At 43.7% G+C, this 72,089-nt stretch overlaps 2 protein-coding genes across 2 annotated transcripts in view; one reads left to right on the top strand and one right to left on the bottom strand.

The window, feature by feature from the left end:
• The window catches only part of emc2 (ER membrane protein complex subunit 2), a 27,653-nt gene extending 3,393 nt beyond the window's left edge, over positions 1–24,260 (bottom strand). The window contains exons 1-10 of the mRNA XM_036538783.1: positions 24,188–24,260; positions 23,073–23,186; positions 17,608–17,672; positions 16,253–16,338; positions 14,691–14,748; positions 8,162–8,247; positions 7,950–8,009; positions 4,965–5,046; positions 4,490–4,600; positions 2,875–2,979 (exon numbers count right to left, since the gene is read on the bottom strand). Of these exons, the coding sequence (XP_036394676.1) occupies positions 2,875–2,979; positions 4,490–4,600; positions 4,965–5,046; positions 7,950–8,009; positions 8,162–8,247; positions 14,691–14,748; positions 16,253–16,338; positions 17,608–17,672; positions 23,073–23,186; positions 24,188–24,227 (807 nt within the window). The 5' untranslated portion in view covers positions 24,228–24,260. The remainder of the gene's footprint in view (positions 1–2,874; positions 2,980–4,489; positions 4,601–4,964; positions 5,047–7,949; positions 8,010–8,161; positions 8,248–14,690; positions 14,749–16,252; positions 16,339–17,607; positions 17,673–23,072; positions 23,187–24,187) is intronic.
• Positions 24,261–35,617: 11,357 nt separating this feature from the next.
• On the top strand, positions 35,618–70,501 carry eif3ea (eukaryotic translation initiation factor 3, subunit E, a). Its single transcript, XM_036539026.1, has 13 exons — positions 35,618–35,717; positions 37,480–37,597; positions 37,826–37,943; positions 41,387–41,429; positions 42,157–42,261; positions 48,716–48,841; positions 49,304–49,428; positions 53,291–53,417; positions 55,707–55,808; positions 61,426–61,535; positions 68,325–68,427; positions 69,094–69,228; positions 70,331–70,501. The coding sequence occupies exons 1-13, from the start codon at positions 35,628–35,630 to the stop codon at positions 70,367–70,369; spliced, it is 1,341 nt and encodes a 446-aa protein (XP_036394919.1). The 5' UTR covers positions 35,618–35,627; the 3' UTR covers positions 70,370–70,501.
• The last annotated feature ends 1,588 nt before the right edge of the window (positions 70,502–72,089 follow it).

The raw sequence follows: 72,089 nt of genomic DNA, 5'->3' as shown, positions 1-72,089 counted from the left end.
AATTATAACATGTATACATGTATAATGGAGTGGCAAAAATGTGACCATTTCAAGGATAAGCGCTTGTTTGTATGTTATGTGTGTGAGCTGGAATATTTTCAGACCTCACCATTTGATGTTAAAAGAGCAGTGTTTCAGGACACGGCTGGCGTGTTGTGTCCTCGCTGCGTGCGCGCTGTGTGACTCACAGTTTTCCCCAGCAGCCTGGACCCCGGGCTGACCCCTGCGTGCCGCTCCCGCCACACCCACCTGCCCTTTTCTCACATTGAGGTATGATAACCACCAGGTACGGAGGGCCGTAAAAGTTAACGACCGCAGTGACGAAACCTTTAATGACGACATTAATCAGGTGGGGGGTAACCCAGAGCGACAAGTGTTCCGGCTCCTTTCAAAGCAATCGAACAGTAACTTGGACCAGCGGGAAAGGAAGAAAAAAGGAAAACTGTGCCCTTTAATTTTTCAACCAGTAGGTATACTCTGGATACCTTCTCTTTTTTCTTTCTTTTTTTTTTTTACAGAGAGACGGCAGGTTCCCAGCACTGCCCACTGAGATTACCGACAAATTAAACACACAGAATGGCCCAACAACTTTTAAGCGGCCGGGGCAGAGATTAGTTATTACTTCCTTTCCTAGGCTGATAAAGCCAGTCGTGTCTGTGACTGTCGCAGAACAGAGGGGCTTTTCTTTTAAGGTCCCTTTTCCCAGGCACACAGAAACTCTCCTAATCAGATGCTTAGGGGAGTTCCAATTCCTTAAGAAGGAGCTTTGATGCAATGGGAGCTTAAATTCCACCGCGGTCCTTGGGAACGCTCTGATAAAAATCGCTCCGGCTTTAACATACAGAGGTCAGGAGTGCTCCCTCCTCTGCGCCCGAGTCAGGAGGCGTCCCTGTTTATGAGACCGCACTGTCCGCACACACTGCAAAGATGGGTCCCCTGTAGAACATAGGCTTCATTTGACAATACACCGTAGGCTCTGCCACAAGTCACCGAGCACCACCCATTTAAACACATCTGGTAAGGTCTCTCTTTTTCATGTCTTCTAAACATATTTCAATTCTTAATTCTGACGTGTCCAGGATTGTAATTAACAAATCATATACAAGCGAATGTAACCAGCCAGTTAGAAAAAGACTTCCCATTTACAGAAAACTAACCATGGAAAGTCAGAAAAAAAAGCTGTAATGTATTTCACTTGGAGCATTTTGGAAGCAACCCAGTAATTTGCAGTAAAAGCACAGCATTACTATGGGGCTTACAGTGATTAGAAAACATGGCAAGAGCCAGTGGTGTTAAATACTTGGAACAATGTACAAATGATATATTTTTAATGACTTTTAATCCCTTTGATGGATCTCGGGGAAGCACCTCAATCGCATTATTCTGTCTCTGGTGTCAGCAGTGGTGTGTGTAATGGCCTCACATTATGAAGTGTTTAATGTCTCGCCTCAGACTTTAGATATGGAACTTCGATTTTGATGGTCAATGGAGAAATGAGTTTGTAAGCATGATGTGTAAAAACAAAAAGAAGCTCACTGACAAAAATCCTAAATATAAGCGATGCAATGAAGCGGACAGGTTTCATTAACTTGATCACGCACACAATGGAGCCCTGCTGGAGCCATAGCTTGATCACTGAGAAACAGCGGAGCTACACTGGAGCCGTTAACAGCACTGCTCCGAGAAACAGCCGACCCCTGCCAGAGCCGGTGGTGCAACGGCTCTGAGATACAGTGGAGCCCTGCTGGAGCCGTTAATGCGATCGCTCTGAGATAAAGCGGACCCCTGCCGGAGCCGTTCAGTTTCAGCGATCAGTCTGAGAAACATCTGAGCCCCGTCGGAGCCCCGCGTGCTGAGCGGACCCGGTGGTCGGGGGCTGTCGAAACTCTTATCGCTTCCGCATCTTGTATGGCTTAAGCACAAATGGGCGAGCTTCCCCCTGAACAGGCCGACACAGCAGGCTGTGTGGCAGGGGGCAGCCCGAGGAGCGCTTTGATGACGCGCTACGGCTTAACGGGGCTGCGCTCGGCGAGTAAGGAACCGCTTATTACACATTCAACCGTCAATGCCTAAGTAAGCAACGTATATCCCCTGCTGCTAGTTGGATTTCTATTAAATTCTCATTTCTGCTCAGCATGCTATAGCAACGGCGCAGACCGCTTTAGCGATACCATCTGAGAAGTGCTTCACTTTTTCCTCTAGCGAGGCACACCAGTGGTGAGATGCACATAGTTTCCTTTCACCGATCTGACGACTCCGTTTCGCCCGTGCTCTATGAATCATGCGGAATTGATAGCTGCACTTACATGCAAACATAGAAAACATCTGTGAAATACAAGCCCGTTCAATAAAAATCAAGGCGAGCGACGTGGAGCTGGCACGGGCTTAAGTCAACACGGTAGCTGAAACGCTCCCAACGCGCCTCCACGCAGCTCCGAGCTCTGTATATTTTCAGACACTTAGCTTATTCCACATCTGTGCCATTACATGACATCCTGCAGCCTGCTTAGTAAAACAAATGCCGCTGCCGCCGAATCGATGGACGCCACTATTAGGTGATCTTGGATGGAAATGGCCGACGTTACTGGGGCGTGAACGTCGCTACGTCACATAATTTATTCGCTTAACAGACACTCATGTCCAGAGTGACTTACACATCTGACATACTGTCCATTTGTACAGCTGGATACTAAAAGAGGCAGTAAAGTTTAAGGACCTCGTTCCGAGGATACAAAAGCAGTCCTCTGTCTGCGACGTGACCTTGTAACCTGCTTCAGTGTTTCACGGATCCAGCCCGCTAACCGCTCCCGCTCGCCGCGAGGCCCCGTCGCTACGAGGCCCCGTCGCTACGAGGCCCCGTCGCCGCGCCCTCACCTGGTAGGCCCTGTTGATCTGCGTGGCCGCCCAGGCCGCGTACTTGACGTTGTCCTTCTTCACTTTCGCGCTCACTTTGGGACTGGCGGCGATGTGGCTTGCAGCCTGGGGGAAGAGACGGAGGTGACACACGTTTAAAAACCGCTGAACCAGCCATAAAAAGCGCGCGCGAGATATGCGAGCAACTCCCCGGTGACCTAATTACTGAGGCCCGATGACACATCACATTTATGGGAGGAAAAAGTGAACATTTAATACGTGATAAGTGCCCCCCCCCCTTTAATATATAGTGTCACTTAATGCGCCTTAATTTATAAAACACCGTAGACACCCAGTGCTGACAGGCTTGGACTGTGTGGTGAAGGGAGCAAAATGTGAATCATGCTCTCCACCCGCAGAACAGCTACTCTCTCCACCACAAATCCTATGTCTCTTCCATGTTATTGCCATCATCTCCTCGACACAAACCCCAGAGGGCTTTAACAGGCAGGACATGAAAGCCTCCTCGATGGATGTGCTGAAATCTTAAGTACAGTGCAATCAGCTTGGCTTCTGGATTTTGGAAGCGAAATTTTTCTTTACGCCGGTGTGCGCTCATCTTGACGGCTCGCGCTGCGAGCTGCATGGAAAATGCCTCTCCCAGGTTCAACTGATTGGTGAGCTCGTATATAAAAAAAAGTGGGGGTGTTGGAGGTGACCATACACTAATGCTGTGGAAACACCTAAACGTCGCTAACGTTTCATAATGTAATGAGACTTTAGATTTTACTGAAAAATGTACAACACCAATTAAGGTGTCATTTCTGCTCTCTAATCTCTGCATAAATAATATGTTCTGGGTTAAACTGGCCTCTTGTGACTCATCCACCTTGAGATTGAAGAGATTCATGCTTAGCATGAGGGTCATAAATCACTCTCACTAGTGCTGCTGGGAGGTTATCACACCTGGGCTTGCTGTAACCAATGTCAAATACAAGTCACTGCTTTGATGTATCCAATTGACTTAGAATTACCTAGCTCCAAGTAAATATGCACTTCCATCGTGAAAGCTGCACCTGGAGGCTTTTACTAACTTTCCATATAGCTACTGCTAGGTTGCAAATGTAATTGGCTTAGGGTCCATGCTCCTTACTAGTATCCCATGTTTTGGCTGCTTGAGTGTATATGCAGTAAAAGGAAACACTAGAGGTCTCTGTGCGGCGGTCTTCTTTATTCTTACATCCACGCTGTTTATGTTTTCTTGTCAGACGCACTTATAAATGATGCATTGGTGTTAACAGACAACTTCCTGTTTAAATAAATACGCAGATGAAAGGAGCGTCCAGCGCAGACGGAATCGCGACCCGGGCCCGTTAGACGCAGACGGGAGGACTCTCCCCGGCAGCCATGTTTTTCAGTGCCTGCAATTTATTTGCCTTGGTCGTAAACGCAAAGAAAGCCCATAAAGGCCTGTTAGGAGAGCCCTGAAGTGGGGCTTTCCCCTGCGCGCGGGCAAGAGTGAGTCAGCAACAACTGAGACCGCTGTCCGAGAATGCTGATCGCTGTGAAAAACAGTCGGTAATTGGGGTGTGTGGAGGGGTTTGTAGACAGGACTCAGGACGTGACAGGTACCCACCATATACAGGCCAAACAGAGCCCTCATATTCCTGTTGTTCAGCTTCAGCGCCTGGGCAAAGTACTTTCGGGACAGCTCCAAGTTCTCCATGCCTCCTTGGGTGTACTTCACCTGCAGGACACAAGGGAGGCATAAACGCTCACACAGAGAGGTCCAGGCCTGGGTCACAGGCACTCATGTTCATCAATGTTTCAAGAGTACCATGTGCTATTCCCTGAAAAATTAAAAGCAGTTCCTCCTCTAAGTATAATTTACAATGAATATCTTTCCGGAGCTGGAAAAGAATTTTGTCCTCAGTAAAATTTAATAAATATTTGAACTGAACCCTAGGGAAAGTGTTTAACTGGAGATATCAAGCACACACCTAATAAATAGGCAGATTTATGAGTTCTTGGTACGTCCAACCAGACCCTTTTCCCAGGGTTTTATCTTCCTCACACAACCACGACAGGTGCCTTTCACATGAGCGTCCTACCTCAGCATACTGCTCGCAGTAGAGGTGATTATGGGGATTGGTCATCATCAGCTCTTCCAAGCAAAATGCAGCCTTAGCATAGCTGAGGAGTCAAAGCAAGGAAGAGATTAATGAGACGTGAAGGGTGCTACACACACCATATATTAAAAAGAAAGCAATGTGGAAACATTTCAAATGGGAATTTTCAATTCCTTACATACATTGACAGGCTACCCTCTCAGAGGAAACACCATGTATGTTCCTGTCTAATACTCCTGATAAGGCCTTCACAGCTAATCAGTCAACAGGTTATCTGTAATCATGCCTTAAACAACAAACTTCTGTTTCTGATAACCATGCAAGGCAGAGGAAACCAAGAAATGCCAATCTCCTCTAGTCCCATCGCATCACTTTGCTTTTTGTTGGCAGGTCAGCCCTTGTTGTTGAAACTGCTCTGTGCAGTGCTCAAATTAGATTATGTTGTGCTGAGCGCGGTGCTGTTGACCTCATGCTAATCCTCCCAAACTCCACCTCTGCAGACGACTTCCTATCTGAGGTGCAGTGGGGAGTCTGTCTGTCACACAGAGCGTTTCCCTGTCATTTAACCCAACATACGATATGGAATAACGGCACTTTGCCGTAAAAAAAGAAAAAAAATTCACCATCAGGAAATGAGAAATGGAAGGCACTTGCTCTAAACTGCAATTTGATGGAAAAAAATGAAGTGGAGCGAGAGACCTTCTAGGGCACGGAGATAAAATGTGAATTAACTTGCGGCCGTCTCAGAGTGTGCTGCCTTGGAAAGCCTCGCCCGACCGCAGCCTTCCATGCAAGGTTTTGCTGCTACCGTTCGTCAGGCTCGTTCCCTCGGACTGTGCGAATCCAGGTCGACCACACGTCCGTTGGCTTAAAACTACCGCCGCACATCACCAGAGCACAGTGCACGTGCGCTGCTGGTAAAAAAAAAAGAGCGGACGCTGACCTTGTCGCCGTGCTCGTGAAATTTCGCCTCGCTTCGGCATGGGGCGGGGAGAGCGGGGCGGGGGGGGGAGGACCGTCGACCTGCTTAATGTCTGCTTAACCGACTTCAAAGTGAGTGCCGGTTCAAGGGGGGAGAGAGAGGGCCGCTGGGAGGGCTGAGGGCTGCTTACAATTACCACTTCCCCTCCATAAAGGCTTTCAGATGTGCTCCTGCAGCGGCCCTGCCTGCGCCACAGGCTTATCTGAGCGGCTCGGCCTCAACACCAGGCCCCCTCTATCAGCGCTCTGAGTAAACAAATCACCACATGCCAGAGTCTCCATAAACCTCACCCACGTAGCTGCGCTCGCGCCATGCAGGGATCCCCAGCGCCGTTCATCACAGACCAAATGTGATTGCGGGGCGAAAGGGTCGGGGTCCTTTATGGAAACAGGAAAAACATAATGCCACACTGTGTATGAGGCAATACAAGCCTTTGCGGCGTATAAAAAGTAAAAAAAAAAAAAGTACATTTCTCATGTTGGGGTTGACGGACATTTTGTGGACATTTTGGAGGCTGAGACACTTGAGCTTGCTCTGACGTTAACCTGTCATGTAATTTCCAGAGAGGGACTGACAATTCACCTCGATTCTGGTTGTCAAGGAAACTTTTGGGACACTTGTGACCCTTCGATCATAAATTCGCCCTCAACAAAAACAGAGGGCGGCCTTCCCAATACCAATATCTTCCACAATTAAACATCAGCAAGCTATAAATGGAAGGATTGGGTATTTTTGGCTCTTGGGGCCTGACGATGGGAGCGGAGAGTTTATTACTTTTCCTCCCCTCTTGACCAGAAGCTTTTTTTTTTTTTTCTGGCTCGGAAAGTGCCACCGTCTCCTCTTGGGAATCCAGCCGGGGCGGTGCTCTCGGCGGAAAAGTGGGGCGATAATGCAATACCATCCGGAGTGTGTGACACAGACACACACACACACTCGCAGACACAAAAAAGACACGCCTATAGATAGGGGCTCAGAATGAATGGCGCAATATTAGAAAACTCAGGGCTAAGCTGTGAGCTAATCCTCTCGCCCTAGGATTTCCTCCTACCACTACAGCAATAAAAACCCCCTGACAAAAACATTAAATATCCAATAAGCCGCCTCTTACCGCGGTCAACATTCCTGCCGCCGCCGATTTCCTACCGGGGAGACCGAGCAGCCAGCCCCCGAGGCCCACTGCACTAATTCTAAGCCCCAAACAATTATGGGGGATAAAAAGTGACACAAACAAAATGATTTTCTTGCCATGCTCTTGTCTTGCGGACAATGCCCCTAGCAACTGAGATATTAGCAGGAATAGGGGGAGCTCCTTCTTGCCCGACAAGTATGAGGGGCTTAGGCCAAAATCCTATTAAACTCTGATTCCATGTGACAAACATAGACAATGTAGGGTAGGGCTCCTGCCGAGTTTGGCATTTGGCGGCCTCCATTGTGGTCATCTAACAACCTGTTTGGATCAAGCTGTCAGCCGCTGCAGTACGGCTCCCAAAACAACCTGAGAGAGCGAACTGATTTATGAGCACGCCCCTTGGCCCCGGAGGTGATCCCCAGCAAGGAGCGGCTCCCGCTCCGATGTGGCCGGGGGCCACTTGAAATCAACCCGCACGCAAATGAGGGTGGGTTGCACTCAAACAGAATGTGTACATTTGTTCTGTCGCAATTTAAAAGCAAACGTTTCCAATCCAATGACTTTAAACGCTGGCTAGTCATTCTGACATCCATTTGCACAGCATGCTTCTGCCCAGGGCCATATCGACAATGAACAACCCAATAATAAAGCAACCAAACTTGAACTAGACTGTGACGGCCTCTTGCTTTTCTTGGCCTCGGCCTTAACATGCAGCTCCAGAAACGGGCTGGTCAGAGGGTCTACAGCACGTTGCTGGTAGGGGCATCCCAGCTTTTGATTGGCTCAAGAAGATTCAAGAGACGCCGCGGACAAAGAGGCGGTAACTGTGGATATGAATGAAATAAATGAACTTTACTCGTGCTCATTGATGTAGAGTTCCGACAGTTCGTGCCAGGCCTCCTGGTCTCCGACGAACCTGAAAGACAGACAGTCACAGCTCACACATGGGGGGGTGGGAGGGGCTGGGCCCGCTCAATCAAATGCAAAACCCCTTTTAATTAAAAAGTGCTGGGAGAAAGAAAGGACTGGCTGCAAATGCGTGGCTCAATCCCCTTGTAAAACACTCACTGCTCCAGATACTCATTCAGCTCGTGGATGGCCTCTGTGCTTTTCCCTTGTGCTTTCAGAATGGCAATCTTGCGCTTTCTTGCAGCCTATGGATTGACATTAATAGAGGATTAAGGACTCAACTCCTCAAGTGTTTGTTGAGGGGGGGGAAGAGGGAGGGGTTGTTTTAACAAAAAAAAAAAAAGGCAGAGAGAAATAGCTGTGCACTGAAGGAATTCGGATGCTTGGGTCCCAGGACTCCCCCACGCCACCCCACTGAGAGCAGTCGGCTTCACGGTGTTCCTCCACCGCTCTCGCCCGCCTTCTCATTCCGAGCTGCGCCCTCCGGGGCCGCCTGCCAGGGATTCAGGAATCCTGGAGCCACAGGGGGGTCTGAGGCGCCTCTCCCAATCCCGCTCGCTCTCGCGGGCCAGGGAGGACCTCCAGTGCGCGCTGGGAGCCCGTTCCGATGGTTTGGTTCACTATGCGTGCCTCCCCGATTCCCCCCTCACCAAAAGTTTAATGGAGGGTCAGCTCCATGCTTGTAAACATCAGAAGGCGCCCTCCGTGTGTGGTAAAAATAAGCGTTAATTGCAGGAGGCAGCATGATCCGAGCCAATCAGGCTGGGTGCACTGCATTACAAAACTACACTCACGGAGCATCCTGACCTGGGGCTACCAGCGGAGGGCTCTTTCCATATTCCCAGCACAAGAGGCTGACTTGTGCTGGGAATATGGAAAGCAGACTACTCCTGATTTATTCTGACACATATCTTGAGAGGAAACGGCTCTATCTTAATAGGGTGCGTGAAGACGGACACGCTAATTGCAAGTTTCTGAGGACGCTGGTGGGTCAGCCTTGCAGCCGCAGAGGAGAACGGTGAGTCATGTCTCAAATGGAGAAAATAGCACATTACCTAACAAGCCCAATTGGTTCAAATAAGTTTCCGAGGGTTTTCCGGCTTAAGCCTCAGTTTGATTCATACATGTATTGCAGAAGATGTCGCCTTAGCGCAGATTACATTCTCATCAATCTGAATCAGACTACGTTGCGCCACCTCTTAGATTCATCCAAGTTTCTCAGAGGGGCCCGGGCCCGTACCATACAGCATGGTACCACATATAATTTATGACGTAGCATGTGTTTGAAGGACTTCTACCACATCCATTACCAACTCAAGTGCCATGTGTGAGTCATATCTTCAGAACCATAAATCTGGGTCTACTCACAGCTCTGTCGCTGAGGCTTCTCTTTCACAGAGTCACTTGAAATACACTTATCCTTCACACGCCAAACAGACCTGTGCTCTTGGCCCTTTGTGCCATGGGGCTTCATGCCTCACTCACAAACATGAAATGAAAAAAATTAAAATATAAAATTTAAATAAATAAGAAAGGACGCGGAAGTAGTCTGGGGGGGGGGGGGGGGGGGGGGTGTTGAAGCGGTATTCTGGGAGCATGAACGCGCGTGGAGCCACTAAGCTTGTCTGAAATGAAGACCAAATCTCTCTGCAGCTCCCCACAGGTTCATTGTCTGGCTCTGTCTGCCGACGGCCGTATTTTCGGGTTGCTACGGGAACGGATTTCGGCAGAATCCGCTTGGGAAAGCAATTTTCCTGGTTCCTCAGAATGAAAAGGTGGGAATTACTAGCTCCTGCTTGGATTCAGAAGGAGACCCACAGTTTCAACAGCAAGAGGCGGAAGCAACAAACGCAGTTATGAAACCATTCCTATCCAAATAATGGCTCAGACTATGAATTTCAAAGATGCCTTAGTGTAGCGAAAACAGCAAGTGTTCTCTTTAGGAAAGGACACTGGATATTAATGTTGTGCATACGCATTATACAATGTGAAAACAGAAAATTCTTACTTTACCTGCACTCTAATATGGCAGCAGATAAACATATTCCTGAAAAGATCCAGCATTGCATTTTTTGATTGAAATCAAAATATATTATGTGTTGTTGTAGTTCAACAGTTTTTCATTTTTATAAATGACAACGGTGCTACTATAACCGTCCAGTTCAATGGAATATTTTACCTAACATGTATACTATACTAAAATTCCCTAACTACCATAACAATACTACCAAATAATACAACTGAAAATTGACAAATTACACCAAATGAAAACTAAATCTGTAAAATACGTAACTGGAGAAATCCACTGTGCCTGTTAAAGCAACAAGCTGAAAGACACGGTTGCACTGAAAAGTTTCTTTAAAGTGCCTTTCATCCAAAAGGCCCCATGATGGAGGGTGAAAAAACAGAGGGTGGTCTTACACAACTTTTAACAGTCTTCAAGAGGGAACACTTTCCAAATAGATTATGAATTTATAGAACTACGGGGAGCAAAAATGAAATCACATCACCCATATTTCCTCTTTCCCCTCACTATAAAACATGCCGCTCTTCAAAGATCGTATCGTTTGACATGGACCATATTCTAAAGAGACCTGAAGCTATGTGAAATCTGTGAATTTATACAGCTTCGCTCCAAATTGTGAACATGTGGAATTTCCCCATTTTATGCTAAAACGAGTTAGGAGCGCAAATTTTGATGGTATCGTAAGTCTTGCACTTGTTTTTTTTTTTTTTTTTTCCCTCCCCCTTTCTTCTGGCCTTAAAGAATCGCCCGGGACCCAAAGGAACATATGGAAGTAGGTAGTTCGGAACGTCACAAGGCACTTTATTAAATGCGGAGTCCTTCCAAACCACTTCTTTCTAAACTAATGATCCAAAACCTGGCAGGCGGGCTAATCCTCCAGTTGTCATGATTCTTTTTTAATTAGCGTTTGAGGGGCGTGCTGACAGAGGATCTGACTGCTTACATCACTGCTGGCCTGCTGAGAGAAGGCCCCGGCGGCGCTCTTTCGCGGGATACGCGAGACACCTATCACTTGCCGTTCTGGCACGGCGCGACGTGGTGCGGTGCAGAGGTGACAGACCGCCATCCCTGCTGCTGTGAGCGTGGGGGCTGGGGGACTGGGGGGCTGGGGGCTCGCTAGGCCGGCCGGCCGCCCGCTCGGCCGTAGTGACATGTTCCGCTGTTGTGAAAAATAAAACAGACCCGCTTAACGAGTCACACTAAATTACGCTGATGGCGTGTGTCGCAAGATGCAGTTTTGGGAAGACACGGGTGACGTTGTCCTTATTGTATTTTAACAGCTTGGTAATCAGGGCTTTTGAGAAAAAGAAGTCATTCATTTCACCAGAAAGTAATTATCGTATTATAATTAGATTATTAATTTCTCATCACCATTACTTTACACTGGATATATAATGGCTTCTGTAAAATTTATTCTTTTGACACAGCAAATGATCATCCTTACTATCCTTTTTTTCACATCCGTTTTCAGTAGCAGAAAATAGATTAGTGTCTCTGTTTACAATGGAAACCATTACAAAGCAGACAATCTTGAATGGCTTCATTTTGGTTAAGAAAATTTTAAATAGTTCTCAGGGTGACCTCAGAATGCACATTGCAGAGTTATTCCAAATGGCAAAATAGGAAATTAAAAATGCAGTACTGTAAACCAGAAACCACATTTAAGAATACTTTCAGCGCACAAAGGTAAGGAGTGCATTACAGTTTCACTATGCTATTACATGTCATGGTTTAAACGACAAGTATTGCAACAAAGAAATGCAAAATATATTTATGGCGGCAACAATAACCACTTCAACTACAGCACTGGAGCGCTCAGCAACTGAGGGGCATTATTTTAATTACGAGAATAAGACTCTTGGAATAATTTTTAGCTGTAGATCCACAGACCTCCAACATTATGAGCTTGACCTTTCATAAACACTATCTTGTCCTACACAGTAATTGTGCACAATTCTAGGTCAACCTCACCAGATTTCTGACCTCAAACACTTACTCAAAAAACACCACATTTATTTAAACCAATTACACATAAAACAGTGCGGTTGGAATTTAATAAAACAATCAAATTCACTTATTTCAATCAATAAACTTAAGTTTTCTCTGTAAAGCAGAGATGGGAACTATGTAGTATTAAGGTAAAAAAGTCAACATTCTTCAAAGAAAATACAATAAAAGGAGGAGAAAAAATGTATTTACGCAAGCAGAACAGAAATTCGCCAGATCATTGCTGTAGGTATTGGAACATAATAAACCCTGGAAGGCTAAGAGTTCGAACATTTTTGGACACCGCCATGGCAGAAAACCTTGAACAATTTCTGTTGATTCAACAATTTTGGTTAATGGGTACCACATATATTCCTCAGCCTGTAATTACAACAGCTCAGTTTCGAATCTCAACCAGGCATTCTGGGATGCCTCACAAGTCTTCCCTGTGGTCGCCAATTTTCCACAATTCCCCCGCCCCCCCCTTTTCATTTCTTTAGAACGTATAAAAACCCATGTTTAATGAAGATAAGTGTCATTTAATCCCTGTTTAAAGACAGGTGGCCTCGATGATGTCACAGCCCCACACCCCCTCCAATCCCCCAAGGCGGGGGGGGGGGGGGGGGGGAGAGAGATGGGATTGTGGAAATAGCCAAATTTTGTTCGCACCACGCTGCGGTCCCGTTCGTTCCATTCGGCTCCGGCTGTGACGGACAGCCCGGGTCTCCGGGGTGGCGGTCCCCTCCGGAGCTCAGGAAACGGCAGCCCTGCCTGAGGGTGCCAGGGCCCCGCCGGAGCCGCACTCCTCCTGGGTGGTGCAAGGACGGGCTATAAATGAGTCTTTCCCAGAAGGGCTATTCCAGCGTCCCTCCTGTTTTTGTTACCTTTCAGGCAATCTCCAATCCAGTGAATTACAGAGGGGAGTTCTGTTTTACTGCCAACCATACCAGTGGTATTGTTTTCAATTTGACTAACTGGTTGGTAAAACACTAGCTGAACCACAGAGAGAGAGAAAAAAAAGAAAAAGCCAAAAAAAAGCATCAGCAATATTGCCACTGCTTATGTAATGAGCTGGTTACGAAGAATTTCAAACACTCCTGCTTGAAGATAATTTTCTGAGAAACTATTATATTGTACCTGGTGTTTTCATTCTATACTGCAGGTTTACCAACTATAGCAGGATGTACTTTAAGCTTTTTTTCCTGCTTATTTCCGTGCTTTAGTTTTTGTAAGGGTATTTTTTGCATAATTGTGACTTATATTTAACTTGGAAAACCCTTGAACATGGGAAACAGGTTTCCCGGGGCTAAATGTTGTTTTCATACCTCAAACCAACCTTTTGAATGTTAACAGAGAGGCCTGTGAGATATGATTACCAGACTTTCAAAATAATTTGACCGCACTGCCGAAGATATCCATTTGCACTTGGTTCCCCCATTTACACTGTGCAATGTGCTTGCAATTTAACTCGGTTCACGGGAAATGGGAGAGTTTCTCAGCTGAAACACATGGAAAACAAACAAAGGGGACTTCTACTTTTTTTTTTTTAACACACCGTAAGACCAATACCCTGTCACTGCTTAAAAACAGGAGGGGAAAAAAGATGAAGAAGAAGAAGACCAGTTCTGTCCAACAGAAACAGACTGTTAAATAAATAACGGCAGCAGTGACAAAAGGTGTGTGGTGGGGGGCTGGGTCGGGGTGCGGGAGTTAGCCGCAGCTGAGGGCGGCGCTGGGAAACACAGGCACTCCGTTGGAAGAGAAAGGAGGCGACTGTATCAACGCGGACAAGAGTTTATTGACTCTGTCAGTAAGCTTCTATTTGTTTGAAACTGACGGTACAGAATTCTCACATGGCTTGCAAGAACAAATGTCTACGCTTCATTTCTAGCACTTGCCAACCTAGGGAAAATGTTTAATATATCTAAGCAAGTCCATGTGTCAGCGCAACAGAAGAAACTGTTGAACGTCTCCAGGGGTGCCAAAACAAATAAGGCCATGGTTTCTTTTGAAAACCCTTTAAACATTTATTTTCTTGCATGGCCGCATGTCCTTATGGTAACAATTAACAGCAGGTACAATGTGTTTTGGGGTGGGGGGTGGAGGACAGAGGGGTTTGGCAAAACACAGTAAATATGGATATCATGAACCATCTGACTGAAATACGACATAGCTGCCACAAGACGTTGATAATGTGTGAAAGAAAGACAAGAAAAACACACAAGGCATATTGACATTTGCAGTCAGAACATCGCAAATACAGAGGCAAGCTTATTCTGCAAGTATCCTAAAGGTAAAGATGCTAAGCTCTGCGTGAAACTTGACAGCAATGGAGAAAATGGGAACAGCGAACAGCCCTACCCCTGAAATAGCTGACTAGGAGGGAACTGTATATCAAAATTCTTCAAAGATGGAGCATTTATTATTGCTACAGTTCCCCTATACATGTATAATACTCTGCGAGACAATAAATCACTCTGCTTTCTCTCAAACACTCATCAGCGGTGTGGGTAACCGCTCGATCAGCGATCTGGGCAAAAGTCTAGGGGCAGGAGCGTGTTAAACAAAACACACACCCTGCTGATAGCACACACTGCAAGCTTGTGTAAAAGACTCCATTATGTTCATTTAATACAGAGTATGTAAACCACAGAACACAAAAAAGTTCCTCCTTACCGTGTTGGTCGGGTCGTCTTGTAATATTGAATCATACAGCTTGCTGGCATCTTCGTACCTTCGACAGGAAGAGAGATGTTTTTGTTTTGTCTTTAGAAACGCGGTCTCACCAGTTGAAATCAAAGTTTACGGTAATCAAGTTTCTGTACACAATCTGCACGTCTCTCTGGATACTGGGAACACTTGATGAAATCAGCTATGCTCTGGGGAAGGCAATAAGCAGTCATTACTGATGCTGTTGAAATAACTGTTGTTGTGAGAATCCATTACAACTTGAGCAGAAATCTATTCTTCAAGGAATACAATCAAAGTAGGCAAAACATACTCAGTAACCCCGCTGGCAGGGATCGCTTAGCTGAGCTTCACATTTAAGCTCGTTTCTAGAGCTGCAGCCGTTGCTAAATTTGAGATTTTATCACGGCTTATGCCACAAAAATTGAGCAACACAAAATAAAAGCTGAGAAACTGGAAAATCTGGTTATGCAAATCTGATAAACGATTAAAATGTACCGCAATGTGTTATTTAGGAATTAGAGAGGGGAAAAAAGCCCTGCGTGATTAAGTTTGAAAAGAAAAGCTATAAACTGTAAAAATCAAATCATACTGCACATTCTAAGAAATGGGAGGGGGGAAAATGGGCACTCTGCTTGTCATTTTGAATAAGATAGTCGGGATGGAGCTGAACTTGTTTTTATTAGAGGCAATCTGCAACGCTAACGGTTTAGCGGCCAAACGGTCCGTGATCAAACCCTGTTCCACCCACAGCCTACAACAGAAGCACTCTGTTTCCCATTAGCACCAAGCACCAGTGCTTACAATTCCACTCCCCATCACAATCATTTTAAAACTCAGCCGCACGTTGGAGATTTCAAATGGCATGGCGCTCCGAATCCCGGCCTGCTTTGATTTTCTTTATTTATTTAGGATCGGGTGGAACCATTTGAAGTCGTGTCATTCAAATGTAGCTCCGCCTGATGCCAATTAGACACCAATCTGCAGTTTATTTAATCTGACAGCGCAGGAACAATCACTCACAATTATCGCATAAGCAAAGACATAACCAGCAAACGAGCACCACGGCCGGAAAGGGTCTGCGAGGGGAGGGGGCTGACCAGACTCCATTACCCTGACTTTTGCAGTGACACTCTAAATAAGTCATTTCTCTTTTACAAAGATATGCTTTGAGCTGAAGTTTCAGACACAGAGACCCATGCTAAATTTCAGATTGCTGGGAAAGTTATGCGGTGGGGGGTGGGTTCTGGAGTCAATGTGTGTCCGCGTGCCAGGCATTTTCTCTCGAAGCACAACTAAACAAAAACCCAGAGGGGGGGACCCCCTGCGAAAGCTGGAGCAAACCGCTTCCTTCCCGGGAATCCCTCAGGCAGACAAAGGGCAACGCCGCAGAGTATTAAACCAATCGTTTCCCTCTGCCAGTGCAACGGTGGCTTCCAAAATAAACAGGTCCGCCTTTCTGCCACTGAACATCTGTTTACTGCCGTCGGCCCCCTTATACAGTTACCCGGCGATACCGCCGTGTTGTTATTGTAAGGATATAGCGGTACCTTTCCAAAGCCTCCAGCCGCATGCCGGCTAATCGCTTCACTCTGTGGCTACCTGGAAACTGCCTCTTCAGTTCCTGTAGACAGCGCTGCAAAGCAAGGGAGAGGAAGACAATTATACTTGGCAGCGCCACACGCACACTCCAAAAATAACCCCCGTTCCTCTTTTTTTTTTTTTCTTTCCCTGGCCATGGGCGTTTTTATATAGGAAAAGTGCGTCTCTGCAGAGCATGCGCACGTATTTGACATAGACAGGGCTGCGTTTGAACCTCGCTGCTGCCTGTCGTCTGGAGGAAGCGGTAAGTCTCCCAGCACTTTTCCAGTGGTTTTCAATCCAGTAGCCCTGCGGGGATTTTCGATTTCTTACATCACGCTGTTAATCTTTTCCCTCCTCTGCTCAACTGTGCTGGTGTTTTCTTTTCTGGCATTAATGGCTCCCAATCGGGATTCAGCTTTTAAACGCGCGCTCAATAAAGGCTCATCTACTGCTGCGACGCACCTCGATCCCTCATCACCGCTGCCCCCAGGACACAAGTGAAGCTAGCGTCCCTTTTATCGATTGTTTCTGAGCGATTAGGTGATGAATGCTGCCCAGGCTATACAGTCCGAGAGGAAGACTTTCCATGAGTTTTCAGTGGGTAGCCACAGTTTCACATTCTCTACTATAAAAAGTATAGGCAGGACACTCCTTAACCATTTTCCCCTTTACAGCGAACTGGGGTTTGTTTTCTTAAGTGTCGGGACCAAGGGATGGTTATCGTCACATCAATGTTTCCTTGATAAAATGGAAAAGTCGGCACCGCTTGCTGACCTATTCAGACAGCCCTACGGTACAGCCTTTCGCTGAGTTAGATGCGTCTGCTATTTTAATTAAACCTTGACTGATGTTTAAAACTCTATAAATATTTTTTCTAACGATGACAATGATGTTTACACCAAACACACTTAAGACAACTTCCTTTCCCCTAATTCAATCCAGACATCCTACTTTCAAGAGGAGAAAATTGCTTGGCAAAACATGTAGCTCATTCGTTATGCGACTGATCTTCTAAATATATGCTAAATATAAAGTCAGAGCAATGAAAAGAGGCGATTCATGGAGGGTATAGACCTGTGAAGGTGTTAGTAACTACAAAGGAGGATCAGCCCTGCACTCCCTCTATGTGTTCCTCTGTGCGATCACTTTTACCATTTCAGCAGTTTTCCACAACGCAAATAAAGTGATATTCTTGGCCTACCCGCTGTGGACCGAAAACAATTAACCATGACGCATTTGGCAAGCGGGGCGACAAAGTAGCAATGACTGAAGGAGAGGGGGGGGCTGGGGTGACGAGGAGGGAGCTGGCAGCGAGACTCACCCAGGCCAAGTCGTCCCGACTGCAGTCCAGCGCTGCAATCATCACCTGTTCATAAATAATCCAAACTGGGTGGGGGGGGGGGGGGGGGGGGGGGCAGAAAGAAAAAAGAGAGACAATTTCAATATGGGTTTCATCTGCGCGCCGGCAAACTCGGCATCAAAGATGATAAATTAACACGTTGCATTTCTTCCCCCTTTACTTTAAAGTGCACTGCAACATGAAGTGAGTTTTTCAGGATCATCTGGAAAAGATAAATTGAGTCGCCTCACTTCAAGTATTGGTAATGCTCCTCTTGATCTGGAAGGACAGGCAAGCAAGCCATGACTGCCTTTATATAATAATAACAATAATGCAACAATATTTGCCAAAATATAAAATCCAAAAGAAAAGGAACATATATCAATGAATCTACAATATGTCATCATGCAATATATTATTAAAAAAAAACATGCATGTGGCAATTATTTACATAGGTCTACTTACTCACGCAGACAATACACACTGACACATATTTAAAAATATCCCTTCAATTTAACATATTTTATTGCATATTACCACATACACACATAAGGAACATACATTACGCATGTGTATGGGTGCCCAGTTGAAACAGTGACAATAACAGCACTGAGGTTAATATACCCACAATCCTACTCTCCCGCTGGAATAACAACGCGCTCATTTTTCTTTTCTTTCAACACACTGACACGTCAAAGCCAAGCGTGGTTATGGCAACAGAGTGACGCACTGCAGAGAAGTCACTTAAAAACAAACCCTGAGGAAATATGTGGAGTTTAGTACCTGTTGAAATGTTGAGCTCTGCGAATAATCGCACATCACCGGTAAACAGATCGTTCTCAGTTTTCCCGACATCCCCAATGATTTTTCATCAAAAACCTGCCTTCATAGCCATGGCCTCAGGACCAGCTTAGGCCCATATTCCTGTAGAGGTGACCTTATTTGCCTCCCAGTATATATTGAAGATGTTAAACAGGAAGTTTTCCTGTGAGTAATGTTGGCTCGATGTGTCTTCCCTGCACTCGGGGAAATTGCTTGACTGAGTGCGTCTAGGTTCCCAGATAAATCAACCAGCATTACATACATTAACCACCTGCAAACTTTCTGCATCTAACTGACATTTATTTAAGTCACTGATTTAAGAGCCTGTGTGTGTGCGCCTCATTTCTGAAAGTAGAAGCTGGAGACAATGAAGAGCATCCAATTGCAGAAAGAAAAGAGAAAAAACAGTCAAGGGACAGCTACTTCCTAACACTATCCCTAACATTCCATGGTCGAGGGTCTTTTTCTTGGCCTCTGGTGTTACAAAATATGATCCTCTTCATTTAAAGTGAAGGTAATCTTATCCTTGAGACGGTGAGGTGCGGGGTAATAAAAACAAATCCAGGTTTCTTGTCTTTGGTTCTGAATTGTCACAGTCCAGCATGCTTTGCAACTCCCTTTAAACCAATCACTCTGAACTGGGGTGGAGCCCTAACTCGGCACTATCAGGACAATGCTTTGCAGAATGCTGTGGTTTTCTGCCTGGGTGCCAACAAAAGTTTGCAGAGACTGCGGTCCTTCAGGACTATGAGTTGAGCAAGCCTGATCCATAAAGTTACACTAGAAAACACCCCAACAGACTGGGCCTGCCTGAACAACACACCAGAAAAGATGGGCAATTTCAGAATTAGAGCACTGCGGTGGCTGCTGGATTTCTTTCAGTCTCAGCTCTTAATTGTGTAATTGCTGTCATTAATTGGACAGGAAGGCAACTCGGAGAGCGTTCAAGCTGTACACCAATTGCTAATTTACAGGAAACTCTAAAATCTGAGGAGCTCCAGCACTTGCAGGCTGAAGCTGCCAATCACAGAGAGATGAGACCTTCCTGTAAGTCTTAATCCTTCACCGTCATCATGGAAGGGTCTCCTCGCTCTCAGCCAGCTTCGCAGAGCAAGACTTTGTTTAATTATCCGCATTTGGCTCCTTCTCTGCGCCGCTGGATGCGGCCCCATGTGCTGCACACGCTTTGGTTGCTGCTTGAGTTGGACGAGTGGGTGGGCGCGCTACTTTACAGACCTACATTCTGCCACTTCCATACGTCGCAGAACAAGGAGGGGGGATCATAATGATAAAATCAATCTAAAAATGTACCAACTGTTTTTAATTACACATAAAGTGACAAGAGCTATTAGTGTGGAAATGTGCATCTTCAGGAAAAACTTATTCTGAAACACTGATAAATACAGCAATAAATAGCCATTTTAAATTGTGATTAGTTTTACTGTGGGTTATTCATGAAATAAAAATGTGTTATAATCACATCCTCAATGCTTTCTGAGCTCAGGCCATTATTTGGAACTACCTTTTTGGTTCTATAAAGTTTATTTAAAGAGTTTATCCTCAAGTCTGTTGTCAAACTGCAAAGTCTGATTAATCAGATTGGCAAATAGATCCTGTTAATGGAATGGCTTTACGTCTGAGAAGTCTGTTTTCATAATCTTGCCAGACTCCCCAAGCTGAACGATTTAAAACTGTTAATTGAGAGAAGAAAAAACACTAAAACCCTGCTAAACATGAAAACTGATATGCCAAAATAAACAAACGCCTGGAGTTTTTCTTGCAGTTTTATGATTCCAGCTCAGCTTTGATAATTGCCATCTTGTTTCACAGCCAATTTAAGAGCTGGTTTCAATAAAACCGAGCTGTGCAAAGTGTTTGCCCTACTCTTTAAAGACTGTTTTTGTAGTCATAATGATTCATACCAACTTTAAGAGAGCCAAGCAATAATGCATCAATGTCAACAAATCATTCAAATCTTATCCTAATAAAGTCCACGCCAGTGGGTCGCAGAGGATTCATTTAGGCCTGGCTAATATTTCTGAGAGTATTTTTATAGCAACATACTTTTAAAATTGTATTTGCAACTGTTCAATAATGCACTACGCCTGCATATAATTTCAAAGGATATTTTTTTGCAGCGAATAAAATCTGTAAATTCATCTCAATGAACATTTGGTGAAACAAACGTTTCCACTATGTGAAAGTATAATAATGGAATATGGCAAGATATGAGACATTTTATTGGATATTTACCACTGCCTACTTTTATCAACCATGTTCTGTTATGTTAATATTAGGGATGCTCATGAACATCAAAAGTGCATAACCGTTCAAAGCTCACTGACAATGCTCAACGAACGAGGTGGGCACCATCATTTGTTGGTTCAAAGGCTTAAATAGGAAAATGAGAAAGAAAATCATCCTCATCTAGGAATCACAAGCTCTCAGATCCTTCCTCTATTATTAAACCCAAATTCAACAAGTTAATGCCATGAAGTATATTTTTATAAAGCTCTAGCAGTGAACTCTAGAGCTGAAGGAATTAAAGTCTATCCCTGCAGGAACATTGGCTACATATCACTATATCAAAAAGTGTCCAAAACCAGAAGTCAATTTACTCCTGTAAGCTTTTTTTTCTTGAGGGCAGTTCTGGACTGGGGTTTTGAGAAAGAAATGTCTCTATATTTATATTTGCTTCTTTTAAGTAGTTTACAATTCCTACAAACATCACAGCCTAGACTGAATGTTCTATTTGTACACTGTGTTTGCATGGTTTCTCAGAAACTGAATACATGCATACATTTTCAACCATAGCGTGCCCATTTCTTGCATACTACATATTCTCACTTTGCACACCTTCTCTCAGTTAGAATCTTAACTCTGGATTCATGCAACTTGCTTCATGATGTATTCATTTAGCAAGTGTGCCAAATGTGAATCAGACCAGTGTGAGAGGGTTCTTCCTCATAAAATTCTAAAAATAAAAAATCTGCTACTTTGTTATACTAATCAAACATATGAGCTGTGTGTACCATGTGCTTTGGACGTGTGCTTTTTGACAAAACAGTAGACTTCCTTTTCCTTGAGGCACTCATAACTTACAGACACTTAAAGGTATGATTCCAATGGTAACCATACAACATAGCTGTACAGTAGTGACATCAACAACCAAAAGAAGCAATTATGGCATCTTGCAAAAACTATAAATATTATTTGTATTGAGCATATCCTCAATCACTGCATTCCAGTGACAAAATTACTGTGTCAAAAGGCTTCAAAATATCTGACTGGAGCACCATTGTTCTTGCTGGGGTAGGATGTGTCTTAATTTCCACATTTTTCTTATCAGAGAAAACAATGTGACTGACCAATTTCCATGAAACCTTGCTTGTCAGGTGAGTTTTCACCATGGCTTCATGATGCGGAGAATACTAGTTTTAGGTACTGAACAGCTGTTTGTCTCGTCTTGTGTTGCAGAACATGTGATTTTGTACGAAGACTGGCATACATTAAGTTGAACATTACGGGACATTAAAGAACAAATAAAGATGTGCGCCACTCAATGCTGTGTCATTAAATATGACTACCAATCCCTTGCCATTCATGGTTGTGCATGAACTTGTCAGAGAGGAAACACTGCCAGACCTTCAAACAGGCATCTCAGTCTAACTAGTAAATACTATTTCACTGTCATTCTATGCCATAAAATTATGCTCCATAAAAAAAAAAAAACACACACACACACACACACCTCCTCCAGACACTTCTGCGCACCAATTTAACAACCTGATGAACAGTCAAAATGTCACTGCTCAAAGGTAAAATAAAATAAACCACAGCAGTGAACAGGTATTCTTTTCTGAATGTGGAGATTTCCAAAAATGATGAACTTGTGGAGTGTCCTTAACTTTGAATGACACATTTCAGCATAGTTCTTTATACATTGAAAATGAAAGCACTTGTTCTCAAGTGGATTACTGTATCACCCAATCTGTATTTTCAGTATGGCACCAGCTCAATTTGCAGTATATTAAGGGATGTTCAAATGTGGTCTGACGTGGTCGGTAAATTTCCAATCAAAACTGTGGTAGAGCTATGGTAGAGAAAGTTTGATGAATTATTTGGGTCTCATTATATCAAGTTGACACTGTAAGGAAGGAGGAAAATGGGTAATTATAAGACTTTTTAAAGGATGTCATCACACCATCATATGCTGGGAATTTTTAATGCAACTGTACAAAAAAGAATGTGCACAAAACAGATATTGACATTATTTGTTTCAAATAATGTTACATATACAGCAATGGAGAATGGAAGCATAAAAAATGCACAACCTCCTAATTCTTTAGATGGAATAAACACATATCAGTAAAACCCCATTGTGTATCATGAATCCCACCGCCCAGGGATAATTTATGTGGAGAACACTACTTTCTTTGAAAACTAAATTCCACTGTAGTGAAGACAAAACTACCCTTACTGATGTAGCTGGGTAGTTAGCTCGCTGACAGTCAACATTATTTTCACATGAACATACTGCTGGATGTCTGTTTTCAAACCCAACTATTTTCGTTTAGAGGAAATGTGCGTAGATGATAACTGCCGCTTGTTAACTGTGTACTTACTGTCATCCCCCAGCTTGGCCGCGTGTTCATTGATCAGTTCCTCACCAACATCCACAATTTGCTCACTATTTCTGTAATTTTCTTCCCTCCATTTCCTCAACTTGTCTCGCATTTCTGTCGAAAGGAAGAAATGTTACAAATTAATACCGACAATGGAAAAGTGCTACCAGTTGGTAAACGATTAAACATTACGTAGACTAACATTATGTAGACTAAGCTAGCTAGCTAGCTAATGCACAACGAAATAACTGTCGAGAGGATACCGGAGGCTAACTAGCGTATTAAGCTATCCTGACAGGTACTACCAACAGTGGGGGAGATTATCACAGCACCTTGTCATTGTGGTAGGAGGTGCAGTTCATGAAAAAATATATTAAACAAGAAAAATCACAGTTTACGACACACTGATTCAATGGAAGGGGCAGCTAATTCGTTAGTTAGCTAACATGCTATAATACTCTTGCGGCACAGTAGCAGCCTGATACTGTCTCCGTCAGATTCTTTACGCGACTGGGAAACGGATGTACTCCCTGTCTCGATAGCTAACATTTTTAAACAATGTATTAAACGAACGGAAAACGCAAAACACCTGTGATGTTTTAATTAACGTCTCCACTCTGAAAGCTAGCTAGCTAGCTTTTCGCAGGCTAACCAGCTAGGTAAGCGTGCATTCTACAAATTCACATTGTAAGCTAGTTTAGTTACTGGCTAGCTAGACAGCTAGCTGTCACACTGAAAGCAATAAAACCAGAGATTGTGTAACTGTAGTTTGCTTTCTACGTCTTAGATACCCCCCTAAGAAGTTAAACAAATTACGAATATGTAGTTGGGGAAATAAAATGTCAGGAGTGCGTTTTCCCCCACGTTACTGTTAGGTTTGTTGATAACTAGCTAGCACTGTTATTTCACTTGCTAACTACGTTCGATGCAGCAGCTAATGCTAGTCTAGCTAACAGTTAGCTGTGTTCATTCTTGGTCATTGTGAGTCTAACACAGTATCTCAGTCAAAACTATACGTCTCTTCGTAATGTCAGCACACAATTTATTGAGTTCTAGAAATTGCAAGAGCTGTGTAATTTCCAACAAACGACTCAAACTGTAAATGTTCTATTTACCTTCCCAGGTCACATCATACAGTTCTGAGACGGACGCCATTTTTGTGGAAACGCTTTTTACGTCACGGACGCTTCAGAGGTCACGCAGTGTGAAAAGTTTACGGAGGTGTGGCGCATTAATGGGCGTCATAGGGGGAGGGGGCAGGTTGAAGACATCTAGCGGCTTTCCGACAGCATCATCTGTAAAGGGTAAATTAGAATCTTTTGCACCGTCCAAAATGCAAAGTGCATCGCCCAGATAAGGCAGCACATTGTGTAAATAGTGGTACAACGATTTCCACAATGCATGACAGAGAATGCACTGTTAGAAAAATAGATGGTATTAGTAAACGGATGGAGTTAAATTAGTTAAAGGATGGAGTACATGCTGCTCGGTGCAGCATATTCTCCATCCAAACGGAATGGCTTCTTGTTTGAAATACTTGGAGGGATGAGAGAGAGTGCAGTGTATGACACACAACGTGTGCATCACAATAACTTTAAGCACAATTGTTTAGAATTTCAAACTGACACGATTAGCCAAGTTAGGCTGCTGAGAAAAATCTGGAATTGTTGCATTTTTTCTCCCAGAGGTGCACTTACAAAATATCTCTATCAATTACCGCATCTTCTGCTAATGTCTCCTATGCCCTCTGTGCACAAAGGGACTATTCACATGTTAACAACACATGAGGGCTGGGAGTTATGGAATGGGCTGGTTAGTGTAAAAATTATGACAGCTCCTGATGTAGTCGTATACAAAGTAGTGCACTGGTTCTGACCTTCCCCAACCCAAGCATTAAATCTGACAGGCCTGATTAACACACTACTCCCAGTTATTATTCCAGCAAGTAGGCCTAAAATTACCCCTAACCCAACCTTCAAACAGAGTCTGAACTGAAACCCTAGCCCCTCCTGAGATTAGTCTTTTGGCCGAATAACACTCTCACTGAATTTATATTTGGGTTACACTTAGCATACACGATAGGAGGCGGAATTCATGGTCAGGGTTGCTCAGGAGGTTGAAAGGTCAAAGGAAAGCTGTTGGGCATTTCTCAGCAAATTGAAGAGGCCTGGGTGGGGTGGCGGTCCATGGATCTTGAGAGGCATACTCAGAACAGCAGCACGCACATGATAATTATGTGTATAAAACATGTGCTGTAGTGTTTTTTATTTCTTTGCCTGCTTTCTGTTCTTTTTCCTTTCAGCTGCCAACAGTTTACCTCTGCTCCATGTAGGTTACGTACTTCGCTGCTACTCCATTACGCACAGTTGAGACCCAGTCTGGACATAAACTACAGAAGCATTACTGGGAAATTATGTCACCCAAATGTGCGAACTTAGCGTGCTCCTGATACGCAGCACCCTTCATTGTTTAAGGTAAGCGGGGTTACACATTAAAAAAGCATCACTATTGTAAAATGGCAAAGTGTGGTCATTAATGGGCAAACACAAGTGTGCATGAGGGCCATAAAATGTCATCATCTCTGTCATGGGTACAAAAAATACACTATCTGTGGTTCATCTTACGTTAAGCTCCAGCGATCCGTTAACTTGTAATTTCCAACTCTGCAGATGGCAGTCGGTTGATATGTGGTCGAGTTTTGCTGGAAACCCAAATAGTGCAACAACCACATAAGAATAAGCAAACGCTGCCCTTTGGGTGAAGGGTTTCCCCTGGAAGCCAGGGCCGACGTGACAGAGCAGAGCCTCTCGCAACCTGCACGGCAGATCGTCAGGACCCGGCTGGAAGGATCGGCTGCTTGACGGACGGGGGCCCAGAGCTCAGAGGTTTAACAAGCCGTCTTTAGCTTTGTCAGCATGAGGCGCAGCTGAATGCTCAGGTCGTGAAAAAACACACACCAGTGTTTACTTTGGACGGTTTTCCAGCCAGAAATGTCATGAAGGAAGGGATCAATAGCAACCGGGCTGAAAACTAAATTGTGTTCCTTGACTGCTGCTTACGTAGGTTTCCATGCACAGGAACCCCACACATGGCACGCCGTTTATTTTTGTTACGGTCGCCCATTCTAAAAAAAGGAGCGGGGAAAGACTGTGAGGCATTATTTTGCAATTCCAGTCAAAAGCGATCAGGTGCAACGGTTCCCGTGAATTAACGTCTGTGGACGTCGCGCAGCATCTAATTGGATTACGGGGGTGATGTGAGTGATTCATTTACTTTTCCGGCCTTTTCACCCCAAATGCAGGATGTCTAATTGCGGAAAAACAGAGGACGGGCAATTAGTGTTTGGGCTCACGCCTTGGCTTTGAAAACTGATTGGGACCCTTGTCTGGCCGCATCACCTCACGTTTTTGACAAATTACTCTTTACAGATGACTTCAGCCCGCTCCTGGGAGGGTAATGAAGTTAAACCCACAGTCCCTTTCGACCTTGCTGCATTCTGAGTAGGGGCTGGAGTGGGAAATAGTGGCACGTCACAATTTAGGTTCCTCTTTCTCTCTCCCCTCAGTTGGAATGCCAAGAACAATATTCGGCTCGCTGTCAGTCCCTGCGTGCTTGTAATTGACGTTGCTTGAGGGGTCAAAGGCCGCACGGTATTGCTCCCCCGACCCTTCCAGGAATAGCTTGATTGCTCATGGTGGAGCAGTGTATTCACAGATGCATTACATTATATACTGCAGGGTTTTATTGAATGGTTGCCGTTCCCTCCCATTAAATTCAATTCAAACAAGAGGTTTAACAGCTCTGGGGTGGCATTCAAGAGCGTCACCTCTGGTGCCTCAAGTGCTCCATTGTATTCTGTCTTCAGAAGATAATTCAAGTTGATGGCAGATATGGCGGTCATGCCTTCAAGAAGTATAAGGGCAAATAATGCATTGAGATATCAGTGCCTTTGTTGTTGTTTTTCCTTTTTCCTTTCCTGTCCTTTTTGTTCTCATTTAGAGCAAAACACATTGTACATTTATTGAACTTGGATCCTTCAATTCGTATCAGGTGACATCTAGTTGTAACACATTTGCTGAAAGAGTGAGATATGAGAGGTTGGTGAACTATATCCACTTTGTATTTTGTTTAGCTTCACCAGTGTCTGAAGTCTGACCTTTTACGGTCGTCATCACCATAAACTTTGCCATATGCTGTAAAGATGTAAGTCATCACAGAGCAGCATCTTATTAAAGCTGACAGGTTTAATACCCTTTTCCTGTTACAAATTTCTGATTTCAGGTTTAAGACACTCTGGGCCATTATCAGTCTTCAATCAGAACTAATTTTGTTGGCCGAAACACTTCCTGAAATGGAATGGATTGTGGCCCGTACTCTTTGTGGGAGCAATGCTGCATGTACCTCAATCACCAATGTCACGGTTTCAAAGTAGCTAAATGTACACGTAGGGGTGGTTCAGTCTAACCACAAAGCTGTCAGTCCATTCAAGAACCAAAGTTAAGGCAGAGATATTTTTGTTCAGTCTGACCTGCACAATCTGTCTTCACAGAGGAGTTTTTTATACAGGACCTCAGACCATGATAGACTGACCTTTACCCCCAGCGTATTGTTACAGCTTGAAAACTGTACCACTTCTGTGTACCTTAAAAAGTTAAAGTTTCACTGTCAAAGTTCAATCTGTTGACATTATTTTTGAAAGATTTTTTCCATATCCTCATTCCTGAGTTGCACTGAGATACGTAACTGTTACTGTTCCAAAAAATTAGAAGCCCGTTGAAAAAGCCAGGAAAAACTCACCCGCAACCTCCTCCCCCGACTCCCCACGGAAGTCAGAGCTAAACGGTATGATCTGTAGTTATCGAGTTTCATGATTCTTTTCCAGTAAGGATGTTCCTGAATGCAAATTTTTAATAGCGATGCAGTCTATGTAATGTCATGTTTGCAGAGGGTTTCACCAAAGGAAGTTGTTGGCCACTGCGGTGAGGTAGCAGCAATCTTTCATTTTCCTGCCTTTATTAGTGTAATGTGGAAGTCTTTTCCTGATACTAAAATGTACATCAATCAAAGAAGCAAACCGTAAACAAGGAAAACAATATCAGAGATTTTGCTGATCTGGCTGATCTTGAGAAACATATTCACGTAACTCCATAGGTTGTTCCAGGATCCAAATGTCTGTTCTTACCAGTGTTGTAGGGAGGGTATATTGTTACTTGTTTTGATATCATATTTGCATATTTAATCATCAATCAATCAAATGTGTTTATATATAGTGAATGAAGGGCACTGAAGCAAAAAGCAAGAAAATAAAAATAAATCAACACAGGAGCTTAACCCGCCTGAAATATTCATAGAATAACAAGGAGAAAAGCTGCTTTTCAAAGAGTCTCTTCAGACGTTTAAGTAGCTGGCTCTCGAGGATACTCTGAGGTGAGTGAATATTTACATGTTACCTTCAGTATAATACATTAACATGTGGCCAGCAGATGTTCCCCTCTCCGCAGTGTGATCTCACCCTTGATGTTTTCGCATTGTTTGCCAGTCCCGCTCTATCAATATTCCTGATTTAATTGCCTTTGGGTATGACCTGACGTCAGCACCGCGCTTCAGAAACGGAGTCCAGACCGGTGATTTATGGCCGAACCAAGAGAAAGTGAGGTGATGCGCTGCATGCCTAACGCGGGATGTAAAATTCTTAAGAGATGTTATTTAAATTCAGGATCAGTTCTCTGCTCTGCAGAATCCCGCTCAGAGGTATTCATCTTCTTACTTTATTGATTTGCTTTGTGACAGATGTAAAACTAGGGAGACCTGTAAAATGTATGGACCCCTGGATTCATTCCATGACAGATAGAAGAGTGGCTTAGAGGGATGGGAATAGGAAGTTTTTCACAAAGAAAGACAGGCTGGCCAGCCAGCTTTGCCGCAGGGCTTGCTCAATCATGTGAGAGCTGGAGGCTTTTGCATGTGATGCCAACATCAGTAAAAAGTTACATTAAAAACCTTTACAGTATCTAAGTGTGGCTCTCACCAGAAGCATATATGAGCTGTGATGCAGACTGTGCAGGTCTCTCTTCATTGGCCGGAGCTGCACCTCATCCTCCTACGACAGCTCATAAACCTGTGACTGGCTGGGGGGGCATGCAGACAAATGCCTATTCCCCACCCCCCTATTTCGCAAAACATGCCATCGGAACTATTGCGGGGCGACTGAAATACTTTATTTACGACAGCAAACTTGGGGCTGCACTTTTACAAGCTTCCACTCTGCACCACTTTATCCATTATCGGAGCCGTGTGATGCTGTCTGCTATACCCAGGCACAATGGGAGGGATCCCTCCTGCCACCTCATTAGCGCCGTCGCACCCCCCCAACCCCGTCCCCTCCTGCCCCCCCAGATCAGGCGGATCGGGGGGGGATCAAGCAGGCGCTTGGCAGCGCCGACCCCCGGGACGGTGCAGAAGCGCTGCTCCCGACTTGGCTGGGGCTCCCGCGGAGACCGAGTCGGACAGGGATCAGCGGGAGGCCGACGGGCTCTGTGCTTAACAATAACTCCCCACGGCTCAGGAGGCGCCTGCAGGACCATTTAATCTACAGCGGGCGCGAGCGGTGCCAGGCTCTCCAGCTGGCATGGCCGCCCGGCTTGCCCGCTCGCCCCTGCAGCCTTGTGGCATGGACAGCGGCCCCAGGGCTACACTTGGAGCGTGGCGTATTGCTGCGCGTTTGGTAAAGCAGTCATGGCAAGGAGGGAAAAAAAACAGAAAAGGAAAAAAGGGAGAAACATTTAGGACCACATTTCTTAATCATAGTATTTTCCGAAAGAATTTATGAAATTAAGTCTAATTGATTTTTTAAATGAATTGATTCATCTGGAAGAAAGTAAAGATGTGAAGAGGAACCTCAATGTAAGTGTTTTGTTGAGCATACGGTACCAAGCACACTCAACTTAGTTACGCTTAAATAGTTGATTTAAAAATTCTGGGCACATCAAGCCATATATTTAGAATAGATCAGAACTTTATTGTTAGTGGTATATTGACACATACATGCTAAAACACAGAGGCACAATGGCCAACACATAGCACTTTCCATTAGACCTATTTCCTTTTAGGTTTATTCACACAGAACCACCCTTGGTGTCCCTTAAACACCCCCGATTGAGCTGCTGCGGACAAAATGAGGTCACCCATACATGTGCATACGTTGGTCTGTGTGAGTGGGTTTGACCCTGTTGTGAAACCGTTGCGTGAATGACTCTGCAGGCCTGTCTCACTGCGGCATGCAGGGCAACGTGGTCTGTGGACTGAGGTATGAGAGCACAGACGGAGAGAGTGGGGCAGTTTTCTTGTTTTCATTTCGATCATGCATCATATTCCCTGTTTTCTTTGTGGCGCTGGGAAAATGTGTGGAAACCATGTCTAGGTGTGTGTGTCTTGGACCGGGGCACTTTTATTGTGTTAGTTATTATTTTTGCGGCTTTCTTTGCCTTCTTCTCGGTCGGGACGGGTGGGGAAGGGTGTAGGAGTGCACTCACAGTAGTACATCAAGAACATCCAGACAGCAGAGTTTCCAGACGAAACAGTAAAAAGCATAATCAACATTTGTGGCCTCCAAAGCTACTTTGTGCACATTCTTCAGAGCATTATCAGAGTACTCCCACAGGCTGTCATATTAACCTGGCTGCCCATTTTCTGTTCTTAAAATGGTCAAATCAATTTAAAACACAAGGCTACACATTTTCACAGCATTTTTAGTGTTTTAGTGTTTAATGTAACTGCCTAGCTTTTATCTTATCACCACAGTATCTGTGTGCTTTGGTGACTACACTGCAAGAATGAAATCTTATCAAGTATTTTAATCATATTTTATTTTTTAAAAATTGATAATTTTTTAAAACAGATAAATTTACTCTACAGACATGAACGTTTATGACTCACATTTTAAAAAACAATGCCTAAAAATAATTTTACTTTTCTTCATTCTAAAGTTTTCTTACTGTGCTTGCAGGTATTTTTACATGAATTGAGTACAAATTCTTTAAAACAAGTCATAAAGTCTTTTGTGCACAGAGCTTGTTGAGTAAGTTTATCTTGCTTAAAGAATTATGAGAGTTTTCATCTGTAAACAACATAGTGACTTTGTTAATTTGTCACTTTGTTAACCAGTTGAGAAATGCTGTTTTTCATTTGAAGTGAAATGGGGAATTAGGATGAAGTTTGAGAGATTATGAAAATGGCAACAAATGCAAAAAATTGTTCCTAGTTTTGATTTTACTTTTTGTAAGGTAGATTGTCTTAATGGAAAAAAAAAACATCTTATCAAGTATTTTTATATTGTTTACTGTCTTAAAATTAATAAATATTTTAAACAAGATACATTTAGTCAACAGGTTTTGTGTGTAAGACTTTATGACTTCATCTTAGAAAATATTCCTCAAACTTAAAGTTTTTTTATTGTGCTGGCATGATATTTTAAGTGAATTAAGCAAAAATGCCTCAAAACCTTCAAACATATCTGCCAGTGCAGTTAGAAAATTGAAGTTGTCAAGATGGATAATTGTAAAGCATGTTTTGTGATAAGGTTTCACATGCACAGAGCTTGTTGCGTAAATTTATCTCATTTAAAGAACTATGAGATTTTTACTCAGTAAACAAGATAAGAATGCTTGATAAAATGTTTTTGCAGTTAAACAATCTACCTCACAAAATGTAAAATCAAAACACAGAGCAAGCAAAACAAAGATGACAACCTACTAGAAAACAGCATACATAAATGAGAGGAGAGAAATATACAGTATATACATATTGCACTTATTCTTCAGAAGTAAGGAGTGGAGGACCAAAAAGGCAAGGATTCAGCAACTCTTGAAATTACTAATACAGACGGGTGCTTAATTTGCTGTAGCTGTGTAAGTCTTTCCTTCAGTGGAACTCTGATGTGTTAATCACCTTAGCTCTCAAACTTTCCCAGAGCGTTCATCAAGCTACAATTAGCAATGATTCACTGCTGGACACTGTGTATTTTTTTTAATGCACGGGTTAAGTGGAAACCCACCAGTACAAATTTATACAGCTTGGCAAACAAATACACATATTTACTTACAGAAGTTCTCCAACAAAGTATGCAGGGCCAGGATCATTAAACACCCTTGAAAAGGCATAGCTTTTCCCCTGAAGCCTTTACTTAGAATCATAATACCTGCCTCCAAAATGTTCCACTTCCATCCTAACAATGAATTGTTTGTAGCTCCCTGTTATTTATTTATTGCCTTTGTGTGATGAGTCAGAAACCTAGTTTCTCAGTCGTGGTCCTTATGTACAAGGGGCGATACTTTGCGCATTGAGGTATATGGGTCGTTCTGGAGCAGAGGATTTTGGTTAAGCCTTGGAAGCCTGACAGGTGGTGAGCAAGCTGTGATCACTCGAAAACACTCTATTGGCACAGGCATTCATTTACAGACCTGTATGATTCATGGAGGGGGTGTAGGAAGAGAGTCAAAATGTTTTAGTCAACAGCCTCTGAAATTAAAATAAATGGTTTGTGACCTCAATATCATGTTTAATTCGTTTTTGTAAACGAATGGAATTTGAGTATTTTATATTTCCTGCACGATTATTAATTCCATGAAAAATATTGATACTGAATTTTCCTTGAATAGTTTAATAAAGATGATATAAATATATTTGGACGTAAAAAACTAAATACAGTGGAAGTTTATGTGCATCCATTTCAATTTAAAAATTCCAATATATCATTGTGGACTTGAGTTACATAAGATTGCTTCCTCCAAATCACATTTACTAGCTGTGGCACCTCCAAAGTGATGCCAGATCAAACCTGAATATAAACTTTAAAAGCACATTTTTCTTCTTCAGAAAAGCATTCCATGTTTGAAGAGAATCTATTCCTTTGCGTGGATTTTCCTACTAACAGATCCCAGGAGCTCCTTCATTAAAAATGATTGGCTGGTTGAAATAGGAGAAACCAAAGCAATTTGGCCTCCAAATCAGAATTTCAAATAGAAGATTCTTTGTCAATTAGGATTTCGTTGCGGTATTCAACCTATGGTTGTAATGTATTTATTGGCTGCATTCTATAAAGCTTTCGCATTGGTCTTTCCAGAAAATTCTGCCAATGCCTTAGTGTTGTGTTTTATTGTATTTATATTGAAAATATCATGTTTAAATGGTAGGTCCTGCTATCAAACAGGGTTATAAGTGGATGTATATATGGCTATATTTAGGAAAGTATTCAGAATTTGTATTCAATGAAAATATAATCACTTGAATATCCATTTCCCTTACGCCAACACATCCTTACCCACACCTTGGTCAAAAGATAAAGGGAGCTAAAGCCTCACTCCAGGACTATGAGGTCAACATAATGGTTGTTCCATATCAAAAACACCTTGAGACTCTGCAGTGCACATATGCTTTTTATATCCACAAATATTGAAGAAAATATAAACCTTCCAATTTCATCAGTGAAATATTTACAATCCACTACAAAGTGAATTTCTGCACAGTAAAACCAAACCACTTAGTAATAGCTGGTAATTTCCTCATATTAAGCTATGAATAATCATTTCACAGGCATTTTCATGGACAGACTCCCAGTAGCTGGAGTGCCAAATAACTATTTTTTGAGGTAACAAGAAACAGCAATTCAAAATACAAGAAAGACAAAAACAAGTAAACAAATAAGAGACAAAGCAAACACATGCACATCAGGGTAATTGAATTACTTGTTCCAGTAAATTTAATATTTTCATATTCCATTGTCATATGTGGCTCTCAGGACAATTGTTTGTTGTTGTTTAAAACCTTGAGAATGAGCATAGCTCTTCAGAAGATCCTAAGTTGTTGACTTATTCTATATAGTATTTTGATTGGTTCGCAAATAAACCCTCTTTCGCAGATGAATTCAGACTGTGAAATTTGGCACGGATCATCTTAAAGTAAGCATGAAATTATGGTCTGAAATTCTAGGAGCAAAAAAAGTTCAAGTTCCAGTCAACCCTCGGCAAATAATCGAAGAGAAGCCAAAGGCAGAGTGGGGGCTTAAACTGTGCATCAATAAAAGAATCATGAGAATATGAAACAAAGCCAAATAAATGCAGCACAATACAAAGCAAAATGTTTTCTCTGATGCCCAAGAGTCCTCTCTGACCTTATCACTCTTCAGAAAAAAAGATCTGAGGAAACAAGAGGGTTTTAGCTATTGCCTGCCTTACACTGCAAATGTGGGGTTTTTTTTCCTGCACGCTAACAGTTTGACAGCACACTGTCGCTGAGCCAGCACTGGCTGCATCAGAGGCACCCAGTAAAACAGAAATCGCCACGGTGACCTGTGAGTGTTTATGACTCATTTCTACCTGATGTCAGACGGCGAGGCTCACGGCAACAAGGGGGAGATTGTTTGAGTGTAGGACAGTGCCGTGAGGTTGTCAGGCAAACAAGGGGCCAGTGGAACCTATTAGAAACGGACCATTTGGGAGCTGATATTGGCTCTTTGCTGCAGGGTATGGCCAACACATGGGCATCTTTATGGACAGCTGTTCAAATTGAAAGAAGAGAGGAAAAAAAAGGTTTATTTAGCTTCGTCAGAATGTGAACAACTGAATAGACTGGCGAAAGAAAAAGTGCATCATAAAAGGATTATTGTCATCAGAATTTTTGTGAAGCGGCTTTCTTTTACATTCTTGGCACCTTGGGCCATTAGTATATTTTTTCGTTCAGCTCAGCTCTTTCGAAACTTTACTGTGTATATATGTATTCCAGAGAGAGGTCACGCCCTCTAGTCTCTGTGAACTCTCCTTGATACTTGTCTGCTGGAGAAATTTCAGCGGGCCCTGGAAATATCCCAATGTTTAAAAATTCAACAACTTCTCTTGGCAGTTGACTCTTTCTTTATAAATGAAATGTTTCATTGTATCAACTCTACAGTGAAATTATAGGAGTCTTGAAAGGTTTACACTGCAACCACGTTCCTTTTTTCTTTTTGTAGGAGAAAAACTGAATGTGCTATTTCCATAGGCAAAAGTGCAAACAGTAAACTAAAAATTCTACTTTATTAAATGATTGAAAGGGCTATATTGTGCAAAAAGCCACCTGCCACCTTTTCCGATACTGGACAAATGGCAATAATAATAATAATAATAATGAAAAGAAAAAGAAGAAAATAAAATAACAGTGTACAAAAAAGTTGAATATATAGTTAAATGTAATGCAATGTATAATGTGATGTCTGTATAATAACGATGTTTATTTAGAGAGATTTGATAGGCAAGCAATTATAGCTTCACATTTTCTTTCAATCAGAGACCACGAATAAAGGTCAGCCTGCTCTTGTTTATGTAATAGAATCATGGGGAAAAAAAACTAAACATTTGACTTTATTTTTAAGTTTTCTTTCTCTCTTAAAGTACGAAGGCATTTTACTGGCAGCACGGGATGTTCACCCTCGCTCTCAGAAGTGATCCTCAAAGTGGACTGCCTGTAGAAAGTAACTGCCAATAAAGTTGTTTTTTTCAAAAGCCTCCCTTTCCTGCTCTAAAGATGGCGGAGTACGATTTGACTACCAAAATCGCGCATTTTCTAGACCGGCATCTTGTTTTTCCTTTGCTGGAATTCCTCTCTGTTAAAGAGGTACGTATGTGTGATTGATTATATTTGTTGCTTACATTTTAAGTATTTAGCAAGTTTTGGTAAACATACATTTTGCAGATTTGAAAGCCACGTGTATTAGACGGAGCCGGGAGTGACCAGGCCTTTGCGCTTTTGGCCTTGCTAGCTGCAGCCGTGATTACCTACCATTTTATTCAGTTTAGACAAAATAACTCGCTTAGTTATATCCACCGTACTCATTACTTCATTAGATGTTTTAGTTTTTTTCTGAGTTAATTGGCAAGTCGGTTTAGCCTCAGCAATAGGTAGTAGCTAATGTATTTGTCCTAGCAAGCTCGCTCGCTGTCTTGTGGGCGAGATAAGCTGCTAGTTCAGTAAACAGGACCTGAACTGTGTCTTTCTGCCTTTACCTTGTCTCGTTTAACAATATATTCCGCAAATTATTGATAGCTGTCTAGTTAGCAAACCTAAGACGAAAAGTGTAAACAAGATGTGACTGCTTGCTATCTAGGTGCGTTGTTGTCCAGAAAAATGCAGCTCGCAAGCTAACGGTGGCTAGCACGCATGTGGCTAGGTAGTTAGCGATGCTGTGAGCGATTTGTATTAAGCAACACTCGAGAGAGGGCTTTCTTAAGATGTGTGAATACCATCGCTATCTATTAAGGTGAATATGTTGGAATTGTAAAAGTTAAATTTACAAGAGTAACGTTACCCAAATCAGGAAGTGCAAGCTCACTAGCTAGACAGCAAACGTCAACTATATGATCACCTAAGTGGCTGAAGTGCTGGGAAGGTAAAACTGGGTATGTGTGCAAGATTAGTAATATTAACCATAACCGTTTACGTTATTTGTGGCTAGATAGGTAGTTAGCAGTATTATAATTGGAATGCAAAATATTTACATGTTAGGGAAAGTTTGAATAGAGATTAATGTGGAGCTGGTCCTGAATGCTCCGCGCAGATGCCGAGTTTGTAGCTGACATTATATCGAAACACGGTTCGGACACTTTCCATGGTTATAGCTTTTATAATATGATAAGAAGTATTTTTCATATCACTCAGACCGTCCCGAATAGACCTCAGCAAGAAAACACATGAAACACTATCCATCCCACGGCAGGAAATTTGCCAACTGTCCATTAGCTCCCCAAAGCAAAATATGTGTGTGTCTAAAATATGTATCCACGTACCTTTGGCTTTAAGAGCATGTCAAACTAGTTAACATATTAATATTTTCACACTCACCTCAGCTCTTGGAGTTATGTTTATTTTAACATTAAAGAAGGCATGTAAGATGCAACAACAGGACAGTAGTCTGTTAAATTGTGTGGGTGAAATGACTTATTTTTTCATATTTACCCTCACTAGTAGTTTTTTTAATTTCTCACTACATGTTTGGAATTCAACATGTGTAAACCGTAAACATCGTGGAAGTATGGGTAATTTGTTCAACAGGAAATATTTAAATCAAAATAAGTCAAAAGGTATTGTTACTTTGCCATTAACAGTACAGCCACTGCCATAACTCAGTCTTTGGGGTGGTGGGGCCCCTGCCCTCTCTAGCGATGGCTGCCAGTAAGTCAGAGCTCTCAGATGTATGGTAGCTCAGGGCCATCATTTCTGTGGCCTGCAACCCTGTATCAGACAGGTTGGTGCGCTTGTTGACCAGCCTGCGTACCCTGGCAAGCATCCTGGGAAGTTTTTCCAGACACACCTCGTAATGCATATCAACTTGACCCGCTTGTGCCATTAATCACCCCACCCCCTCCCTTCTCTGTTCCAGATCTACAATGAGAAGGAACTCCTACATGGAAAGCTGGATCTTCTCAGCGACACGAACATGGTGGACTTTGCCATGGATGTGTACAAGAACCTGTACCCTGACAAGGAGATCCCACACTGTGAGTGTGTTTTTTTTTAATCTCGTTTCTGGCCACCACAGAGCAACCCTCCACAGCAGCATGAAGTGATCACACAGTCATGTCCTTGTTTACCACAAACTTTAAAATAAAGTGGTCTCAGTGGCTGCATGCATTTTTAAGGGTAGACATCTGTCTGACCACAGTAGTCCGTTTTCAAGCTCGCGATCACAGCACCTCTCTGTATTTTCTCCAAATGTCCGATCGCAGCCCTGAGGGAGAAGAGGACGACGGTTGTGGCCCAGCTGAAGCAGCTGCAGTCCGAGACAGAGCCCATTGTGAAAATGTTCGAGGACCCAGAGACCACGAGGCAGATGCAGTCCACCAGGTGAGCTAGGCTGCAGAGAGGCAGGGGTATGGGTGCGGCGCACAGCCGCCATGTGCCGCGACCTGACAGGACCTTTCCTGCTCTCCCGCGTGTGACGCTCTCAAACAAGCTCCACAAAGAGAGAGAAAAAAAAAAACCGAAACACCTGCACACGTTTTCACCAAGACCACAGCGGTGGAAACATTTCTGGTGCCACTCTAAATAAAAGAACACAAGGTGCAGCACGGGTGTTCCATTTCTGCTTTGTCTTGCGCTAACGCGGCTAACCTGGCACCTGGATGCGCGCGTTTGGTGCTTGATTTCAAGATAAACTCCAGCCTGGCAGAGTCAGACAGGTCATTCAGTTTAAACTGAGTTCAGACAATTTTGAGTGCTTTCTGCTGTCTTTGAAATAAATGGGAGTATGGTCAACTCCCTCTAATCGCTTAACAGATAATTGCGTGGTCTGTTTTATTGCATCGTAAGCAGCTGGTTTGCATGCATTTCCACTGACAACTTATTTGTGTCATGTCCATACTTTGGCTTGACATCACACTGACAAGTGCATGACATCACAGCTGTCCCTAGCATATGCGATTGGCAGGATTCAGCTATATAGGTAGTTTAGTTTTGGACCCAGCAGGACTGTTGACAGGCAAAGAGCCATCCAAATTTGTCTGAAAGCCACTTGAATGTGTTCAGTTGAAACAGAGACTGCATTTCATCTGGGATTTGCAATCAAACTGTAGGTACTTTTTGGTTTGGAATTAATCTTTGAATGGGTTTCAGTTGCACTCTGCAAACTCAGCATATGCAAAAACAAATGGCACAAAGTGCTGTGGTGAATGTTATTAAAGCAATTATGTCTGTGCCAACTTTGCCATGATTAAAATATTTTGGTTGAATGCAGTGAGAGTCTAAGGTATTTTTTTTATTTTTTTTACCAACCATCCAATCCAAGATTTTTTTTAAATGTTGGGGCTTCAACAGTTTTATTTTTGAAAAAAATATTCAGCTGACTCTTTACATGTGAAAAATGAGGTTTTAAGCCTTCGATTCAAGCATAAACCCTCAGACCAAATTATTGTGATATGCAGGAGTCAGTTTAATGATGTGTGAATGATTTCTGCTTGAATAATGGTGCAGTGCCATTTTATTGAAACAGTGCAAGACATTTTGTGGGTCATCAGAACCATCCCAGTATAAACCGATGGGTGTACACAAGCCTTCCACATAATCACCCACTAATGTTACTTTGGATACAGTTTGTTTAATATTCTTTGGACTTGAGACAAAGAACGTTACACATTTTATAGGAAATGTCCATTCCTGTCCGGTAGAGTTAATACTGTGGGTTTCAAGGACATTGCTTGGTTGGATGGAATTCTCTGTTTTTAAAAAAATATCTGTGCAACATTGCCTTTGTTTGTCAAAGTTGGTGGTCGGTTTGGTTTAAAGTTTAAACTTTTTTTACTTGATGTATCATCCTTTACAAGCTGTCAGAATTAATGGGCTATCCTTTTGCCACATAAACCATCAAACTCGGAGTGCAGTCTCTCTAGCAGTAGTGACAATGTATGTAACTGTTTGTATTCTCTTTTTTATGGAAGGAATAATGCTTTGCTCATATCTAACTCGATATGGTGGTTGTGATGGTTCATCTGCTGCTTATAATTTTAAGTGGATCCAGAGGCAGTGTGTCTGAGGTGAAATGACAGAAACGCAACAGAAAGTAACAAATAAATACCCTCTTGTAGAGTTTATTGTGTCCTCTTGGTAGGTGGTATTCCCAGCGCTTTTTCTTCCCTCCCAGACGCGTTTTTATCACGGCTGCGGATAAAGTTGTGGGTGAAAGACTCGGGCACAGTTTTAATTAAGCTGCTCGGATGATGGTCTGTTCTTCATTAAAAGGGCTTTCATGTCTCATTCACCCTGCATATTGACAACTTGGTAACTGGGTTTTTCTGGGATTTCATTCTTGTAGATAGGGAGGAGATGTTTGACAGTTTGGAAGACGTTTTGATTGATTGACCAGTGCATAAATTGCTTAGATGGGATTGGCCACGGCCTGATAAGTTTATGGAGTTTCTGCAGGTCCATGGTACAGACCTCTCCCCCTCCCTTGTAGACATTTAAAACGTATATATCTTCTTGAGTGTCACTCTTGGTTGCATTCCAAATGACTCCATTGCTCCAAGCCACACTCGGCAGCGCTGATCCCTGATCGGCACGCGGCAAGAGTCACCTTGACGTCATGCGAAGAGGGTGACGCATTGATCAGTGGATCAGTGCCGCTGAGGGAAGAAGGGGCGGGAGTGAGCTTTTTTTTTGGGAAGTAAACCCCTGTTTGACCGTGTTCCCTAAAACCCAGAAGGCACACGGTCACCTCTGATGGGAGGCCTCTCTTGAGCTGGTCTGTACCTCATTAGGCCCAAGCCAAGGGGGGTGGTGAGAGTTGACAAAGTAAAGATGTAATCCAGTGTTTAACACGGGCTTACATCAGAGGCAATAAATTGGAGCTGAGGGGGGAGAGAAACACATTGTTCAAGTCCTTCACTGCAGCCATTAACGGAGATTAATCTTCCCCAAAATGGCAGCATCTGTCGGAGGGCAATATAATGGCATAAATACAGAGTAGTCAAGAGTGCTTTTATAAACAGTCTTTGAACGTCCCACAAAAAAAGTAAACTTACCTCCTTCCGAGAGCGGAGTCTCCCGGCTCCTTTTTCATTAGAGGCAGGCCACATTTGAGAGGGATGGTCTTGTGGTGAGCTTGGTTACCAGCCCCGAACTCATTCATCAACTGCCACTGCTGGTGGGTTGGCGGGGCAGTCACATGGTCAGCAGTTGGTCTTCACTCCTCCATACCATGTCAGGAAGGCAGTTTCCTAGAGAGTTAAAAAAAAAAAAAAAGAAGAAAAATTAGGGAAAACCACTGAAAGTTCATTTAATTGCCCTTCTCCCGGCTGGATGGTCTGTTTACAATGGTTTGCTCTCAAGCATCAACTTTGAGGGGAGGGAGGCCTTCCCCCTGTGAAATGAAAGCGGCTTACCGGTCTCCACGGTGAAGGCCTGTCACTCGCATGCCAATCCAACCGTTTAAGCGATAGTGTTACAAGTTGGCCATGGGCTCGGGGCAACACTCGATCTGTTTTAAACGTCTACCCTCCAGATCCGTCGACTCCCCCTCTTCTCAGCATCCATTTATATTGAGACACCTGTGAGAGTTTTAAGTTGCTTGTGTCTTGCCTTGGATGAGGACATTTGTCAAATCTTGAAATAAACAGTCGTAGGAAGACTTTTCAGAAAGAAAAATGTGGAGTCGACAATGGGGCTCTAGCACCATATGGATTTGAAAGAGCAGGAAGTCAACAATATTAAGTAGTCATTACACATAAGTGGTCATTAACTAGTTACTAGCCTGTTCAGAAGGGCCGCTGACCACAATGTCTGTTCTTTTTCAGGGATGGGAGAATGCTCTTCGACTATCTGGCCGAGAAACACAGCGTAAGTTGCACTTTGCTGACGTCTCACTATTCACATGTGTGTACTCAGTGTGTTTCTGGTGACTTCTTTGTGAACCGAATGTTGTTAGGCGGCGGGGGACGCAAAACGACTTCCCAAACCTTAGCTCATTTGAGGGTTTCCATGGGCTGTAGAATTCCGTAGACATTTACATTCTGTGGTGAATTGTTAAGAATAAACGGTACGGTTTGAGACCCGTGGGTCTGGCCGCAAGTATGCGGGAAGTGTATATTCGGTGTCGCACTTCCCCGCTGCGCCCCTCCCAGCTTGACAGCCCACTGACCTGCTCTCTGTCCTCAGTACACCTCCGCAACAGGGCAGGGGTCCTTGTCTGTGGGAAAGGGCTGTCTCTCATAATGCCTGTCAGAGCCTCAGGCAGGGACGCAGTGGATCGCTTCAAGATGACATCACGCTGGCTTCCAAGAAGCCACAGTTTACTGTTGTTGTGCTCAGAAGGGCCATTGTTTGAGCTGTCATCTCGCTTGCTGTCAGGCTTAAATAGCCAGAGATAGTATTTTTCACATGACACAATTCTGGGCTGTGTCCCTATCCCAAGGGTAAACTCTGTCTGTGGTGCAGACAGACAAACGCTACCTAATTGCCCACCCTCAGACTTGGCTTGTAACGCTTCACCAATCTATTAACCAATGCTTTTGATCTATATATTTCTACTCAAACCATGCCTGCTTGCTGATATTGTCCCTCGCAGTTCCGGCAGGAGTACCTGGATACCCTGTACAGATATGCCAAGTTCCAGTACGAGTGTGGGAACTACTCTGGAGCCGCAGAGTACCTCTACTTCTTCCGTGTTCTGGTAAGTGCCTCACCACTAAAAACCTGGAATGCAGAATGTAGAATGATGGAACGACATTGAGCTCCACCCTGGAGAGTGCATTCTGCTTAAGGTTGAATCTTACTGCTTCCTATAAACATAAATGACTTCTAGTTTAACATTATTGGAAGAATGATTTGGGACACCTTAATGTGTATGGTGAAATGAGCTGAAAATACCAGACCAAAAAAAAAAAAAATTATAAACAGAGACTCAAGCTCATCAACTGGTCTTAACAAGTCTTTTACTAATGCACAAGTGGTGCCTTTGAGGCTTCCCATTGTGGAAGGCTTGGTCGAATAAAAATATCCCTAGCGTGAGCATAAATTCTCTTTCTTTTCAGTGGCAACTAGGGCCAAACACTGTAAATCACATGCCAGTTATGTCTGCACTTAGCGTTTGAGGAAACGCTGTGTTTTAGGAACACAATTGATCAGATGCACCTCTCTTTCCGGCGTCCCCTAAATTAGTGCAGCAATGTCACTTGTTGTTTTGTGCTTCTTTATCATAGGGCTCTCATCCTTCTTCACTTGATAATTTGCCCAGTCGCTATCATTTTTCAAGGTCCTGTATGCTGCAGAGGGGAAAAATACTTGATCGGTAATTGCATCTGAAGAGCGCACGTCACGCCCTGTTAACTTCTCTGCGTGTCTCCAGGATTAACGAACGCCGGCTGCTTCGGGACCGGGCTGGCTTTTACAGGGGGGAGTTTTCAGCGTGGACCTCATAATCTGTCTTTATTCCCTGAACTGGGAGTGCAGGAGTCCAAACACTTCAGCGAACGTTTTATTGATTGTAATTCAGCAGCCTGCAAGTTGCCCAACAGGGCTCCGTGTCCCGAGCGTGCTCGGTTCACGGAACGCGACTTGTTCCGATTGGCTCTATAAAGGAAGGCCTGCTAGGGCAGAAATCTGGTGGAAGTAAATCTGTCACCACCTTTTTTGTTGCTAAAACAAGCAGCACCCCCCCGATGCACTTTTTAAAGGTCTATTCAAATGCACTGTACTTTCCTTGAACTATTTTTGTCAATGAATGGAGTGCACAGAGGTTCTTTATTGCACGCAGTTGTTCAAAACCTCCATGGAAAGACAGCCACGGTGACTTCTCCTGGGCGATTTGTCTGGTTTTAACATAAGAGACAGGAGTAGTCTCAGGGCTGGATTAAATAATTTTCACTAGTGGAATAGTTTGGAAATCAGATAATACCAAAGTAGGTTTGCGGGAAGATAATTACAGTTCATTGAAAGTACTGGCAGTATCCGCATTACACATGCGTACTCTTTATTTCCTCAGTAAACAAAGGGCTCATTGCTGGGTTCTGGTGTTTGTGGCTTCTTTCCCGTTGCCTTTCAAAAATGAGTGAAAGATGAACTACACAGAGAGTGTCAGAGGTGCTGGGGTCTGTGTGATGCTGACTGGGTAGAGGGAAACCTCTGCCAGGCAGGGGGCGGAACAGGGGGAATTCCGTGTCACAGTGAGCTGGCGTAACACGAGCGAAGCCACAAAAATGGCCGATGGCTGACACCAGAGGCACCGCTCAGCGGGGAGCGTCGTGACCTGCGAACCTGGAAGGGGCAACATCTGTGAAACAGACAGAAGGTTCTGGAACATGAACCAGTCAGGAGATTTGTCACGGATATTCCCTCTGTCCTCCGTGTCTCTTTGACTAGGTCTGATTGGTAATGGGAGGTTTCAGTACTGTCTACGTTGCTTCATATCAAGCCAGCAAATCAGAACAGTTGCAAAGTCTTCAGTGGCAGAGGCATAACCTGAAGTGTGAAGCTCAGATAAATATCAGGTCAGTCTATAGAATACCACTGGAAAGGCCTAAGGAATCACCGAGCCCTTAACTGAGCCGTTGACTGTTTCCCAGATCCACCCGGGTACCACATCAGGCACGGCTGACCCGAAGAGCAAGAGGGTATAGCTCTCCCACATAGCCCTGCGGTACAACAAGCGTTTTTGCACTAATCACGTTTGCAATAATTTGGACGGGGTATGTGGGGGGGTTATTTGAATGTCAGTGTTTTCAACATCCTTCACAGCAGTCTTCCTTTCCCAGCTGCGCGCTGATTGCATGCATGGCAGTGTTTGTCATGTCTGCAGTGTAGCTATTTGTTTGTTGCATTCTCTCTCATTCTGTGGTATTTGGATGAAAGGAGACATGCGCTCCCGATGGCGCAGAATCAAATGACACTATTGCATATTCATAAGAATAGCAATTGGCATGCTTTCGATGTACCAAAATGCCGGTATTATTATAACTTTGGCTGAAACGAGAGATTTTCCCCAGGGCTCCTGGGTGCATTCAGGTCACTTCAGTCACAGGGATATTTCTCCCGTTCTGCCTGGTGGAAATGGTGAGCGTCCCTGGTGACTCTTTTGAAACAGCTGGCAGCGTGACAGGGCTGAGGTCCCTCACTGTAAGCAAGCCCCTAAACTAAAGCAGTTGGGCTTCATCGTATTGATTTTCTGAGCGACGCTACAAAGCAGCGCTCAGATTTGAGCAAGCATGAGAAATCCCAGATGTAATGGTGACTTAATTTTGAGGACCAAATTTGCCTCATCCTAAAAGGCTTCACCCCCCCCCTCCCCTACAGTTGTTTATGGCATTACAGTTCATTCTGAATAAAGCTGGGATTGCTTAAACCAAGTTATGCTGATTTTATTTCCGTACCTCAAATTTGTAGCCCTTATTTTAGGCTCCAGCAAGAACAAAAAGTATCCTGCTGTTTGTGACCTGATACTCTAGCCCACTCTGACAATGCAAAGCCACTTAAAAAGCCATGTAAAAATAAATTGAATCAGTGTGAAGCCTATACTCAATACCTGCTCTTTTTGCTTATCTTGGACCTCCCATCTCCACAAACCACCTCATTATAAGAGACCGGGAGCACTATAAGTCATTTACGTGGGAACCGTAAGCAGGATGAAGTGGGGCTTGCAAATCCAGGACAGAGGTCCAGTTACAGAGCGCCGTGAAAAGAGCAAGTTATTCATATCATTTGTTAATGCAGGGATTGGATGTTGAGAATAAAGATTGAGTGTCCTGTCGGATTTCCAGCACAGTAAATTTATTGTTGCCGGTCAGTCAGCGGCCGTGCCATTTCGCCAACAAATGGAAACTCAAGGTAACTGCTGGAAAATCCAGGTATTGAAACTATTCTAGCATAGCCACCACTGAAAGCAAGTCAGTGTGCTGAGCCAACCGTAATGACGTGGAGTTTCGCCAAACGGAGCGCGCACCGACTTCCAACAAAAAACAAACACTTTTAGAGACGAAGCGGTGACCTTTATATTGGCAGCACAAGCGATTTTCCCTAAATGCCCATCTCTGTTAAGTTCTATATTTTTGAAGTCATTTAGAGCCGGCCAACTTATATTTTTGATCAAAGAGCTCCACTGTTGCAGATGGACGGGTCACCTTTCAGTGCATGCAGAGTCAGAACACTGTAATATGTTGCCTGCTGTGTGACGGCCTGAAAACTTTCTTAAATTAAACTTTTTTTTTTATCCCTCCTCTTAATAGCCCACATTTTGGACCTGAATGATTTTTGCCATTTCAATTTCAAAACGGATGCTGAAACAGACGGAATGTACGCATTTTGTCAAATTAAAACTCTTAAGAACTTTTTCCCCCATCATAATGAAAGCAAATTTAACCTACTGGCTGATGCCCAAATGCCTGTTAATACATTCCACCCACACCAAACTCTTGCCACTTTAGCCAATTAAGTGCTGCATCTTTTTCCACATCGTTTCGTTCATTTTAGTGCACACAATCCATATAAGCTGTATTATAAACATTATTAATATGGGTCTGTATTGTCAGTGCTCCATCTTAATCACAAGCTATTATTGTGGCTAATGCATCATCCTTTTCCGTGTTTCATACTGGGTTTTGTTCTTGCTAGCTATTAAGAGAAAAAAGTGTGTAGAATTGAACAAAGTTCAGTATCTCAGATAAAACATCCAGTCAGGTGTTGCCTGGAATTTAAAATAATTTAAAAAATGATACACGCTGCAGATATGCTTTTAAGGCAGGTGCTTTTCTCTGAGAAATCTGAACTCTGTGAGACCCTCTTTCTGGCGTCTGTGAATACAGAAGGTCAAGAACTTGAGGTGATGCAGTGGATTTAGCCTGCACTTCTACACACATCATAGCTTTCAACTGTGGGCAATAGTGCTTTTTCCATGTGATTAAAAAGTGGCTGAAATTTAGCCTATTAATAATTCATATGTAATTAAAACTGTTTTGAAAGCTCTTGAAAGTGGCCAAAGTGGCTTGAACATGGCTCACTTTGTACGCCGGATATTCATGAGTAGATGTAGTATTATGTGGGATTGGCCTAAGGTTCAGCAACCGCTTTAGCTTGGGAATAACATGGGACAAGGGCGGTGGTCACACACATCATCCCCCCTCTCAGCTGGGGGACCGTCGGGTTCCACGGCTCTTCGCCAGACACCCTCCTTCACTTCCCCCTGCTGATTGCTTTCACCACGTCTGGTACATTTGGTTATCAGGGCCTCTCTGAGTCTGGGCTATCTCTTTGATTACCATACCATGGACTGTAGTATCCCATCCAGCTTCAAATGGTTATCACATTGAGCCACGGAGTGGCTGCAGCCTGCAGCTGATTACATGCTTATTTTGTTTGTTTGTTTTTGTATAATTAAAACCAGCAGCCCCTGGCTTTAGACGCTGATTGTTTTCGAAAATTATTTCTCGTTAAAATCAGTTCATATTTCCGTAAAAGTAGCTTGTCTGAATTGCCAAGCTTTTTCATCTCTGGAGGCCTGTATACTTGAATCAGTGCGATGTTTTCTGTCTTGTGACCTGATTTAAAGGCCATCTTAGAATTGTGCTTTGCTAAACGGTTTAATTTTCTTTTTTTTATTAGTTACTGGCTTTTTTCACAGAACTTCACATCAGCCACATAGACACGTGTAACGATGATTGCGAGGTAAAGTATTTAATTTTTAGAGAGTGACCCCAGTCACTTGAGAAAAATGTGCGTAAGACCGGTCGTCTTGCAGTTGGTCGACCCTCCAAGTCTTTGATTTATTCTCTGCATACCATCGTTAGTTTACTCATCTAGAAGCGGACACTTTAATTACTCTCCTACAGCAAGGCCCCCTCCTCGGACTCTTGTTGATCAAAGCCCTGCACATGTGTTTGCAACTAGTAGCAGCGCACTTCATTAAAGTCTCCCAAAAAGACAGAAGCCGGAGTCCCGAGAGGGATTGTCCTGAGGTCAGTGCAAGGCCAGAGGAATCCTGGGGATTTCTTCTCGGCAGTGCGGGAGTCTCGGGGGGCCAGCTGCGGTCCTGCTGCAGTCCTGCTGCCATGGCTACGAGCGCGTCCTCCGCCGCGCCCGCTCTTTACGAGTGCGTTCAGGTGGCGTTTTCATGTCGGGAGCGTCACAGGTCAGACTCGCGGGGCTGCGGACCCTCTCATCCCACCTTGTTATTGCTCGGCCCCTGTGAAAAGAGACCGCGTGGGTTTGGCTCTAATGGGTGGAGGAGAAATGGATAGAATGAGAGGGGAAACAAAACAGAAAGGCAAACAAAATCAAACACCAAAGCAGAGCGTGCCTTAAATATAGTAACGGGATATACCACCCAGCACATTCTTCAACATTCTTCAACAGTTTCAACATAGGGTAAACAACACAGACCGACGTTTTAGCACTCACGTTTTTTTCACAGAGCTTGCCATATGTAGGAAATGTGCTTCCACTTACACTGGTAATCCGAAAGGATCGTGAGACACGTTTGCCTGCAACGCAGCGGTCGCTTTATCACAAAGTGCAGCAAATGAGGTTTTATGAAAGCTAAACAGTCTTTCATGATCCATTTTTCTTTTTTAGTGGAATCCCACTCTCCGAAGATGACATAGTTTAATCCGTTTATCCAGTCTAAATAAACAGAAGTCGTTCCACGTAGCAACAATGCATCTCCAGCCAAGCAACTGGTGCCTCGGTCTTCCTTCATTGTACAATAATGCTGTTTGTGGAGGGGGTTGGAAAATGACTAAAGCATAAACCCAGGGCCATTACATGAAAAATAAAATTTGTGCTTTCTTTTTTGCTGACAAACAATGTATTGTTCATGTTGAGTCCACAAACACGTTCGGAATGAGAGCTGTAAATTAGATGGCAGTTCAGGCCTAAGCTTAGCTTCAGGAGTGAGATTCGGAGTGGGTACGGGGGGTGGGCCCGGGGGGCCGAGACGGCTCTCTCTCCGCCCGTCCACCGTGGATCGAGAAGGGGAGACCTTCGTGTCCTTTCGGTACAGAGTTTCGTTGCTAACAAATGTTGTTTACCTCTGCAGCGCTGAGCCTTGTAAACTGAGTCCGCCGCCCCGTATCGGTGCCCCATGCAGGGCAGCGCTGAACTCTGCCAGGGGACTGAAAGTGTAATGCGGTTTGTTTCAGGTTCCCTCCACAGACAGGAACGCTCTGAGCTCACTGTGGGGGAAGCTGGCCTCCGAGATACTGATGCAGAACTGGGAGGCTGCGATGGAAGACCTCACCCGTCTGAGAGAGACTATCGATAACAACGTAAATGCTCTGGTTCTATAATTTGATATCGCTCCCGTATTTGTTACATAGGCCCGATATTGACTGTTTCGCATTTCAGCAAAGCTCTCTCTGTTTTTGCCCCTGCCTCAAGTAAAAACCTTTAATTGCGCAGTTATGTGTATCAAGTTTGAATTATAATTGGAGGTGGGAGTGGGGTGTGGGTTGGGGCATATTTTTTATTATTATTTATTTTTTGAGAAGATGGATCACCAAGACATTTTCTGTCACCTTCTATTAAAATATGGAATATGGGAATAGAAGGGAAATAAGGAATAAAATAGGGAATATGTGTTTCTTTATGTACTCTGTTCACGTATCCCAAACAACCTATGAACATTACATCGGTGAAAATTTTCAGTGGTGTTGTCACTGAAGGATTAGATTTTTCTTTATGTGTTTTAGCGAGAAAATAAACAGTATATCTGTCATCTCCTCTCCTAGTCTGTCAGCTCCCCCCTCCAGTCTCTTCAGCAGAGGACCTGGCTCATCCACTGGTCTCTCTTTGTCTTCTTCAACCACCCCAAAGGCAGAGACAACATCATCGAGCTCTTCTTGTACCAGCCGCAGTAAGTACCCCTTTACCTTTGAATTACTTACATTGCCATGGTGGTGTTTTGTCTTCATGGAGCAGTTCTTGACTGTGGCCTAGAAGTCCTTTTGTGACTCACTGATAAACTCACTACGTTGACTGAGTGGATGAAGGGATTCCGCTGTAAAGACCTTGCTGATACCAGTTTCTCTTCAGTTCTTATTCAACAGAACAGTCCAGGTGAGATACTATGGATTTGAAATGTACCACAGAGCCACCAGTTACCCACTAATCAGTAGTCCAAATGATTCTCCCTTTATTCTCTTGGGGATTGATATTTTGGAGTCAAACTTAGTCACTTTAGACCACAGAAAAAGAATCTGTGAGGAGCACATGAAGTTGAAAGGAGCATGAACTTTGGTTTTTGGGGAGCTTGGCAGAGAAGGGCATGTTTAAATGATCCTTGGTTCAGCCATGCTTCCAGCGGTTCCCTTCACAGTCTCTGTATTGTGTAGATTTGGAGAGTAGGTGAACTGAGTTTACACAACAAACTAAATTGGTTATATGATGACCTATGCTGTTTTCAAGAAAGTTATGGCACAACAAAGAGCTTTCCAGTACATTTGAGCTGTCTTGGGTTAGTACGACTTGTTTATTCCGAAATTGTTACACCACATGCGACGCAGAAAGGGCAACTGATACTCTGCCATAGGTTTACACTCTACCTATTTAAATGAATTTTGTGACTGTAGTTTTTATGTTATTGAACAGATGACTACTTAATCCAAAACATCTCATTTGCTACCACAACACAGAGGACTGGAGTATCTGGTTTCCTGTTTTAAAAGATGGTACACTTTTTTATATTGCAGCAGATGAAGGCAGAAAACCTGCTGGGTAATTAATCATGAGCAGCTCAATAAACAGCTGCCCGGACAGAGGCTGTGCGTTGCGATTTGCAGTTTCACAGTCTGACCACATACTTTTTCCAGAAAAGCCTGGTCTATCTTGACCGTGCTTCCTTTGGTCCCGGTCCAAGGCAAGTGACCAGCGGCTGTGAACCTCAGTGCATGTTGACGTGCTGGCAGGGACCAAGTGTAGGCCACATGAGGCCTTGTCCGCCTACTGCATTGCTGGCTTCTGAAGAATGCCGCTGAAATTACTAGACTCCCCCCTCTGTCACAGGCTGTTTTCATTTGCTTCTTGGACTGTGTCGCCGGGCTCTGTTAACCCCATTGCTTCCCGCTGCATCTCTCCGGAAAGGAAACCTCCGCTTCAGCGGGCGAAGTCCTGCACGTCCTCTGTGGCCGCGCATCATGTGCGGATCGCCTCCTGCCGTTTCAGTGGGAGCATGATTTAAAGCACTTGTCTTAAAACAACAGCACAGCTTTGCGGTTCAGCTTCGCTCTTTAATTCCTCGTGTTTGACTTGATGGTGCCGTTTGATCTCGAGCTCTCCAACTCTATTTTTCTTTCTTTCAAGAAGATATATTAATGAGAGTGCTTTTTTTTTAGGACTGGGTTTGAGTGATTAAAATGTAATCAAGATCCATTGTTGTATACCATACATCTTTACAACTTACTGTAAAGGCGCTCTTCGGTTTTCCATTGGTGCAACATGTGGATACCCACGCCGACCCAACCCCTCCAGTCTATAATTCCATTTCGTATCAAGTTGCCAGTCTATATTTAGCTGTTCGGAAATCATTTGAAGTCACCCACCTTTTCCCATCCACCCTTGCCGTAGTTTTCCAGTTGTGATGGTGTTGGAAGTGGGATTAATGGGGTCACACAGCCAGAAGCCTCGAGCATAGAAATGTAATCACTTCATGTGGGGATGTCTGGAAAGACTGATGGAAAAAAAAATCCAAACAATTTAGGCTGGTATTTCTAAAAGTTAATATTTTTCCAAAGGTTTTACATGGCTGAGGTCTTAACACAGTCAGAGTCATTAGCAAATGCACATTTTTGCAGGTTAAGATTACCATTTTAAAAGCATCTTTTTGGTGTGTATGAATGCATGTCAGCAGAGTGCAGTTTCGTAACATCAAAATATGAGGCGGCTCTTGCAGTGCGGCATCACATTACAAAACATTGCACACTAGCAAAGTTGTTTTTGTTTGTACAGGATTCAACTAAAGTATTCATTTATTTTTTTCCTTGAAGTTGCATTCACCAAAATGATAGATTGCCTTCAGCTGGTTACAGCCCCAGAAAAATCAGGTCCCAGGACATGGTCACAGAAGGCATGTTGATGAAACAGCCTTGCTAAAAAGCAGAGAAAGCAAACAGAAAAAGTAAAGGTTTAAAAGAAAAGCAATACTGGAGATTGGGTATCAGATAGTCCGATCTAACCAAGTCCAAGGGCAGTTAGAGAGAATATTGTCACCAGATGACCTATGATGTAGGTGCAAATAGGAAAGATAATACTTCAGTAATTCTATCCAAGCACTTGCAGAGTGGATGTTCAGTTCCACTTGTTTTGCCTCATTTTTTTTTTTCCAGATGCATCATGAAATTGGAACTCGACTCTCTCTCCCTCTGCCGCGCAAATGTTTTTGGATGTGGAGGGAGGGAGGGAGGGAGAGAGAGAGAGACTGTTCTTCTCTGAACTTTGTGCCGGCACCCCGGTCCCCAAACTCTGCTACAGCAGCAATTCCGCGGGGCAACTTCACCGCCGCATCTCGGGCTGCGAACGAGTGCGCTCCCGGGACAGAGGGGTTTTGATCCCGGTGAATCACGGATAGGTCCTTATGACTAATGCCAGATGACTGGCTCTCGTGGCCCTGGCTCAGAAGCAGTAGGTGTAAGTTAATCAAGAGCACAGCATGAAGTGTTGTGGTGTGCCGCGGAGTCGGGAGGCTACAAAGGCGGAGGCTGTCGACCCGAGCAGCAGATCTCTCCCTGGGAAGCCTGCTTCTGTTTTTAGACTCTGCATACAAATGCCACAGGCCGTTTCCTCTGGCTGTTCCTCCTAATTAAACCATTGATAGCGTGCTCCCAACTGCAGATGTAGTGCACTCTGATCTGTGGGACAACTCCAGGCAAGTCCACAGCAGAGATTTCCTGAACTTCCTGCATGCTTCTTGATGTTTAGATATGGTGGAGTGGTCATCCATACTCGCACTCTTTTTTTCAGGCAAGCTGAAAGGAAGATTCACAAGCATCGATTTCATATTTCCTGAGAGAAGGCCTTTTCCTTCCTTTCTAGTAATTAAACTGTTGATAGTATATTGGAACAAATCTTTAAAAAAAGGTCCAGATCTTGGTCATGGCAGAAAGTTCCGGAACTTCCTCTTTGAAAATTAATTTAGGCTGGGGTCATGGATGGATTATTAGATACTGTGGAGTATTGACACTCATTGCTGTGTTGCGTACAATGTGAGGAAATTTCCAACACTTAAACAAAGGATAAATTGTGTGCTTCAGTGAAAGCAGCCTTGATAAAATTTCTTATTGTGGACATGGAAGTCCAAAGTTGTGCTCTGAATAACCACCCTGCAGCGTAACTCTTTTACCCTCAGGCTACAACAGATTGACCTGTGGGACAGAAATGAGCCCTGGCTGGCTAGGGTTTTATATGCTGGGTAGGTCTCTGGGTCTGAGCTGTGGTCTGCTTCTCACTGTAGTTTCCCAGAGGGCCCTCTTCGCAAAAAGTTGGAAATATATTGATGGCCGCAGCTGAAGAACCAACTGTTTGTACTTGTGCCTCCTTTTGGAAGCTCTCATTTTAAGTCAGCTTGACCCTGGTTGTGTTTTATAGTTGCACTTTGTTTTTTTGCATCCTGATCGGATCTCCTCAGTTCAGTCCTTGTCAAACTTCACATTACATTCAGAGCACGAGAGCACAGTTTAAACATCATTATCACTCACATGGTTTAACTTTGTTTTTTCACTCAGGTATCTGAATGCTATTCAGACCATGTGCCCCCACATTCTGCGCTACCTGACCACTGCAGTCATCACCAACAAGGATGTGAGGAAGCGCAGGCAGGTCCTGAAGGATCTGGTGAAGGTCATCCAGCAGGTAATGAATGGCCCCTTTACAGTTCACTGCATTTCTAAGAGAATTTCTCACTGGTTCAAATGTCACATAGTGCACACTGTGAGACCACAAACCAAAAACATTGTTTCAATTCAAAAACGCCCATTTCTTATAACTTGAAATAACATCTGGGTAATGGTTAAGTGTGGATTCCCACAAAAGACCTGCTATTTTGTGATGGGCAAAAGGCAGTGAGACCTCAGACTAGGAACCCAGAAACAAAGGTTTAAATACTAGGGAGAAAAATTGAGAAACCCATCACCCTGATGTGAAAGAATCTTGCTCTTGCTTTCTTGTGGTGCTCTCAGTGGTGTTTCTGCAGGCAGCTGATGCCAGAAATTTGTCAGAGAAATCTGGGTTTCTCAACCTGAATGGTGAATTTGGAAATGGGGCAAGTCGCCTGATTGAGGAGCCAGCATCAGGGTACATGGAGCGCGATTTAGAAAACAATTCAGGAATCTTCTCTCAGCGGGGATGATGTTGGACTGGGGAGCCAATGCAGATTGGACTCCTGGAACAGATAACACAATGGCTTGGTCTGATACCAGAGCTGTCTTATCTGATAGCTTCAAGTGACTGTGGAAATGTACATTCTCAGGCTGTTTGTTTTTACCAAATGTTTTCGCGTGCAAGCCATTCATTGTGTGGGCATTGGTAATGCTATTTTATTTATTTCATTATCAATTTCAAGTGCACCATGGTTTCCAAGAGAAATCACTGTAGACTGAAAACTGTGCCTGTTCCTGAGACTGTACTTATTCTGCAGTCTCTCAGTACTGTGAGTTTATTGGGGTTTTGCTCCCCACTCAAGGAGTCTTGAACCCATTATATTTGATGAATGGCGGTGGATGCTCTGATTGTAGTGTTCAGATGTCTTCCCACCAACAACAGTAGCTTCTTCCAAGATCAATGGCTTTGAAATATAAATATGCGCTGTCTATGCAGCCCCTCCTAATCACTAAAACATGTGTTCATGCGTTCATCCTCCGTCCCGGGCCTTCTCGGGACTCCTCTTCCCCAATGGTTTTAGAAGCATGTGAATTATTTAAAATCTGGACAGGCCCTCCTAGCATTCTGTTCTGCAGAGGTAAGCTTGGTATTTCTGTCATTAATGGTGTTTGGTTTGACCGGTGGGGAAGTTGAGTTCATAAGGTTATTTATATGGTGGTTCCAGGTCCTGAAAATCCCTCACCGCGCGGGTATCGCACAGTGCTTTGCCTTGGATTGTTGTGTGGAAAATTTATATTCATCATTACAGCATGTGCACAAGTGCAAAAAGTACACTTTCCACTCAGTTGCAAACCCTTTCAAGATGGAAAAAATAAATTTAAAAAAGCCACAGAGGGAGAAGGAACAAGCGTGTGGAACACTGATGTTATCTTCAAGCTTATCAACTTCCTGCCTTCACATCCCAGGATCCTCTGTTTCTGTGACACATGTCACAGGTGATTTACTGACAGATAAATTAAATGGTTACGTACAAGTAACTTGTCTGCAGACTTTTTTGGTCTTTGTTTTAATTACAGCACTGTGAACTGTAGAAGTACCACAGCACCACCAAGTACCACATTAGCATGTATCCACTTGCTCATTAGACGTATTAGATGGCTAGAGAGGCATTTTACATGATACAGATATTTACAGTTGATGTTGTGATGTTCTCCAGTGCAGAGGATTGCTTAGCTGGCTATAACATCACACCTGTGTTCCAGTGGAGTTAGCTTGGAATATTATCAGCTTGATTGTATTTTGAGTCAGATAAACTTTCATTTCTCATATCAAACAATTTCACTCTTATGGTACACGATGCTATGAAAGTATTCGTAATTGGTATTTTATTGCCCATCAACATGTGTATGTCTAATCGAGTCATTTTTTCTTTCCTGGAAATAGTTCAGCATTTGATAATTTGGTGAAGGTGTTTTGTTGGTTCGTACCATGTATACGTAAATGATATGGCTCTAACATGGCTGATTTGGATTATTGTACATCCCTCAGATTTCATTGGGATTGATGTTGTGATAAAACAACCATAGAAGTATTTTAGTTTTATTATTGTACTGATAGTTTCGGACATGGTTTGTGTGGGGGCACTTAAGCTTTACATTGTTGTTTCTGGTATGCCATGTTTTAAATGATACTTATCTCGCCATTATTCAAGTTTTATGGTCTTCTATGCCACCACATACTCCCCACAACTGTATATCCCTTAAAGTTTGGGGTCCTTTGCCGTTGTACTAATAATGTTTTTTTTTTTTTTGCCTTTATAAGGAGTCGTACACGTATAAGGACCCCATCACGGAGTTTGTGGAGTGCCTGTACGTGAACTTTGACTTCGACAGTGCTCAGAAGAAGTTGAGGGAGTGTGAGTCGGTAAGTTCCATCTGCGCCCGTTTGTGACCCGTTCTTTTATTGTGCTGTTTTTCAGCGGAGCGCAGTGACGCTGTTTTCAGGCAGCTCTATCTGTGTGAAAGTTCCTCAGGTCGACCCTGGCGGGGACCGTACGCGGGGCCGGCCCGCCCGCGCGCACTTTCTCAGAGGCACCATTTGCCGTGTTTAAGCTGGCGTGTGATGCCGTGATGAACTGATACGGGGCCTTCGAGCCAAAATTCACGCACGGTGCTTCCCAGCCGCAGCCCACCGGAGGAACAAAGGATACCCTTCATCGTGCTTATTAAGGAAAGTCTTCATCGAAATGGGGACCTTCGACCTGTTGTTGGCTAAATGAGCCATCGGATCTTTCCCAGTGGTAGTAAACATCATTAGTCATCATGTCTGTTGGCTGGGCTGACCTGCCCTTATGCACTTTTGAGAGTCTTTTAATGGTTTTGCTTGTTCTAAACGTCTCTTTAAAGCCAGCAGTATCGCAAAGTCGGTTATGATTCATAATTGGTGATGAATGTTCTCATGGTAGCCTCTTGACTCATCGTTGCCAGTTTATGTGGCCCGTAATTGTCCATCTGTTGGATACTTAACAGTAAAAGCTCGATAAAGCACTGGAATATGTCGAGACGTACAGTCAGTCATTAAAGTGAGAGTTCTGCGGCAAAGAGCTTGAACTAATTTCTGTAATGGCCTCTGTAATGCGTACTTCTAAGAAGCCGCGGTCCAGCTGTGGCTCACTGTGTCTTCTCCTACCACAGAGAACAGTATCACTTGCATGTCCCCTGCTACAGCTGGTCTGAAAGCAGCCCAGTCAGATGAGGAAAACCTGTCTTCATTGATTGTGGTCCAGAGGTGGTTGTCTGTCTGGATGCATGGCCCTCACTAATACAGCTCCTTTGTAAAGCACGAATTGCACGAAGAGTAAAAATTGAAATACACGCTCAAGGACAAATCTGGAGGAAACTGAAGCCTGTGTTGCTTTTAGTATCCTGGAGAACATTAGTTTCCACTAAACTAAATAAATTGACAATATTTAATTAGATTTAAGTCGGAAAAAACTATTATATTTTGCGGCAGATGTAAAAAAACATCTCTTTCCTCTGCGCTGTTCTCTGTAGCCCAGCACTGAAATGTTTGGCAACTGAGTTTCTTTCTGAATTTCAGAAGCATGTCTGTCATTGATTTCCTGCATGTTACAGAAGCACATTGGTTTATATTTGCTGTAATGTAGGCTAGACCACTGTCCAAGACTTGGATCGCGAACAGTGTGCTAATGTGGACAAGACTGAGACCGAGACCATTCCAGATCGATATCAAGTCAGAGACAGAAACACTGTGTAGTGTGTATGTGTAGTAATGCTTTTATGAGTAGACGTTGTATAAAACAGCCAGCTGAGCTTGGGAGGAAAACATTTAATTTTCACTGGTTGTCAGACTGTATAAACCGATAGCCTGAAATATACATAAACAGTTCTGAGAAAGTCAGCAAGAAGCAATAGCTTTCAGGGCAAGCTAAATACAGCAGTTTGCTGTAGAACTTCATATAAGTTTGAAACTGCAATCTGTGTGTTCTTTTCAGCTGCAGGAGTAGCTTATCATTCTTAATGATTATTGATCGTTACGGACACAAGACCGAATGAAACGTATTCAGTGTCAAGGAAGGGGCTGGTACTGTAATTTTTAATGCATATTCACTGCACCCTTTAACCTACCATGAAAGATCGGTGTATATCACCTTTCCACGTAATGCTACAAAAAAATCTGAAATTGAATATGTTGGTCTTTACTTTCATTATAGTAGGTAGTTGTATTGAAAGATTTTTGATCTAGCTTCAGTGGTTATACTAAGAACACAGACTATACTGAAATTGAGGTTTGTAAACCAACCTTGTGAAATGTAATCCTCAAGCACAGCCCACTGATTCACATCACATTCCTGTGAAATAATTTGCAAATCACATAGTTTTACTCATTGTTTAAAAGATGTTCTTGATAATCCAAATACATGGATACCGACTCCAAACCACTGACATGTACATAAAGTCTACTCTGTACCGGTATCTGGTTGGTGTCCTATGTAGAACTTATTTCTGCAGATCACTAGCCATGTGCTAACAGGAAGAAGTTACATGACCAGCTTCACAGTGCATTATGGGAAATAGAGGCAGACAGGACGTTTCAACTGGTACTGGCAAATGGTTGGAGGGAGCTGGGAATCTGTTGCAGTCATTACAGAGTTGTAGAGTGATGTACTGATGACATTCCTTTCAAAGAAAATGGACATTTCCTCTCTCTGAAACTGGGTCCTTTCTTTGCAATATGTACATTTTCCAAATGAGGTGAAGGAATAACAGATACAATCTTTAATTCTCAGCGAAGTTTATCTTTAAGATGCTTGAATGCGCACAAATCATTGATTGCTGTATTACATTCAGGTTTATGCCAATGGGGGGAAACATGAACAGATATGGAATATTGGTTATTTGATGTCTTAAGTAAGCTCACTAACAATTTTTCAACAAGTTAATTGGTAAAACGCCAAAAACCAGAACTGAAATCAAAGGCTACTTTATGGTATTTTTCTTGAATATAATAAGCTAGCTGACCTCTGACCCATACCGATGTCTTATGTGGACACAACCTGCTTCTCAAAGCATTTCAACATGGTTGTTCCACCTCCTAATTTAAAAAGGAAAAGAGAGCGCTGATCAAATGGTAGATGCTTTACAGCAGCATTTATGTGTATGTGAGAACGATCAACCTTGCGTGCAATAATCTTAGCAAGAAATACGAGCACACAAGTAAAATAGTTGTGCCTGCCAAAACCAAGACTGGATTAGCGTTCGACATCCAAGACCAGTACAGATTTTTCAAGACCATGACCCTCCACTACTGGTAAGCTGCCAGATTCCAAGAGCAGGCAGGTGTATCCTTGGGTGGTGCGCGGCATTCCCCCCTCACTATCCGAGCTTGTTTTCCGAAACCCGGTTTTGGACTTTCCTCTGTGAATACAGTGGAGGGTAATTGAGCTTTCCTTAATGATTTAATAATTTAAACCTGCAGAGACAGCTTGTGGACATAAAAGACTAACGTTTGGCCATTTGGCCCCTTTTCATCTTTGTTTCTCGACGATAAACGATTGGAATGAAGACCATCTGGTCTGATCAAATGGGTCTTTCACAGAAGTAAATGTTTATAAATCTTGTCAGTGGTTTACTGTGAGCGCCTCGTTTCATCGTACATTTTTTTTAGCTAATATAAAAAGCCTGCAAATCTGTGTCAGCTTTTAACAAAGGGGGAACTTGTAACTAAACTAATTTGTGAGCTGTGTACTTTGATATTTTGAACTCTCTAAACAGCTGCTGCAATAGAAAGGCACTCGACACAGAGCCATTAAAATGAGGTCTTTCCTGTGTAAATGCCTTCAAGACATTTTCTGTTTGTTGTTTTTGGCGTAGTTTCAGCAGAAACTACTGAAAACATTACATCCGATCTCTGTAGATACACATCACACATGCCCCGCCCCCCTCGTTGTCTGTGAGGGCTCTTTTCGCTCTCACACACACACAGTTTATGAATTATAGGTTCATGTGGACCTCCCTACCAATTTTCAGTCTAAGGAAATTTTACTGTAACTTCACTGTTACCACCATTTCTGCACAACAGGTGTTTGACTTGGCCTCAGATGTACCCATATGAGTACCGTTAACCCAGGTGATTTCATACTCATTTGGGAATTGAAGCCCACCAAGTAATCTGAACAAGAAAAATGGCTTCAGAAATAGCCACAAGGAGCAGTTTGTCAAGTGCAATTGTTTAAGTGCCCCCCCCAAAACATTGGCCAGCCTTTTCTTAAGTAGGATCTCTGTAAACTTAAATATGAGCCTCAACAATAAAGATTGTCTTCATTTTCTTCCTCTTTTTATTTTAAATGGGAGGAAGGCTGATACTATCCTATTTAAGTCTTTCTAGCGCCTGTATTCCCAATTATCATGTGTAACACTTCTCTTTCAGCTCATTATCAAGCAAAAAAAATTGCAAAAAAAAAAAAAGTTGGAACAATCATCCAGTAAATATTCCCCACCTATTTGCGTGATTGCTAGTAATAGTCCAATTGACGTTGCCAAACATATTCTTATCTCCTGTCTCTCCTCCTTCCCCCCCATCAGAAAGGCTGGTCATAATTGATTTGAAAGGTGGAGCTGAGAGGCAGCTCCCTTTCAGAGAATCTCTGGCAATTGTGTGCGCGTGTGTATGGTGCCGCATGTGTACGTCTGCAGCCAGTTAGCAGAGCAGCCATTCTTGCATCCTTGTGTGTGTGTGTAAGAGAGAGAGAGATTAATTAATTTATTTATTTTCTCCCCTGACAGAATCACTGTCAGATGTGCAGGGCTAACATTCTGTTAATGCTGAAAAAATCCCTGGGTTCAGCCTCTTAGATGTAGTACAAAAGGCCACTTTGTGCCTTTTCAAGACCTGTTCATGTATCTCGCTGGAAATCCCAGATGACAGTAATTACGGCACTTAACTCCTCAGGTTTTATCAGCGCAAGATAAGCTTTGTCATAGCTGAAACGTGCGCCGCCCGATAGCGACATGTAGTTGGTATCTTTTCAAGCAGAACCAGAGAGATAGCAGCTCTCAAAGCTTACGCAAACAGATGAGGAATGCATGGGTAACTTTTGAAGATGGAAGACGGCGATGTGCACTTTCACTCATACGGTAGCCCGTTAAAGGTATGTTAACCGCTTTGGCATGCCTTGTGCCCTGCATCTTAAAGAACCGCCAGGTCACGTATGAAACCGGTTTGCCTGTTTTGATGACGCGCGCTAAATTGTCCCATCAGAAACAGGCTGCGTCATTCAGCTGGAATTGAGGCGACTGTTTGAATGTGAATGGGGATGGTCGGCACGTCCGCATGTGTTCAAGCTGAGCGCGCCGCATGCCTCTGCCTCTCGTAAACGGTCACGGAGCGGCGTGCGATTCAGATAGTGTAAATTGGACCTCGTTGAGCGCCACAGTTGACCTCGCGCCAGTCACAAGATGAACCGTGATAAGTCACAGCCGCTGTGGTCAGCTCAGCGGCTGGCTCCGTTCCCCCCCGTTTCATGTGGGGAGGGCGGAATTTGAAGATTGCGGTCGGATTGGAGAGCCGAGAGCAGCCCGGGACTTTGCAGATAGGTTTTTCTCCCCTTTAAGGTTCCTGCCAAAATAAACCACCCAGAGACTTAAATGTGGCAGGAATGGCTTTTTAAGGGCAGTGCAGCACGGTGATAATAATTTTAATTTCTACTTTTCGACTCTAATTTGGCTCCGGTCGCAGTGATTTGAGTTTTCCCACAATTGAATTAGATTGCTTCCCAACTTTAAAGTCCACCCGAGAAACTGAAAGGAAACCTGTTACTGTAACGATGCCATGTTTTTCTGATGATTACTCAGTCAAAACAAGGAGCCTGACTGTAGTAATGAGTTTAACAACCCACCCCCCACCCCCAAAAAAAAGAGTCAACTCTTGTTGTTCTTAGTCCACTGTTTTCAGCTGCTGTAAGTGCTGTGTGAGACCGTAGAAAGTGTGTAGCGTTAACAGTGATCCTTGTCTCCCGCAGGTCCTTGTGAATGACTTCTTCCTGGTGGCCTGTCTAGAGGACTTCATCGAAAATGCCCGTCTCTTCATCTTCGAGACCTTCTGTCGAATTCACCAGTGCATCAGCATCAGGTGGGTGCTTAAGGCTGCATGGCCATTATTGCCAAACCCAGCCCTGTACTGTCCATCTCTGTCTGGAACAAACGTAAAGACACCTGGGCTTCTGTGAGACCATAAAACCAAGGGAAAGTGTTTGGTCGGAGGTACCAAGCATTTACTCATTGGCATCAAGAGGGGCCATTGACTTGCTGGCACATCCAACTAAGCTCTTTCCCAGGAGTTCACTTATCGGCTTTTTTGAAGCTTAATTTCAAGCCTTAAGTAAAGTCAAGTCAGCACTACATTCCATAGTGTTGCGTAGTCGCAGAGCCATCTCCAGCTAAGAGCTGACTCTGATTGATGGGGGTGCATGTCCATTTATGATGACATCATTGGCTATCATCGTGAATAGTTAAACGTCGGGGGTCCAGGCAGTGAGCACTCAGGCAGGAATGGGGGGGGGGGCGGGGGGGAGCCCACCTGATCCTGTGATGAGGCCCAGCAGTTCCTCTGCGGCCAGGACCCTGATTACTATAATGGACCCCCTCGGATCCATGTTTACAGCCAGCCACGCGGGAGGCAGCCCACATCTCTCCCACGGTGACAGCCACAGAACCAGGCATCCCTGGGGGGGTAAGCCTCCTGGGCAGGCCCGCACGGTTCCCATCCCAGCAGGGAGCTTTGCGAGATAATAGCACCTCTCAAACATTCTGCCCCCTCTGCCCGACCCACCCCACACAATTACAAACTAGGCTTGCACTCGACCTTTGACCTGTCGTGTAAGGGCTAAAAGCAAACCGCTGATCGCGGCTCATCACCAGCTTTGGCTCCGTTAGTTGGGATTGGGCTTCAGTGGCTGAAAAGCGTCCCTTTGATTTTAAGTCGTGTTTGTTTTTGAGATCTGTTAAGTTTGTGAATGTTGAAGGTGGAGGCGGCCAAATCCCCCAGGGTTTCCCGCGGGAGCCGAGAGCGATCAGAGGCTCTGGCAGGCCCCGCACAGACCCATGGTGTCTGAAGCCTCGCTCTCGCGTCTCCCTTACCCCTGTGGTCCATAGACAGCAGCTTTATTCACTGCATCTGCATTGCGAAATTCAGCCCTGGAACAAAACCAAAACCAACAGATTTTGCTGTAGTTAATTATTGTGAGCTTATGGGTGGAAGGGAGAAATTACTGTAATTGTCTTTAATTAAGAAAAATTATTGGAATTGGCAGCTGCCTGGTCCAGATCAATTATGGAACATGCACATGTACAGTATGCAACCTTTGGGGACTTGAGTGTCTTCCCTCTACAGAATCAAAGATAAACCAATATTAGAAATAATAGCATTGTAGTATTTGGAACACGCGTCACAAAGGGCTCTACTCAGTAAAAACAGGTTGTTTTCACAGTTTCTGAAATGAGTATTTTGTGCACCTGGAAAATGAATCGATACTATCGTTGCATGGTACTGGTGTATTGATCTAAACCCCGAATGCCTCTGGCCCTGTGTAACTCGAAACTACCATGCCAATCACACCAATTTTTCCCTGAAAGATGCTGGTCTACAAAGCAAACTCAGTCAATGCACCTTGTTGTCTTGCACCTCAAGCAAAGTTAAGGCAGGTGTACGTTTCCCAGTTTCCTCTGAGCACGTGGTTGTTTTTCAAGGGCTAATAAAGAATCGCTGTCCTCTTGCTGAGTGGCAGTCAGAGGTTTTCCCAGTTGGGGGTGGGGGACCCCACCTCCTCCTCCCTCCTGCCTGGTTCCCATTACCCCGGCATGACAGAGTTCAGACCGGAGAGCCAGTGATGCACTCCTGCCTTTAATGAGCTTTCATAACTAGTAGTCAGGGCATCTGTCCCACATTCTTTTAACTCCTCGCCTAAAGCAGGAGCACTTGACAGCTGCCGCAGCTAACAGGTTGCTTTGCCCTGCGGATTTATTGCATCCTGTAAATCTAAAGGAGGAGGAGGAGAGAAAAAAGGAAAACGCCACTGCTTTTAAGCTCTGGTCGCAAGGCTTCGCTCTCTCACAGGGCTGCTTCACCTGCTCGGAGGTGGCACTGCCCCACTTCGTAACGTTAATCGAATGTTAAAGAGGCAGTTTACCCACAGGTTTGCTGTAAAACGTCGGCTTGGTTTCAGTCAGGTCCACTCAGTTTATTTGGACGCTTCTTGACATTTTAAAGGTGCAGATGGATTTGGTTTATTTAAAAAAAAAAAAAAAGAAAAAACTGTCCTTCAGTAAAAGACCCTCATATGGTACTTTTGTGTCCATTAACTCCTGCTGAAGTGAGGTGTGTGGCAGAAATGTGCTTTTCTTTTCCAGTAACAGTGCGTGAGATAAAATGAGCCTTGAGAGGCTATTGATGGAGAAAGTGATTGCCTGAATGTTTATCAGTGTGTTTTGCAGAGCCATGGAAGGTCTGTAGTCAAGGTTGAAGCAGGGAATATGATCGGGCTCTGTCGAAATCTCCAGTTGCAGATAGTCTGGGATTGATTTGGAGTCCAGGCTCCTTTGGCAAGCTCTCTGCAATTGGATCCATTTACTTGTTAAAGACCACAAAGGTTAGTGGTAACACTGAACTAGGAAGTTGAATTGTGATGTCACTCTCCTTTTTTCCCCCCTATTTCATACGTCTTTGATGAGACTGGATTTTTAGGGAAAGAAAGGAAATTGGAGGGCCTTCTGTGTGCATTGCAGAAGCAGTGACGACAACAGTAGGATTTCCGTTTTTGACGACCGTTTTAATTCTGTGTCATTTGTCCGTAACTCGGAAGCTCACAGCATTCAAGGAGTGATTCAAATGAATCTGAAGCGTATGTTTAATGAGGACATTTTTACAGCTGTTGGCTATGAATATTTAGCGGATTTTTAGCTCCTTTTTTGCCAGCAGAGCAAGCCAAAACTGAAGCGGCGGCATAAGTAATTGAGTTATTTTATGCAAACGCCTTATGTAAACGAGTCTCAAGTCAAAATATGACCCCATCATTTGAGATTGTACTTAGTAGTTGCATCCACTTATTCCTTCGTCTAGACTTCTTTATTCCCAAGTGTTTGTTTTATAAAACATTTTAACACAAAGTTGAAGTTTAAAGTTAAACCACCCAATACATCAGTGTTGTTTGCTTATTATATGGTCATAAAATAAAGCTGTCAGCACATAAGTCAGTCTTGTAAGCGGAATCTGATTTGGAAGTGTTAATGTAAAAGCTACAGTATCTTTTGGAGCTAGTACTCATGCAGTGATTTGTTGATCACTTAAAAAAATTAACAGGCTTTTTACACTTTAGGTTGTATCATTGAAACTTTCTTAAAGTAGTATGACTACACAGAGGTAGAGTCTCAAGAAGGAAAGTTGTGTACACTTGACCATTGTATCTTTTCCATCTCCATATGTTATTCTACACTGTTAGTTTTTTTTATTGCTGAAAGTATTGTGGACTGCATTTTAATGTGAAAAGGATCTTTCCACATCACAATTGAGTCATTAGAAGACCACACAGCCATTTTGGTTTTTTGAAAAATCAAGTTTTACCCTAAGCCGAAAAGGGGTCGCTCCAATTGGCCTGGAATCTCTTAATGCCTTCATATGGAAATGTTTAACGAATGCATTTGTTAAACCCACTCTATAAAAAAAGAAAAGAGGAAAAAAGTCATTTCAAAGAGTTCTCTCACTTGCTCCCTCTGTGATTGGTTAAAATTCTCGGGCTTCGTGTCTGACCCTTCCGCGACTATGAATCTTGTCGCCGAAACACTACGGGGTCCTGGCCAGAGTTGAGCCAGGCTAAATGGATGGGGTTCAACGCACAGGAGTTGGTCGCAGTGGGCTTGAATTTAACAGTTCCAGTTCTGGGTTAGGGTGGGGTTAAACAACACTACGCAGGACCCAAGCGCCAATGCCAAACATTAAGACTGAGGTTTGGTATCGTTATGGGCGGTTGTGGGGGCCTGTGGAGGGGCCAGGTTAAAGCTTAGGCCTTGGCCAAAATGAGGGACAGAAAAGTGAAGATAACGCAAGTTCCTTAACAAGGCCTTTTTTTTTTTTTTAGCTACTGGGGAAATAAACGTCATTAGAAGAAAAGCATTGCCAGATTTATTTCCCCTTTTAAATTAGATTTGTGCACGTACCCCCGTCTCTTTTAATGCGAGCCGGCTGACCCAAGCCCTTTCGGCCACGGCAGGTTATTGATGTGCACCAGTGCAATCATGTCCAGGGTACAGGTTAAACCTCTGGAGGGGAAAACAAGAAAGCATTCGTTATCATCCCATCTGACTTCTACTCGAGTGACATACGCCCTTAATCAAATTGCCATACAAATATTCATTAACTTTAATATAATCTTCAAGTATATCTAAACCGGACAGAGCTAGTTTGCGCTGCCATTCGCTATTTAAACCTTCAGTGAAAGAGCAAAGGCAGAGTGGTGGTTCTTTCAAGTGGTTCGCCTACTCCAGGTGGTCAGAACTGCACCAAGCCCTGGTGGTACCACTCTAAGCTCTGTTCCTTCCTGTCCAAGTTTGAGTTCTGTCATGACCACACATATTCTCAAGCAGGTAGTCCTGGCTCTGTGAGCTGGTCCCAAGTGAGTGCCTGTTATGATTCTATGTGCATTTGTGGGAACTAATTAAGTATTGCCGTTTTTACTAGTAATTAACATTCAAGAGCGTCATTGTCAGTACTCTAGATTCAATAGCACAGACAAGATAGAATATCAATTATGACGGCTGATGTCTTTGTACTAGTAATACGTTTAGTCTCCACTATTAGGTGAGGCATAGTCTAACTCCGAGCCCGGTGTCAGACATGTGCTAACCATCATGGTAATAGAATGCTTGTAATCATTGATGTAGTGATCAGCTTTTTTTTTGGCTTGGTATCATATTGTACAGGTTGAGGTGAACATTCAGCAGCTTAACTGGGGTTTGGGATGAGGCTGCACGTTTAGAACTGTGGATCTAGTGGGGTGTTTATCATTTTTTGCATGTGACGGATTGATCACCTGTCCTACAGCATCTCCCTCAGCTGTCTGCCGCCATGTTGGGGAGCTGGCTACTGTGTGTAGCTGGCTATGCTCCTCTGGATGGAAGAAGTCTGACGCCTACTGCATCACTTGTCTGGAAGACATTAGTAGTCAGGGCATCAGATCCCTCGCTGTGGTATCTGGGTTCTTGGTTTTGGTGCCTCCTTCACACAGTGAGGTCATTTTGACCTTTTGCTTCATGGTTTTGGTAAATCGTGTTCTGGAAAGGAGTTGTTTCGTCAGTGGGGTGTTTGAGGTGAAATAACTATTTTCTCAAATGAGGCCGTTTACGAAATGGGTGTTCATTAGGAGTGAAGAGTCAGCAGTACAAACGACAGTGAAACTAGGTTTTTTTTTTTTATTCTCGTTAGCAATGTGGGCAATTATGCTGAGGACTGAAAATGGCGTGAGAGCAGCTTGGCCTGGCGCTGGTCAGAGAGTTACTCAGCGTCTGTTTCTGAGGGGAAAAGGGAGATTAATGGAGCAGGAAGTGATGCGAAAATTAGGGGCCAACTGGTTTTATATAGCGCTTAACAGGCCTCGTTTCTTCACCGACTGACACACAGAGAACATGTGTGCGCACACATTTGTGGGTATGAGTGTAAAAGGATAAATTAATATGTTCTCACATTGAGGAAAAGCGGTGTTTTCTGCCAGGTGAGTGGTTGCCACTGTAGTCTGGGAGCCGCTAATGGTGCAGGATTTCTAGGCCTCCAGAACGACACGAGGTCCAGCAGGAAATGCGGGGGTTTATTGAAAATCCACAGGAAGCTCAGCTGCCCCGGATCAAAGGACACCTCGCCCCTCTCGGCCCAAGTGACGCATCCCCGTCAACAGTATCAAAGGGGGGCCTGGGCCTGGCTTCAATTTAGGGGACAGTAGCAGGTCCCCGGTTGTCACGGCACACCAGGCAGGAGAGGGTTTGCGGGCGGAATATTCGCCCAAGGAGGACATCAAAGGAGAGGAGAGTGAGGACGGAGGACTGAGCCCGCTGCTAATCGTGTTAGTCTGAGTCTCCACGTGCTCTCTGAGTCTCTGGTGCCCAGCCAAGGAAGCCTGAACACTGTTAATTAAGATCACCTTGTCCAGTCTACACCGCCTGAATTCCTTACTGGATCATAATTACAGTCTTACACACCTGACAGGTGTCCTTTCGAAGGTTGTTGTGTCCCCTTACCACAAATTCCACAGTTTTGTGCATGCTTTTTTTTTTTTTTTTAGAAACTGCAATGAGTTTGTTTTCATGTGAGGCTCGTAATGTGTTGGACATTTTCTGTTCTTCATATTAAGGAGAGCAAATACTGATACATAGATTTTGTAAGGGGAAACAACGCACAGAAGCCACAAAGACATTTATTGTGTTTTGGTTATATCAGAGTGGAGTATTGTTTCAGACGGATGGCGAATTTTACTTGCAGAGGCGTCCCGTTCATCTTTGACTTGGCAAAAAGCAAAAGGTCATTACCCCGATCTCTTGATTTATACAGTTAATATAATTTTAGGCTTTCGGGCTCTCGGGGCCCGGCGTCATCCACTATCCTTGTCGCATAGTCACATAATGTGGCGTATTTATCATACTGGGGGGAAAAAAAAAAACTTTGGCAGCGTAATGAATTTTGTTGTGACGTGATTTCCCTCCTTGAAGAGGGGCAGGAACGCTCTGACTCACCGGCCTTGGTAATGGAGCGCGCGGTCGTTTCGGGGGGACGTGAGAAACGGCTCACCCGCAGCTTTGTCCTCTCGCCTCTCCAGGCGTCAGAGCACAGCAGCGCAGACCCCCCCCCTCCCCACCTCATACCACCTCCTTCACTTTTCAGCATGCTGGCAGACAAGCTCAACATGACACCTGAGGAGGCTGAGAGATGGATCGTCAACCTCATCCGCAACGCCCGGCTGGACGCCAAAATAGACTCCAAACTGGTAGGACGGCCATGCTTGCTTTAAGTCCCGCCCAGCTTTTTAAATGGGATGCCTTTTCTGCTAGAACTTTCTTTGACTGTTAGATGCCCTTCTGTACTTGCTCTGGATAAGTATGACCAAGTCTAAATGTGGAATGATCTGATATTTATAACCTTTTCTTTTTCAGTTCATATTGTTATGAGCCACAAAAGTAGCTGGAAAAGACATGGGCACATTCCCCTGTAGTTTGAGGTTTTTTTATTTGGTGTGAAACTGTCACCAGTTTAGTTTGTATACAAGATAAGACAATAGCGGGACAGAAGTTCTCATTGGTGGGCTGAAGCAGCAGTGCTACACAGTGTTTTATTGAGCTACAGCACTAGAGTGCCCTAACCGAGGTCTGTGGAATAGGAGTTTGTCACGGCCTTGCATGTGTGGACAGTACCACTGTGCCTTTAACTGAACACTCAAGCCCCCAGTAATCTGTAAATTATACACCCTTTTACTGGAAGAAGTAATGGCTAACATAGAATTACTTATATCTGAATCTCAAAGCATATCTATTATCTAAATAGCTGTGGTCAGCATTGGTACAAGCTGGCCACCGTGGGAACAATGGCTGTGTCTGTAATGTGGCGCTCTCCTCCCGCTGACTCTAACGAGGTCTGCCGCACCATTCCATCCCAGGGTCACGTGGTGATGGGAAACAACGCCGTGTCGCCGTACCAGCAGGTGATCGAGAAGACCAAGAGCCTGTCGTTCAGGAGCCAGATGCTGGCCATGAATATTGAGAAGAAGCTCAACCACAACAACCGCAACGAGGTGAGTGATAAACAGGAGTCGTCGCCCTGTGTGTGAAAACTCAACTCAACAGGGTTTTTTTTTTTTTTTTTTCCCCTCTCACCTCCAACTGGACCCCCCCCCCTCCACCTTTTGACATGAGGATTGAAATCCAAATCACTAAACTGTCTGCCGTCCCATGCCCCAAATGAAAGGCATGCCCCTGCTCTTTGGATGGAGCCGTTTTGAAAAATGTCAATCTACTCGCGGTGCTTTCGGCAAAGCCGGGAGTGTTGCACCGACCAATTAACACGAGTTTAAAAACAGTGCGTGCTTTCATCATTCCATTCCACTTGCTCTTCAAAGCGGTAATGATGCCGCTAATGACAAGGTGGATGTCAAAGGCGCTGTAAAAGCCCTAGACAGGTGAGTCAGCTAGCATGAATGACACTGCATCTCACTCAAGCTACTGTGAGCTCTGCTGTCTTCTGTTAAGAGTTACAAGCTACAGATGTTCCACATGGGTCCGGTTTGTGAAGAGTTGTTTTTCCAAACACCATTTGTAGAGAAAATGCAATTTTTAGTAGCATTGCAAATACATTTATAAAAAGACCCAAAAAGGCTCAGTGTCCTCAACCTTATGGGAATAGATCCAAGTTTGGAGTGGAGGACTTTGCTTAAACTGGAGGACCCACCAGATCTCATCTTAAAATGTTCTGGGTCCCATGTACACGAGGGTGTGTAATTGCGGTATGCACTTAAAATGGTTCCTCACCTTGTAGTATTTCAAGTAGGTATCTTTTGATGTATTTAGGGACCCCTCAATTGTTTCAATTTATGCAGAAAAGGGAGCTGCTGTAATTCAGCCTAATAAAAGCACAGTCTTCAATAAGGGATTTTGTAATTAAACAAAAGAGGCTGCAAACAAGTCACACAGTGCTATTGGATCTTTTGTCCTGAGGGCTACAAATCACATTTCAATGTGTTTACTGTGCCATCTGGTTAAGATTGTTGGATGGATCTCCCAGAAACCCCACAAAGATGCAGATGCAGACACAAAAAAAAAATCAATGAACATGATCTTGGCTAACCTGACCGTCTTTGTGGATAAGCAGTCTAACAGTTGTCACATTTTGTTTTCCAGACACCAAACTGGGCGACTCAAGATTCCGGCTTTTATTAAATGAATAAACAAAAAAAGAGTAAAGGAGGAAAAAAGATCCAGTCAGTTCCCATCCTATAGAGCATTCCCATCCTGTTACATCCTGCAGGTGTTTTCCAAAGGAGGGCCCTTTTGCATTCGATACAAGGTATTAGTGATTCAATAAAAATCCTTACAAAACCTTTTTGCCCCCTTGTTTTATTTCTGGATGTTGTAAATGGTGGTTGAGGCTTTAGTGGTCTCACTTTATACATTTGATGGAAGTTTAAATGCCTATACTGAGTCACTGTGCGGGACACTTACAAACTGGTTTGTGATGCAGCAGTTGTGTGCATCGTAATGATGAATGAGTGTTTAGTCTATTGGTTTTACAGCATTTTTTTTTAGTGGCCAGGTTCACCATGTAAGTTGCACACATGCATATGAGTAGGTGGGGATGGGGGGGGGTAATATAAAGTTACTAGCCCTCATTTTGTTTGCCGGTCATCTTCTGGGAAGACATGAAGGACCCATAACTCTCTATTAGACACAGGACAATCTATTAATGCACCTCACTGCTGGGCGAAAACAACACTGAGGTGGAGGATGGTTTCTCGAAAATGGGAAGGGATAGCTCGGGGTCTGGTCTCTGCCGGTCACAAAGTCCGCTGACACATTTATGGGTCGGTCTTTATGACTGAGGAGTGCACGCCACAGCTGCCATCACTCTTAAAACCCCTTAAAGCCAGACAACTCAAAAGCTGACGTCACCCCCTGCTTTCCCATTGGGGGGGGGTTCTGGTGGGTGGTGTTTTTTTGAGGGGGGGGGGGGGTGGTTGGGGGTACAGAGATTGGTTTACCGGTCCTCCACCATGACACATAGCAAAAATAAAAGTTCTTGCCTTAATTATCACATTCACCTTAACAGTGCTTTCAGATGTTGTTTTAGTAAAATATCCAGACCAACACCAGACTTGTGGCTAACAGCCTCTCGCCACAATGTCTGTCAGTACACTTTAAATAAATAAATAAACAAGTCAAGAAAAAGGTCACAATACCTCTTGGCTCTCCAAACTGCTGTATTTTTTTTCCCCCCTGTCAAAGATTGTGGAATTGATTGCAGACACCCCACTGTTGGAAAAAGGATACATTCTTCTATGTTACTGTGCTCTGGGTTAGGTTAGTGGCTTCTAGGGGTTTGTGTATGTGAGTGTGAGAGAGGGACAGACTTTGAGATTTTTTCAGCAGAGGCAGGGACAGGATTTCACCATGTATGTGTGATGAGTGGCAGGCTTTTTCCCTGATACCGTTCTGTATCAACGCGTAAAGTTACTGAAACATATTTTGAGCTCTAGCCAGATGATGTAAACTGGTGGTTTTCTCTGTGGACTGCGTTTATGCTGTGTTTCCATCCATAGTAAGGACGAAGATTGGCAAACGTCAGCAAAGTCAAACGATTAAACCGCATGAGTTGATAAACTTAGATTTGCCATTTTAGCTTGACCCAAGCAGGCGGACGTGGTTTACGCTAACGTCTTCACGCCAACGACATGCCTTCAACCAGCGAAGCAGGTTTATTGAAAGCTCCGTACAGGTTTTCGTAGTTAATCTGACATCTGTTTTCTGGTGTTTGTCACAAGTATGAAGGAGAACTCAAAATGATACAAGATATTGCTCAAGTTCTACTTTCCCCACAAACTGTCTCGAACGTTTTACTTGGGTCACGAGATCAAGGGGAGTCAAATAAATCCATTTTGTCAAC

Source organism: Megalops cyprinoides, chromosome 10 (assembly GCF_013368585.1).
Source record: "Megalops cyprinoides isolate fMegCyp1 chromosome 10, fMegCyp1.pri, whole genome shotgun sequence".
NCBI lineage: Eukaryota > Metazoa > Chordata > Actinopteri > Elopiformes > Megalopidae > Megalops > Megalops cyprinoides.
Note: the sequence above shows the minus strand (reverse complement) of the source record. Positions and strands in the feature narration are given on the sequence as shown.

Bases quoted from the DNA above. Each gene is read 5' to 3' on its own strand.
- eif3ea (XM_036539026.1), top strand. From the start codon at position 35,628: ATGGCGGAGTACGATTTGACTACCAAAATCGCGCATTTTCTAGACCGG. The intron at 48,842-49,303 runs GTAAATGCTCTG...CTCCTCTCCTAG, and splicing joins GAGAGACTATCGATAACAAC to TCTGTCAGCTCCCCCCTCCA. The intron at 61,536-68,324 runs GTGGGTGCTTAA...TTCACTTTTCAG, and splicing joins CACCAGTGCATCAGCATCAG to CATGCTGGCAGACAAGCTCA.